Source organism: Ranitomeya imitator, chromosome 3 (assembly GCF_032444005.1).
Source record: "Ranitomeya imitator isolate aRanImi1 chromosome 3, aRanImi1.pri, whole genome shotgun sequence".
Classification (NCBI taxonomy): Eukaryota; Metazoa; Chordata; class Amphibia; order Anura; family Dendrobatidae; genus Ranitomeya; species Ranitomeya imitator.
This window is the reverse complement of record NC_091284.1, coordinates 828,371,125-828,443,213: the sequence shown is the minus strand read 5'-3', so window position 1 is coordinate 828,443,213 and position 72,089 is coordinate 828,371,125. Positions and strand designations below refer to the sequence as shown.

Below are 72,089 nucleotides of genomic sequence, written 5' to 3'. Positions count from 1 at the left end.
ACAGATGTAATCCCTTGTGTATGAGGAGCAGGAGGAGGTAACAGTCCTGGAATGAGGGGCTCTATTTGGGCAGCTCCAGTATCATGGTGTGGGGTCCAGGTGACGCAAGCATTCTTAAAAGCTTTAACAGTCCTGTCCTCATTACTAATTAACCTAATTTCAGAGAGTCAGCAAATGCTTGGGGGCCACACTTGTTCATTATAATTCCAACAATTTCCCTTGTACATGCATGAACAGGGAAACCGAAAATGCCAACACCAATGGCGGGAACTGTCAAGGTCTCAAGTTGCTCACTAATATCCGCATACTCTAAAATGCGAGTTATTGCTGCACGAAGTTGTTGAGCACTAACGTCTGGATGAATAGGGTTAAAAGTAGGGCTCACAGCGTGTATGATCATTCTACACGGAAGATTGCCAGCTTTAGTCACCGCTATGTCCCCAACAGCTATCTGACCACCTGACTCAACAATGATTTGACTGTCAGCTTGAATAGTCGCCCCTCCTGCTTACACTATAGCTCTAGCTACACCTCCATTATGCTCTAACCGAGAATTGGCAGCATTAACAATAGCGTCTGTCTCCATTGTTGTTATGTCACCCTTTCCCACCACTAACAAGGGTCCCTCAGGAAGTTCTTGTTCAAAAATAGGTTGCCAACATTCCCTCCCCTTTGTGCTTCCTGTGCTATTGGTACCCCCCTCCCAGATTGAGCACCCCCTGGATACAGTTGCCACTGTCCCATACAGGTGTGCACTTGGCTGCGATAGAGCCTGTGAGGTACCGGGTATAGGGTTAGGTAGACTGTGTGAGAGTGCTATTGTAGTGGAAGCATTGGGAGGAGAGGCCGTTGCTTGGAGCATCTCATGTGGGTGTGCGGCTAAATTGGCAGTGGAAGTGACAGTAGAAAGGGTCGGTGCCGGGGACGATCCAGGTAGGAGGATTGCTGGATTCATGACAGGAGTGATAGGGGAAAGGGTCGGTGCCCCATTGGAAACCACTGAGACAGGAAACATGGGTAAAGCCTGTTCACTTCCCGAAGGAATATAGTATTGGCCGTTAGTGGTCATTACTGGGTAACAAGGATTTAGTGATGTGGTATGTAGCCTTAGTCTGAGATGTTCACCACCTGGAGCAGCACATTTCTCATCCACAAAATGGCCGCAATCAGAATTACATTTGCCATCCACAAAATGGCCACCATTAGAATTAACACTTTTGGCATCCACAAAATGGCTGCTGCCAGAATTAGCACATTTGACATCCACTAAGTGGCTGCTGCCAGCATTAACACATTTGCCATCCACAAAATGGCTACCGCCAGAATTAGCACATTTGACATCCACTAAGTGGCTGCTGCCAGCATTAACACATTTGCCATCCACAAAAATGGCTGCTGCCAGCATTAGCACTTTTGCCATCCAAAAAATGGCTACCGCCAGAATTACATTTGCCATCCACAAAATGGCCGCCGTTAGAACTAACACTTTTGCCATCCACAAAATGGCCGCCGTTAGAACTAACACATTTGCCATCCACAAAATGGCCGCCATCAGAATTACATTTGCCATCCACAAAATGGCCACCATTAGAATTAACACTTTTGCCATCCACAAAATGGCTGCTGCCAGCATTAACACATTTGCCATCCACAAAATGGCTACCGCCAGAATTAGCACATTTGCCATCCACTAAGTGGCTGCTGCCAGCATTAACACATTTGCCATCCACAAAAATGGCTGCTGCCAGCATTAGCACTTTTGCCATCCAAAAAATGGCTACCGCCAGAATTACATTTGCCATCCACAAAATGGCCGCCGTTAGAACTAACACATTTGCCATCCACAAAATGGCCGCCATCAGAATTACATTTGCCATCCACAAAATGGCCGCCGTTAGAACTAACACATTTGCCATCCACAAAATGGCTACCGCCAGAATTACATTTGCCATCCACAAAATGGCCACTATTAGAATTAACACATTTGCCATCCACAAAATGGCTGCCACCAGGATTAACACATTTGCCATCCACAAAATGGCTGCCACCAGCATTAACACATTTGCCATCCACAAAATGGCTGCCGCAAGCATTAACACATTTGCGATCCACAAAATGGCTGCCACCAGCATTAACCCCTTTACACCTAAGGGTGGTTTGCACGTTAATGACCAGGCCAATTTATACAATTCTGACCACTGTCCCTTTATGAGGTTATAACTCTGGAACGCTTCAACGGATCCTGGTGATTCTGACACTGTTTTCTCGTGACATATTGTACTTCATGATAGTGGTAAAATTTCTTTAATATTACCTGCGTTTATTTGTGAAAAAAACGGAAATTTGGCAAAAATTTTGAAAATTTTGCAATTTTCCAACTTTGAATTTTTATGCAATTAAATCACAGAGATATGTCACACAAAATACTTAATAAGTAACATTTCACACATGTCTACTTTACATCAGCACAATTTTGGAACAATTTTTTTTGTTTGTTAGGGAGTTATAAGGGTTAAAAGTTGACCAGCAATTTCTCATTTTTAAAACACCATTTTTTTTAGGGACCACATCTCATTTGAAGTCATTTTGAGGGGTCTATATGATAGAAAATATCCAAGTGTGACACCATTCTAAAAACTGCACCCCTCAAGGTGCTCAAAACCATTTTCAAGAAGTTTATTAACCCTTTTGGTGCTTCATAGGAATTTTTGGAATGTTTAAATAAAAATGAACATTTAACATTTTTTCACAAAAAATTTACTTCAGCTCCAATTTGTTTTATTTTACCAAGGGTAACAGGACAAATTGTACAACAACTTTTGGGGTCCATTTTCTCCTGAGTACACCAATACCCCATATGTGGGGGTAAACCACTGTTTGGGCGCATGACAGAGCTCGGAAGCGAAGGAGCGCCATTTGACTTTTCAATGCAAAATTGACTGGAATCGAGTTGGGACACCATGTTGCGTTTGGAGAGCCCCTGATGTGCCTAAACATTGAAACCCCCCTCAAGTGACACCATTTTGGAAAGTAGACCCCCTAAGGAACTTTACCGTACCCGCCCCCGGAAGAAGCATTTGCGAAACGGCGCTCGTCGGGCGCTGAGGGAAGCTCTGCCAGCTGATTCCTCACAAGTACATGATTCTTTGGCACTAGCCCTCATTCCCATTGCGGCACATAGCAGGTAACTTTACCAATATTGTTTCTTCTTGATTCACATGCACCTTGTACTCTCCACAGTTATTTATGCCATGGTAAAAAAGGGATTCCCCTATCAGTTCTGAGTAGCTTTTAATTAAGCACCTGCTGTCTATTTACCTGTTATATTACTCTGCATTACACTGGCATTATTTTAGGTTTATTCCTATTTAGGCTAAGAAAGCGCATCATCATTTTTTTGAATTATAGTCTAACATCTAAAAGTTTAGCAAAGACGTCCTTTCACTTTGCACTTTAACCCTTTATATATCTGGGGGTTTTTTTTTCTGTGGCCTGTGAATCTAAGGTTTTTTATTGCTTACCGCTTTTTGAGGGGAATCAACTTATACACTTTCTATGTATTGATTGGCAATCTGATTATTTTGTTGCTGGCTTCCTTCCCTCTATCATTTGGAGGTCCTTTTTGTCTTTTTAAAGCATAATTTTTTATATTTGTATTAACAAACATTAATTTTTTAAAATTATTTATTGTTTGTTCACTTTTTATCCTCTTTGTGGTATATTCCTCAGAGGATTATGGGTATCACCCCTAAGGAACTTATCTAGATGTGTGGTGAGCACTTTGACCCACCAAGGGCTTCACAGAAGTTTATAATGCAGAGCTGTAAAAATAAAAAATCATATTTTTTCACAGAAATTATCTTTTCGCCCCAATTTTTTATTTTCCCAAGAGTAAGAGAAGAAATTGGACCCCAAAAGTTGTTGTACAATTTGTCCTGAGTATGCTGATACCCCATATGTGGGGGTAAACCACTGTTTGGGCGTATGGGAGAGCTCGGAAGGGAAGGAGCGCCATTTGACTTTTCAATGCAAAATTGACAGGAATTGAGATGGGACGCCATGTTGCGTTTGGAGAGCCACTGATGTGCCTAAACATTGAAACCCCCCACAAGTGACACCATTTTGGAAAGTAGACCCCCTAAGGAACATATCTAGAGGTGTGGTGAGCACTTTGACCCACCAAGGGTTCCACAGAAGTTTATAATGCAGAGCCGTAAAAATAAAACTAAAATTTTTTCCCACAAAAATTATTTTTTAGCCCCCAGTTTTGTATTTTCCCAAGGGTAACAGGAGAAATTGGACCCCAAAATTTGTTGTCCTACTTGTCCTGAGTACGCTGATACCCCATATGTTGGGGTAAACTCCTGTTTGTTGAGCACACGGGAGAGCTCGGAAGGGAAGGCGCACTGTTTTACTTTTTCAACGCAGAATTGGCTGGAATTGAGATCAGACGCCATGTCGCGTTTGGAGAGCCCCTGATGTGCCTAAACAGTGGAAACCCCCCAATTATAACTGAAACCCTAATCCAAACACACCCCTAACCCTAATTCCAACGGTAACCCTAACCAAACTTCTAACCCTGACACACCCCTAACCCTATTCCCAACCGTAAATGTAATCTAAACCCTAACCCTAACTTTAGCCCCAACCCTAACTGTAGCCTTAACTCTAGCCCTAACCCTAGCCCTAATGGGAAAATGGAAATAAATACATTTTTTTAAATTTTTCCCTAACTAAGGGGGTGATGAAGGGGGGTTTGATTTACTTTTATAGCGTTTTTTTTAGCAGATTTTTATGATTGGCAGCCGTCACACACTGAAAGACGCTTTTTATTGCAAAAAATATTTTTTGCTTTACCACATTTTGAGAGCTATAATTTTTCCATATTTTGGTCCACAGAGTCAAGTGAGGTCTTGTTTTTTGCGGGACGAGTTGACGTTTTTATTGGTAACATTTTCGGGCACGTGACATTTTTTGATCGCTTTTTATTCCGATTTTTGTGAGGCAGAATGACGAAAAACCAGCTATTCATTTCTTTTGGGGGAGGCGTTTATACCGTTCCGCGTATGGTAAAATTGATAAAGCAGTTTTATTCTTCAGGTCAGTACGATTACAGCGATACCTCATTTATATCATTTTTTTATGTTTTGGCGCTTTTATACGATAAAAACTTTTATAGAAAAAATTATTTTTGCATCGCTTTATTCTTAGGACTATAACCTTTTTTATTTTTTTGCTGATGATGCTGTATGGTGGCTCGTTTTTTGCGGGACAAGATGACGTTTTCAGCGGTACCATGGTTATTTATATCTGTCTTTTTGATCGCGTGTTATTCCACTTTTTGTTCGGCGGTATGATAATAAAGCGTTGTTTTTTGCCTCGTTTTTTTTTTTTTCTTACGGTGTTTACTGAAGGGATTAACTACCGGGCCAGTTTTATAGGTCGGGTCGTTACGGACGCAGCGATACTAAATATGTGTACTTTTATTGGTTTTTTTTTATATTATTTAGATAAAGAAATGTATTTATGGGAATAATATTTTCTTTTTTCATTATTTAGGAATTTTCTTTTTATTTTTTATTTTTTTTTTTTTTTTTTTACACATTTGGAAAAATTTTGTTTTACTTTGTCCCGGGGGGGACATCACAGATCATTGATCTGACAGACTGCACAGCACTCTGTCAGATCAGCGATCTGAGTTAGAGCACTGCAGGCTTACCAAGCGCCTGCTCTGAGCAGGCACTTGGTAAGCCACCTCCCTCCCTGCAGGACCCGGATGCCGCGGCCATTTTGGATTCAGGCCTGCTGCAGGGAGGGAGGTACGGAGACCCTCGCAGCAACGCGATCACATCGCGTTCCTCGGGGGGTCTCAGGGAAGCCCGCAGGGAGCCCCCTCCCTGCGCGATGCTTCCCTGTACCGCCGGCACACCGCGATCATGTTTGATCGCGGTGTGCCGGGGGTTAATGTGCCGGGGGCGGTCCGTGACCTCTCCTGGCACATAGTGCCGGATGTCAGCTGTGATAGGCAGCTGACACCCGGCCTCGATTGGCCGCGCTCCCCCCGTGAGCGCAGCCGATCGCGTATGACGTACTATTCCATCTGTGGGCATACGGGCCCACTCCACCTCGACGGGATAGTACGTCAGATGTCAGAAAGGGGTTAACACATTTGCCATCCACAAAATGGCTGCCACCAGCATTAACACATTTGCCATCCACTAAATGGCTGCTGTCAGCTTTAATACATTTGCCATCCACAAAATAACTGCCACCAGCATTAACACATTTGCCATCCACAAAATGGCTGCCACCAGCATTAACACATTTGCCATCCACTAAATGGCTGCTGTCAGCTTTAATACATTTGCCATCCACAAAATGGCTGCTGTCAGTATTAACACATTTGCCATCCACAAAATGGCTGCCATCTGAATTAACTGATTCGCCATCCACAAAATGTCTGCTGCCATCAGAATAAGCACATTTGCCATCCACAAAATGGCTGCTGCCAGCATTAACACATTTGTCATCCACAAAATGGCTGCTGTATCAGAATAAGCACATGGCCCATCAACAAAATGGCTGCTATTAGAATTAGCACATGGCTCTGGGCCACCATTATACGGTGGTGGCCGCTCACAGGATATATTTTTGTAATACACATAACTCAAAACTCTTTTCTTTTTATTCCTTTCCTCTTCTACCCAATTTTCTCTATACAAACTTTCAGAGACTCTTTCCCCTGCCCTAGCAATAGACAACAATCCATTATCTTCTAGGATACCTTTTTTTTTTTTTTTTTCCAAGACAATCTTCCACTCCAGGGGCTGTAACCTCCCCCTTCTGGCATTCTACACAACTTCATAAGCTTTTCACATTGTTTAACATGACTCTTCCCTTCACGAGTCGCCACTAATGTACACGGGTCTAACTTGCCATCTGAATTTGGCTTATTGCCAATACGGCAGAACTGCATTAATTTCTCCATCTTTCTATAGATATCTATATCTCTATCAAGATAACAAACACCAAACAAACAATAAGACGGGGAGATTACTCAAACCTGAGATTCTAAAGAGAACTGAGTCTGCAGCACTCAGTTCCTATTCCTTCTTGTCACGTGGTCCCTGTCTGACTTCCGTGTTCTGTACTTTACAAACCAATTATTCCCTACTTAATCAAATTATTCCTAAATTACCAGTCCCCGTGCAGAGTCAATTCACTCGATGTCACAGGGCAAAACTAAATTTATTTATTTGGCTCGAACTGAGTCATCTCACTCCAAGTTTAACGAGCCACTACACAATTTATTAGGCGGCAAACTGAGTCATCTCACTCCAAGTTAACGGGTCCCTCCTAGGCCGAGTCAATTCACTCAAGGTCCTAGTCTCCCCTATACAGAACTGAAAATCGTATCACAGGCGACAACCATGGACTGCACCACAGACAAAATGGTTTTTTTTGTTTTGTTTTTCAACACTGAAAAATTTGCTTTTTTTTTTTTTCTTTTTAAAACTCTGAAAAATCCGCTTGCTCTCTTAACTACCAGTCATATCCCCTCTTCACAACACGTAACAGGCAGTAGGCAAGTAAAACATGTGACGGTTCTTGCAATTAATTGACCAGCAGCGGAGAGACCCTTCTGCCGTCTTACAGATACCGCGAAAACCGGACACGGTCAGGCAATCTGCACAGGATACCCCGAAGGACACAGGTAAAGACTACAGATTATAAAAATCAGCAGACTTACCGTGTTCTGACAAGGAGGTGATAAGTCTCCAGGTTCGGGGTAGTCAGCGCATCCTGCTGTTCCACTCGCCGGTCCTCCGGGTTCAGGGCTCTTCCTCTGCTGGCCCTAGGTTGGGCGGCCAAATATGTTGGGTTGAACAATTAATAAAATGTTCACTTCAGTTGCCTACTCCTGGCCTAATGGATATTGATCAGGTGTACACTAAAGAAATAACATATGACACACAGTCAGATGTAAATTTTCCTAGATCAATCTATGGCTCAGCTCCAAGGGGCTTTATTCAGTCAGGACACAAGGTTATATATCCTGTTATGACCTGGTGGTTAGGACAATAATGGACCTGGTGGTTAAGAGCACACGGAAAGACCTGATAGTTATTAATAATACAGGACAAGCTCTGGGACGTGGGAACTCTGCTGACCGCAATCCCTAATCCTATCACACACACTAGAAATAGCCGTGGATTGCTCCTAACGCTCCCTATGCAACTCGTCACAGCCTAAGGAACTAGCTAGCCCTAAAGATAGAAAAATAAAGCCTACCTTGCCTCAGAGAAATTCCCCAAAGGAAAAGGCAGCCCCCCACATATAATGACTGTGAGTTAAGATGAAAATCACAAACACAGAGATGAAATAGATTTTAGCAAAGAGAGGCCCGACTTACTGAACAGACAGAGGATAGGAAAGGTAACTTTGCGGTCAGCACAAAAACTACAAAAAACCACGCAGAGGGCGCAAAAAGACCCTCCGCACCGACCCACGGTGCGGAGGCGCCCCTCTGCATCCCAGAGCTTCCAGCAAGCAAGATAAAAATCAAAATAGCAAGCTGGACAGAAAAATAGCAAACAAGAGAAAAACAAGCAGGAACTTAGCTTCTGCTGGGGCAGACAGGTCACCAAAACGATCCAGGAGTGAACTAGACCAATACTGGAACATTGACAGGTGGCATGGAGCAATGATCTAAGTGGAGTTAAATAGAGCAGCCAGCTAACGAATTAACCTCGTCACCTGTGGAAGGAAACTCAGAAGCCGCAGCCCCACTCACAGCCACCAGAGGAAGCCCATGGACAGAACCAGCCGAAGTACCATTCATGACCACAGGAGGGAGCTTGACAACAGAATTCACAACAATATCCCCTGTAAGGGGGGCTCGGTTAGCTTTAAAATGGGAGTGATCGGATGCATTCCATTGGTTAGTGGGTTGGGCAATGAGCAAGTCCATGGGAGGATCCATGAGGTCATCGGGGTGGGTTGGTCCATGAGATCATCAAGGTGGGCGTCACTGTGGGTTGGTCCATGAGGTCATCAGGGTGGGCGTTATCTTGGATATCAGCACATGGTCTGCTGATACAGGAAATACAGGAAATGGCAGCTATCTTCAGTGTCTTACTTTCATCTGAAAAAGCTTATGTAAGGTTAAACAATACATGTTATGGGTTGCTTCTCTCAACCTCTTATGTCTTGAGGTTAATTAAGTATTTGATCTTATGGCTCTCCTCAACATTAACAGAACACCCACAGTGCTACACATCGGACACACCAAATGCCTGAAGTGGATATCGAGGTGCTCAACTCAATTGTAGATGATTATAATAAATGCTTTAAACAATGGAAAATGTGGCACTCACCATCCATAAAAAAATTACTTTCTTGTGACATCAATAAACCATGCCGGTGGAGAAATCAGGATACTTTGTGGATGACTGTCGATTTGCGTGTGACAACGCTTCTACAGAGCCCAATCAATTTAATGATTTCACAAAATAGTCATTTTTTATGGATGGTGAGTGCCACTTTTTGATTTTTTAAACCCCCAGCCAACAACATTGTCGCCTTCACTGGAACAAGCCGGGATCGTACAGGCTGAATTTTGAAAGCAGCTTTGGATGTGAATGGAGTATAAGGCAAGACGTCATTAAAGAACAGCACCAGTATATTCAGATGTCTCTCAACCAGGGATGGAGATATCATTAGTGCAACTTGTTCAGCTACACAATGGCCCATTTCTACCTCCAAAGAAGGTGGAATTGTGCATTATGATGAACTATTGGGCTGGAAAGGGGCCGTACACTGTGTTCTTTCAGAGGGGCCCTTTTCTGCCTGTGTCTGCCCCAGCTCTTAACATCACCTGGTTGTACATACCAATACGAGATACCCAAATAAAGAGACATGGAAAATAACAACCCTTAATCCACCAAAAAGTGTCTTCCTAGCAAAGCATTCACCTTCCTAACAGATCCCTGTCTTCTTGCTGATTTTTTTCTGTATCCTAAAATCCATGTGTCTCCCAGATACAAATTGTTGACATAAATAGTCTTTTATAGTGCCCAGATAAATCCACAAAGAGGAGCAAATGGTCTAGACTACTTACTATGGTCTGGTGGACCTTCATACCTTGGCAGTGGTCAGTGCTGAAAGAATAACTCCATAGTAAGCCACGTGTGGAGATAAAGTCACGGCACTCACCTTATATTAAAATCCATTTTCATTATTGCATAGACCGTGTGATACAGGCATAAAATGGAGAGGACAAGTAGCACCTTCCTCTGACGCTTTCTCAAGGCACGAGACGAAATGGCCATAGTCGGGGTGCTGCTATTTTAATTGCACTGTCCTTCCAACAGAGAAAAATGATTGCAATCGATGGTGAGTGCCGTGGCTTGATCTCTACACTCAGCAGCCAGATAAATCATGTCTGGGTCCCCCAACAAAACAAGCACTTGTGCTACTTAGTGGCCTTTTATTTAGTTTCTATTACCCTTTTTTCTCGCATTTGGTTATTTGCATTATTGCCAGTGCTCTCAGTGTTGGTAGTTTTTTTTTTTACTGCAGGTTTGTGCCTGGTTTTTAATTTCTTGATATTAAAAAAAATACGGATGTGATAATTATGTTTTGCCCTTTGGCCCTGTGCCTTTTTGCTGAGATACGCTATAAAATTTTAAAAATTATAAGTTACACATTGTTATAATATGTGTTTCCTTTTTCATTTCCATTATATTTTTGTGTGCTTTTATGTAACTTTGTATTTCTCTAATTGTAAACCTGTTCTCTAATTAAACCTGTTCATAGACCTTTCCCTAGCTCTAACAGTAAAATTTAGCCTCGCGCCTAGCCCTAAAACTATTCCTAACCCTAGCAATTATCCTAATCCTAGCTATGACTAACCATCTAGCCCTAACAATAGTCGTAGTGCTAACACTAGATTTATCCTTAGTCCTATTCCAAACCCTAGCTCTAACCGTGACCCTACCAAAAGTCTTAACCCTAGCTCTAGCCCTAGCGCTAACACTAGTCCTAAACCTAGCCATAGTCTTACCTGTAGCCCTAGCCCTTAAATTGGTACTTACCATTGCTTTTACCCTAGCCCTAACACTAGCCCTAGTCCTAACCCTAGCTATAATCCTAATCCTAATTTTAATCCTAGCCTTAACACTGATCCTTAGCATAGTTCTAACCCTAGCCCTAACAATAGCTCTAGTCCTAACCCTAGCTCTAACCCTAGCCCTTACAATAGCTCTAGTCCTAACCCTAGCTCTAACCCTAGCCCTAACAATAGCTCTAGTCCTAACCCTAGCTCTAACCCTAGCCCTAACAATAGCTCTAGTCCTAACCCTAGCTCTAACCCTAGCCCTAACAATAGCTCTAGTCCTAACCCTAGCTCTAACCCTAGCCCTAACAATAGCTCTAGTCCTAACCCTAGCTCTAACCCTAGCCCTAATAATAGCTCTAGTCCTAACCTTAGCTCTAACCCTAGCCCTAACCCTAGCCCTAACAATAGCTCTAGTCCTAACCCTAACCCTAACAATAGCTCTAGTCCTAACCTTAGCTCTAACAATAGCTCTAGTCCTGACCCTAGCTCTAACCCTAGCCCTAACAATAGCTCTAGTCCTAACCTTAGCTCTAACCCTAGCCCTAACAATAGCTCTAGTCCTGACCCTATCTCTAACCCTAGCCCTAACAATAGCTCTAGTCCTAACCTTAGCTCTAACCCTAGCCCTAACAATAGCTCTAGTCCTAACCCTAGCCCTAACAATAGCTCTAGTCCTAACCCTATCCCTAACAATAGCTCTAGTCCTAATCCTAGCCCTAACAATAGCTCTAGTCCTGACCCTAGCTCTAACCCTAGCCCTAACAATAGCTCTAGTCCTAACCCTAGCTCTAACCCTAGCCCTAACAATAGCTCTAGTCCTAACTAGCTCTAACCCTAGCCCTAACAATAGCTCTAGTCCTAACCCTAACAATAGCTCTAGTCCTAACCCTAGCCCTAACAATAGCTCTAGTCCTAACCTTAGCTCTAACCCTAGCCCTAACAATAGCTCTAGTCCTGACCCTAGCTCTAACCCTAGCCCTAACAATAGCTCTAGTCCTAACCCTAGCCCTTACAATAGCTCTAGTCCTAATCCTAGCTCTAACCCTAGCCAGGGGCGTAATTACCACGGTCGCAGAGGTCGCCATTGCGACCGGGCCCATCTGGTCAGGGGCCCGGAAGAGGTCCGAAGCACCCGACATCATGTTGCAGTGCAGGAGATTTCTCCCTCACAGCAACAGTCCGAGGCGTATCTAGGGGGAGCGGTCAGCCAGGGCATGTGAGAGAAAGGATTCGGAAGCAGCTCCGGTCAGCACGGTGAGACAGAGCTTCTCCTGACCTCTGCAGCCGGGGACAGAAGGCAGGGGGGAAGTGCGTGACAGGCAGAGCTTCTGTGAGCAGGAGATGCTGAGGAGCTGCACATTTATATCAGCCTCCCCTTTGTGTGTGTGATCTGTAGTGTGTACGTGTGTGTGATCTGTAGTGTGTGCATGTGTGTGATCTGTAGTGTGTGCATGTGTGTGATCTGTAGTGTGTGCATGTGTGTGATCTGTAGTGTGTACGTGTGTGTGATCTGTAGTGTGTGTGTGTGATCTGTAGTATGTGTGTGTGATCTGTAGTGTGTGCGTGTGAGTGTGTGTGTGATCTGTAGTGTGTGTGATCTGTAGTGTGTACGTGTGTGTGTGATCTGTAGTGTGTGCGTGTGTGTGTGATCTGTAGTGTGCGCATGTGTGTGTGATCTGTAGTATGTGTGTGTGTGATCTGTAGTGTGCGTGATCTGTAGTGTGTGTGTGTGATCTGTAGTGTGTGCATGTGTGTGTGATCTGTAGTGTGTGTGTGTGTGATTTGTAGTGTGTACGTGCATGTGTGTGATCTGTAGTGTGTGTGATCTGAAGTGTGTATGTGGGCGTGTGTGATCTGTAGTGTGTGCGTGTGTGTGATCTGTAGTATGTGTGTGTGTGATCTGTAGTGTGTGCGTGTGTGTGTGATCTGTAGTGTGTGCGTGTGTGTGATCTGTAGTGTGTGTGTGTGATCTGTAGTATGTGTGTGTGATCTGTAGTGTGCGCGTGTGTGTGTGATCTGTAGTATGTGTGTGTGTGATCTGTAGTGTGCGTGTGTGTGATCTGTAGTGTGTGTGTGTGTGTGTGTGTGAGATCTGTAGTGTGTGCATGTGTGTGTGATCTGTAGTGTGTGTGATTTGTAGTGTGTACGTGCATGTGTGTGATCTGTAGTGTGTGTGATCTGTAGTGTGTGTGTGTGATCTGTAGTATGTGTGTGCGTGTGTGTGTGATCTGTAGTGTGTGCGTGTGTGTGATCTGTAGTATGTGTGTGTGATCTGTAGTGTGTGCGTGTGTGTGTGATCTGTAGTGTGTGCGTTTGTGTGATCTGTAGTATGTGTGTGATCTGTAGTGTGTGCGTGTGTGTGTGATCTGTAGTGTGCGCGTGTGTGTGTGATCTGTAGTATGTGTGTGTGATCTGTAGTGTGTGTGTGTGATCTGTAGTGTGTGTGTGTGTGTGTGATCTGTAGTGTGTGCATGTGTGTGTGATCTGTAGTGTGTGTGATCTGTAGTGTACGTGCGTGTGTGTGATCTGTAGTGTGTGATCTGTAGTGTGTGCGTGTGTGTGATCTGTAGTGTGTGCGTGTGTGTGATCTGTAGTATGTGTGTGATCTGTAGTGTGTGTGTGTGTGATCTGTAGTATGTGTGTGTGTGATCTGTAGTATGTGTGTGTGATCTGTAGTGTGTGTGTGTGTGATCTGTAGTGTGTGTGTGTGTGATCTGTAGTGTGTGTGTGTGTGATCTGTAGACGCCAATACAGTTCAAAGCATTCCCCTCTGACACTGCGGGTGCGTGATGACATCACTTCATCGCGCACCCGCTCTCTGCAGGACCCAGGCAGTGCAGCATCTGCACAGGTGATGGCGGCCACCATATTGGCAGAGCCTGTGGTGGCTGCTGGGTCCGAGGAACATTCGGCTCCAGATCTGGCGGGGGGCACGTGGACCGATCCACCTAGGAGGGGCATGCGGCAGCCACTCAGCCATGTGGAGGATCCAGGGATGAATATGGAGGTGTACAGAACCAGCGGCAGTGAGGTGTGTCTGCTGCCCGGGTGTCGCCGTCTTCGGCCCCAGCATCTCCGGCCTCCTGTGACACCAGCCCCGTTTCCTCCCTGCTCTCCCGTGCCCCATGTCCTCGTAGCTCCCCAGGTTCAGGTCATTGTGCTCCTCCAGGCCCCGTATGCTCCTTGTCACTCCTCCCCTGGTCCCCCAATGCTCCCCATCTCCCATGCCCTGAGTTCTCCTGCTCCCTCCATGCATTCCCAGCCCCTTGTCCCCATGTGACCCGTCTGCCCTTCTCTCAAGTCTCCCCTGTCCCCTTTCTCACCGTGTGTTCCCCATCTACCCTGTCCTCGTAATCCCTGTGCCCCCTTCTTCCCTGGTCCCAAGTCTCCCCCTGTCCCTTTGCAACTCCGTCTACTTGCGTCCCTATCTACTCTGCCCTAAGAGTCCCCTTGTGTCCTCTTGTGCCTGTCTCCCTTGCCCCCTAGTCCCCGTGTGTCCCCTTGTGTCCTTCTCTTCTTCCTGGTCCCCATAAGTCCCCTTGTTCTTGTGTCCCTTGTTCCCGTGTGTAGCCTTGTGTCAGTCTCCCTTGCCCACTAGTCCCTGTTTGTCCCCTTGTGCCTGTCTCCTTTGTCCCCTTGCACATGAGTCCCTTGTCCCTGTGTGTCCCCTTTTGTCAGTCTCCCTTGCCCACTAGTCCCCTTGTGCCCTTCTCCCCTGCCTCCTAGCCCGCATGTGTCCCCTTGTGCCTGTCTTCCTTGCTCCCTAGCCCCCGTGTCACCATTGTGCCCATCTCCCTTAGCCCCCTTGTGTCCTTCTCCCCTGCCCCATAGTCACCATTTGCCCGTGTCTTTCTCACTGCACCTGTATGGAGTGGCTGCATTATACTATGAGGGGGGCTGCATTATATTCTATGGGGTTACATTATATTGTATGGTGGGGCTGCATTATACTTTTGTGGGGTGGTTGCATTAAACTCTGTGGGGCGGCTGCATTATACTATATATGGGCTGCGTTATACTGTATCGAGGACTACGGGGAATACATTATACTATGTTAAATACTATGGGGTGCATTATACTATGAGAAATGAATTGTACGACTTGGATGACGATGGCGGTGCATTATACTATATGGAGCACTATGAGGAGCGTATTATACTATATGGAGGACTGAGCAGTGTATTTTAATATATGGAGGACTATGAGGAGTGTATAATACTATATGGAGGACTGAGGAGTGTATTATACTATATGGAGGACTATGAGGGGTGCATTATACCATATGGGGCACTATGAGCAGTGTAGTATACTATATGGAGGACTGAGGAGTGTAGTTTACTATATGGAGGACTGAGCAGTGTATTACACTATATGGAGCACTATGAGGAGTGTATTTTAATATATGGAGGACTACGAGGAGTGTATAATACTATATGGAGGACTATAGGGAGTGTATTATACTATTGTATTATACGGAGGACTATGGAGAGTGTATTATACTATACGAATGACAATGGAGAGTGTATTATACTATATGGATGACTATGAACTTTGCAGTATATTATATAGAGGACTAGGGGGGTGCATTATATTATAAGGAGTACTATGGGGGTGCATTATACTTCATATATGGATCCCCATGACTTCTATGTAAGCCCCTGATGAGTATAATGGTTTATTTTCTTTTATAAATTACATAACAATGGCAGTATGGGGGACAGATATATACCAGGATGGGGCACCGGATAGTTACGCCACTGAGGTCACTATACAACTTTGCAGAAAAGCTATAGTGTGCGAAATGAATAGGGAAAATCTGAATTTGGGTGGAAAATATTTTTGCATGGTTGGGGGGGCCCCATTTGAAAGTTTGCATCGGGGCCCATAACTTTCTAGTTACGCCACTGACCCTAGCCCTAACAATAGCTCTAGTCCTAACCCTAGCTCTAACCCTAGCCCTAACAATAGCTCTAGTCCTAACCCTAGCTCTAACCCTAGCCCTAACAATAGCTCTAGTCCTAACCCTAGCTCTAACCCTAGCCCTAACAATAGCTCTAGTCCTAACCCTAGCTCTAACCCTAGCCCTAACAATAGCTCTAGTCCTAACCCTAGCCCTAACAATAGCTCTAGTCCTAACCCTAGCCCTAATAATAGCTCTAGTCCTAACCTTAGCTCTAACCCTAACCCTAACAATAGCTCTAGTCCTAACCTTAGCTCTAACCCTAGCCCTAACAATAGCTCTAGTCCTGACCCTAGCTCTAACCCTTGCCCTAACAATAGCTCTAGTCCTAACCTTAGCTCTAACCCTAGCCATAACAATAGCTCTAGTCCTAACCCTAGCCCTAACAATAGCTCTAGTCCTAACCCTAGCCCTAACAATAGCTCTAGTCCTAACCCTAGCCCTAACAATAGCTCTACATTTCAAAAACCTGACCGGCACATCCAAACATAGACTAAGTGTGAACAGGTGCTGAACCTAGAGTCGCCAACTCGTATATAGTTAAGTAAATAAGGCAGCACACTGCAGCGCTAGAACATGCAAACTTGAAATATGAAATTTGAACTGCATTACTGCACTAGAAATATGAAAAATGAGAGCGTTTAGCGCATAAAAATGGCCAATTTTATGTGTACCTGCTGTCCAATACCCCTCCACAGAGAGAGAGAATTTTAGTCTAGGAAGAGGTTTCACATGTACCCATTCAGATGGAGACGTTTATTCTCAGCGAGGTAAGGCAAGTGTAGGACCTGGTATAAGAGAGATGCCGTAAAGGGGCTACCAGGTACACATAAAATTGGCCATTTTTATGCGCTAAACGCTCTAATTTTTCATATTTCTAGTGCAGTAATGCGGTTCAAATTTCATATTTCAAGTTTGCATGTTCTAGCGCTGCAGTGTGCTGCCTTATTTACCTAACAATAGCTCTAGTCCTAATCCTAGGTCTAACCCTAGCCCTAACAATAGCTCTAGTCCTAACCCTAGCTCTAACCCTAGCCCTAACAATAGCTCTAGTCCTAATTCTAGCTCTAACCCTCGCCCTAACAATAGCTCTAGTCCTAACCCTAGCTCTAACTCTAGCCCTAACAATAGCTCTAGTCCTAACCCTAGCCCTAACAATAGCTCTAGTCGTAACCCTAGCCCTAACAATAGCTCTAGTCGTAACCCTAGCTCTAACCCTAGCCCTAACAATAGCTCTAGTGCTAATCCTAGCTCTAACCCTATCCCTAATTTGGTCTTAATTCTAGCTCTAACCGTCATTCTAACCATAGAAAGGGTTGGAAAAAATGTAATAAAATGAAAAATGTATCATTGGGGACACCATTTTAAATTTGGGCGGTCTCACCCAACAGACTTCTGTCTATCCTTTCTCAAAATTACAAGTGAGAGAAGAAACAGAAAAGTGGAAGAGCTCAATGCAGCACAGCAGTGTACGTGATTCAATACTGACTTGCCCAGCCTCTGCTATTTAGATTTTTGTCTATGCAGAGCGCAGCAGCCGACGACAGTCTCTTCTTAAGAGCTGCGCTCTGCATAGGAACTGGTGGCTGCGAACAAGATGACAAAGTAGCTGCATTACTCATTTAGCGCATTGGCCACCCGTTGGCCATACAATGTGCCCATGTGCTGCTCCAAGAGGAGGTAATCCTGCTTGCTGCTGGTTCATTTGACTTTAACGTTTTTAGCGGCATAGTCACAGATTTGTTGATTCATGCTGTAAGGAGATGGACATACTGCCATGTTCCCCCTTGAGTAACAAGTGTGATGTTGTGCTGTGTAATGTGATGTAATACATTATGATGTTTGTAGGTTTAATGATCTGCATCCTTAGTAATAGAATCTTGCTCTGTCCAGCAACAGGTAGAGACAGAGTTAATGGTTGTAACTAGCCCAGGATGGAGGGGCTATGTGGGAAGGCAGTGGGGAACTTCTTGATAGAATCTCAGACAGGGCCCAGCTTGGAGATGTAGCAGACCTCAGGCCTGATGGTTGGCAGATCCGCATGTAATGGGTGATCGTGTGGCAAGAGGGAGACCTGAGTGACAGTAAGATTCCAAGGAGAATAAAGACACAGTGAGAACCCCGATTACAGGCAGGAGATTCAATAACAATGGAAAGAAAGGACACGGACAAAGGCCTAGAGCGGGACAGTGTGGAGTCTTAGAGCAGAGAGGTAATGAGAGACCAGTGAAGGAGGCCAAAAGGAAGATAATTTACATGGGATTGAAGCAATAAACTGTCTATACCAAGTGGCCGCCATGTTGGGACACAAACACTCCTAAGGAGAAGAGAGACGCATTGCAACGAGATGGAGTTTGACTCTTGCTGACTGGCCTGAAGAATTGACTGGCTGACTGGACTGAGGGATCGTACCTTCGCATCCCACCCTGTGGGGTCCCCATTAGTCAGCCGGGAACTGAGAGCAGCTGTGTGGGGGGCCACAGGGTTACAGAGGAAGATGGAAGCTCCTGAGATAGTTTGTAGGTCAATAGTGAGAACTGGAAGAAGGCTGGAGAGAGGCAGCGTAACATCATATGTGAAGTAAAAGTGTTCATTTCTGCATAATGCTAAAGAAACAACCATGAAGCTTATATCCTACTATTTGTTGTACATAATACGCACTAAGTAATTGTTCAGTAAAAGACTTTGTGTAAAGTGGTCGTCTCCATCATTGAACCTTACAACACCTGGTCCTGGCCAGCCGTAGTCACCGGCATCATGCGGCCTGCACAGGCATAATGGCTTCACAGCACAAGTTCACACACCCAGCCAGGACCCTCATCTTCATGTAAAGGCCTGAAAGATGAGTACCTCACTCACGGCTACGTCACAGCACCATATGCCTTCTGAAAATGTGCTACAGATGAAGCCCCTTGGTTCAGTATCGGGACAAAGACTCATCTATTGTAGATGCGGGAAAGATGTGGACACCGACTCACCAGTAGGCACAAACCATAATTAACCCCACGGTTCGTGACTCTTCTGTACCCATTTTTTTCATCTTTGCCCCATTTATCAAGTATTTTTCTGTTTATCATTTGGATATTAGAACATTCATTTACGAACTGGTCATAAAGGAACGCTGCAATGGGAACATTGGTGCTGGGTGTGCGCTGATGCGGCTATCATGGTGTGAAATGAAATGGTGTAGTGTCCAAAGTGATGAGATTGGCTTGTAAATTGGGCACTCCGAAGATTCTTGATCTTCACTTGGGCAAGTTTCTCAGAAGGAAGAAGTGAGATAGCTATGAGGCGAGATTTGGCACATCATGGGTTTTATCTGACAGTCCACTAGGCATGGTGGTAGGCAAGGACCTTATGGCAGAGACCGATTCCTTAGCTTTGGCCTCTTGAGGATGTAGCAGTTTTGCACTGGACAATAGTGGGTCATGCCTTTGGATTATTTTGGGAACATTGGATGGAGCTGACCAAAATAGGTTTGGACATTTTCATTGTTGACTTACAGGAGAACCTGGAGATAAAAGTCTTCATGATGTGCGGGGAAAGACACCTGGTGAGATGTGTCATTATGGCTGGGGAAACCTGTTTGCGATCTTTAAAGTGGGCAAAGTCGGGGATTATTTAAGTAAAGTTACTAATGTTGAAAAGTTGTTGAGTCCTGTTGTATTTAGCCACTTTTTTTTCAAAGCTCAATTTCAGGAAAATCTCTGTGCTCCAAGAAATGAAGACCAGATACTTCATTTCACATAAGAACAGATCTGTAATGTTAGGAAAAAAGGGTGTTTATTTCTATTTGGGGGGTTCCCACTATTATGAAATGGCATAAGTTATTGAATAGTTATTGAATAGGAGCCATCGCCTAATCAATTCAGTCTCCTGCCTACTTTCACGAGAAATCAGTGCTGTACCGCCAATGGGGGCAGACCGTGAAAGCTGACGGGCCGTCAGTTTGGGAGTCACTTTTAACTCCAACTTTTCCTGATATCTGCCGTATATGTCCTGCAGAAGGTGGGAGGATCTGTATGGAGAAGCCTCAGCTCAGCCTGGTAAATGCAGTGGTTGGAGCAGGTTTTAACCCCTTAGATGTGGAGGCACTTGAGTGGTTAGATTGGGTGAGAGACCTCGGAGAACACATTCAGCCCCTGTGATCCTGGAAATCCAATGAGTTGTTTAAAGGCAGCCAAGAGCCCATAGCATAGTTCCCATTTCAGGCCTATCCTTTGGGACCCTTGGATTTCATTCTATATTCCTTGGTTGGGGGTAATTGGGCGATGGAGACTGCCAAATTCTAAAGCCCATGTGATGGGCTTTCATTATTCTATGGGTAATATGACATTGTGACACAAAGTATAATGTGCCAACATAAAAAAGTATAATAACACTAGTAATGGTAGAAATAATAATAATAATAAAATAACAATAATAATAAAAAATGCATTAAGAATAAAAACGTATCACTTAAAGGGGATATGGGAAAAGAATTATAAAAAAAAAAACCTCAAAAACTAAAATAAATGAGTGAAAAACAATAAACAAAATCCTTAAAAAAGAATACTATAAATGTGAGTATAAAAAGTTTGCTATGCTTAGATTTTGTAAAAACAAAAATAGCGACACATATAAGATATTCCTTCAGTTGCAAAAGCGCAAACAATAGAATTATTGGACTGCCTAGCATGAAATGCGAAAACTATAAAAAAAAACCTAGAAACTAAACATTATTGTATTTGTCATCCAGAAATGGTGATTATAAAACAATTCTTCTTACATTAAACAAAACTTCATAGAGCTATGATGGAAAAGTAGCCCGAATATGTAAAGGAAGCACAACGTCCCTGTTTCTAAATGTACTTGGAGCGTCACTCATTTCATTGTCATTTATTTTATTATTTTTTTTATTACTTTTTGTTGATTTTGATCGTTCATCTTCTACTAATCACCATCATTACTTGGCTCCTGTAATTGTGCGCTTCTTGTAGAAGCCTTTGTGCTAATTAATAGGATCTCTCCGGGGTCAGGAGTCGTCACCATAAGCAGATGAGCTTCTTTCCTGAGGCCGTTATTCTCCCTCTTGGCCCCGGGCCGCTCGCACCTCTTACATCTTGATGAAACGTGTTGTTTACTGCTCAGCGACTGGAGATAATTCGAGTCTCATCAGTGCGAGACTAATGGAGAAAATATTGTCATTAGCGGCTGTTATCCTAATGAATACCGGAGGGGAGACGTGGAGCGCGCAGCGTCCCTCGGGTAACGGCTCACTTAGTTTCCTTCCCTCGTGTTCCTGATCATAAATTTGTAAAGTACGATGTGAAATGTTAGATGAGACCCTTCCATGGCAGTGACTGTCCTACCGGGGGCCGGAACTGGACCATGACTTGCAATGAGCTTGGGGCCAAGACTAGGGTTAGGACTAGGGTTGGGGAAAGGGCTAGGGTTAGACTTGGTGCTAGCATTAGTTATTGTCCTGTACCCAGAGACGTAGGGAGGGATTCTCATACAGGATGAAAGACTTATAATGACGAAGATAGAGCCTAGTGCTAATGGAGGACAATGCTGTTACTACATAACAATCACTAAGACCGATATTACCGCCAAACAGTGACCATAGGAAGGTACCAGCTCTGCAAACGGTACAAGATATTACTGTACAGTTATAGATAACTAGCTGTTCCCAGCAGCTAACGCTCGGCATGCTCATTGCTATCTAATTAACACTGCTGGTGATTAAACTAAAGTAAATAATGACAACATTCAATAAAGCCTCGTGTGGTAATGTGGGCGGACGGAGCCTCGTGTGGTAATGTGTGGGGCGGAGCCTCGTGTGGTAATGTGTGGGGACGGAGCCTCGTGTGGTAATGTGCGGGGGCGGAGCATCATGTGGTAATGTGCGGGGGCGGAGCCTCGTGTGGTAATGTGCGGGGACGGAGCCTCGTGTGGTAATGTATGGGGACGGAGCCTCGTGTGGTAATGTGTGGGGACGGAGCCTCGTGTGGTAATGTGTGGGGACGGAGCCTCGTGTGGTAAAGTGTGGGGACGGAGCCTCGTGTGGTAATGTGTGGGGACGGAGCCTCGTGTGGTAATGTGTGGGGACAGAGCATCGTGTGGTAATGTGTGTGGACAGAGCCTCGTGTGGTAATGTGGGGGAACTGAGCCTTGTGTGATTATGTGTGGGGACGGAGCCTCGTGTGGTAATGTGTGGGGGCTATGTGTGGTTATGTGGTGGGGGGCAGGATTATGTGTGGTGATGTGTTATGAATAGGTAATTCAGAACCACAATGGACCTTGAAGTTCAGAGCACACAAAGTGACCTGACAATAACCAAAAAACATAAAACGAGCTCTGAGACGTGGGAACTCTGCTGACCGCAATCCCTAATCCTATCACACCACACTAGAGGTAGCCGTGGATTGCGCCTAACGCTCCCTATGCAACTTGGCACAGCCTGAGAAACTAGCTAGACCTGAAGATAGAAAAATAAGCCTACCTTGCCTCAGAGAAATTCCCCAAAGGAAAAGGCAGCCCCCCACATATAATGACTGTGAGTTAAGATGAAAATACAAACACAGGGATGAAATAGATTTTAGCAAAGTGAGGCCCGACTTACTGAATAGACCGAGGATAGGAAAGATTGCTTTGCGGTCAACACAAAAACCTACAAACAACCACGCAGAGGGGCAAAAAGACCCTCCGCACCGACTAACGGTACGGAGGTGCTCCCTCTGCGTCTCAGAGCTTCCAGCAAGCAAGAAAAACAAATATAGCAAGCTGGACAGAAAATATAGCAAACAAAAGTAGCACAAGCAGAACTTAGCTTATGCTGGGAGACAGGCCACAGGAACGATCCAGGAGGAAGAAAGACCAATACTAGAACATTGACTGGAGGCCAGGATCAAAGCACTAGGTGGAGTTAAATAGAGCAGCACCTAACGACTTAACCTCATCACCTGAGGAAGGAAACTCAGAAGCCGCAGTACCACTCACATCCACCAACGGAAGCCCATAGATAGAATCAGCCGAAGTACCACTTGTGACCACAGGAGGGAGCTCGACCACAGAATTCACAACAGTGATGTGGTTGGGGGGGCAGGATTATATGTGGTGATATAGTGGGGGGCGGGATTATGTGCGGTGATGTGGTGGGGGGGCTGGATTATGTGTGGTGGTGGGCGGGCAGGATTATGTGTGGTAATGTGGTGGGGGCGGGATTGTGTGTGGTGATGTGGTGGGGGGCGGGATTGTGTGGTGATGTGGTGCAGATTGTGTGGTAATTTTGTGTGTGGTGGGGGGCGGGATTGTGTGTGGTGATGTGGTGCGGATTGTGTGTGGTGATGTGGTGTGGTGTGGATTGTGTGTAGTAATGGAGTGGGGGGCGGGATTATGTGTGGTGATGTGTGGGGGGCGGAGCTACTGTGCAGGTGGCGGGATTAGCGAGTAATCACGATGCCTCTTATATATATAGATGACTCACAGGTGACTTTCCTTCTTTCACTTTTCAATTATTTTCCATCTGCCCAGACCACCACGAAGACTTCTTCTTCCAGCCATGGTTTGTATCCACAGAGATTGCAACACAGAGACATTTGACTTCACATTTCCAGCACCGTCCTCATCTATTTCTACACAAACTCCCCATCCTGACGATACTTCCGATTTTGTGACTATTGCCACCCCTTGTTGTTAAATACCCTAAATTCTGTATTCAAAAAGCATTTGTGTCATCAATAAGCTGTGAGTCGCCGTGGTGCACTACACGTATCTGTGTGACTGGTGCCTTATACAAGTCTTATCCATGTGCATCTATAATACTAACCCTTCCCCTCAGGATGGTCGGTGTGGGACTAGATGCTCATCAGCACGTTGCACCTTTGTTACCGTTATCTGTTTTCATGGGGAATTGTTGCGTCCTGCAGTTTACTGGTGTTGTGACCAGGTATTGGTAACTATGGGCATTTTTTGTGCCTCACAAAATATCATAAGGGTCCCCGAGTGTCCTCCCATTAAACGAACCTGATCGACAATATTGAAGTCGTCCGTTCTTGTTTCCCGGCCTCTTTACACCAGCTGAGGAACAATGATGGACACAGAATGATCAATCTGTCCCCATACAGTATCATCTTATCAACAGCACGTCTACAGTTTGCACCGGGCGATGTGCTGCTGAGAACAAGGATTTCTGCTCCGGCATAAATAGTCCAATCACTCGATCAATGAGCTCCTGGGATTTATAAATGTGCACGCTACATACATATAACATGTGTGACACACAGTGTATGCTACACACACATAGCACGCATGCATGTATACATTTAGCACATACACACATGTATACAGAGCACGTACGTACACATATATGTATACAGAGCACATACGTACACATATATGTATACAGAGCACGTACGTACACATATATGTATACAGAGCACATACATACATACACATTGTAAGATTGCTCTTACTAACGGGTAGGGGATTACTCGCTTGGCACGGGATTGACGTACTCGGGCACGATTTTTTCAAACAAAACAGTCCATACGGTTTATTTTGTACAGCATAAACCGCATCGTAAGCCAAGTTGCATATCACTGTCTTACATGTAGTCCATTCGTTAACACATTACCTTCACATTAAGTCTCAGAACCTTAGTCTGTGGCAACTAAACACGCTGGTCCTCCTGACCAGTTGCCGTGGGTTACCACACAGTTCATAGAACACAATAAGGACCAACAGTCTATGAAGGTACCTTACGGGAGCTCCTGCTCCACCAGCTGACTCCTTGTCAGTCCTCTCTTCTGGAGAAGCTGCCAAACGGGGATCACCAACTTGCCTTTGCGGCATATCTCAGTCAGTCCAGACCCACCGAGGACTGTAGCTTCCCCAAGTTCCACTGCTCTGCTCAGGGATCCAGTCCTACTCCCAGGACCTCCCACGCTAGCATGTGCTTTCCAGGAAGCAACACAGGCTTCCACAGGTCACTCATACACAGGGGCCCTCTGCAGTGTCCAGCCAGGACACATGGAAGTCTGCCCAGACTTGCAGACTCCCAAACACTCACTACCATGTGCTAACACACCTCCTTTAGGTAGCCTGTAACCACACCCACAGGTGAGGTAACATCACATGCACTGGTCACATGATCATGACATCACTGCAGGTCCTCAAACACCTGCAGGGAAAAAGATACAGTGAGCACCCCCACTCAGAGTGAGGTATGTGGGTAGCCAGACCCTCCCATCTCTCATAGCTACCCGCAACCCGGACCCAGGTGCACTAAATGACATCTTCAGTGCTCACGCGCTCTAAAGACAAGATACTCCGGGTTGCATCGCAGGGAGCATCCATCCCTGTGACACATACCTCCCATTAACCACAATTCCAGACACTGTCTCACCATCACATCCATGCACACAATTGCCACGCACGGCCTCAATACGCCTCCGTGCGCATACTGGGGAGACCATGCAGCGCCCCCTACCTGTTACAGGGGTCACTGCATCACAACATATATGTATACAGAGTACGTACGTACACATATATGTATCCAGAGCACGTACATACACATATATGTATACAGAGCATATACATACACATATATGTATACAGAGTACGTACGTACACATATATGTATCCAGAGCACGTACATACACATATATGTATACAGAGCATATACATACACATATATGTATACAGAGCACGTACGTATACATGTATGTATACAGAGTACGTACGTACACATATATGTATCCAGAGCACATACATACACATATATGTATACACAGCATATACATACACATATATGTATACAGAGCACGTACGTACACATATATGTATACAGAGCACGTACGTACACATATGTATACAGAGTACGTACGTACACATATATGTATACAGAGCACGTACGTACACATATATGTATACAGAGCACGTACGTACACATATATGTATACAGAGTACGTACGTACACATATGTATCCAGAGCACATACATACACATATATGTATACAGAGCATATACATACACATATATGTATACAGAGCACGTACGTACACATATATGTATACAGAGCACGTACGTACACATATGTATACAGAGTACGTACGTACACATATATGTATACAGAGCACGTACGTACACATATATGTATACAGAGCACGTACGTACACATATATGTATACAGAGTACGTACGTACACATATGTATCCAGAGCACATACATACACATATATGTATACAGAGCATATACGTACACATATATGTATACAGAGCACGTACGTACACATATATGTATACAGAGCACGTACGTACACATATATGTATACAGAGCACGTACGTACACATATATGTATACAGAGCACGTACGTACACATATATGTATATAGAGCACGTACGTACACATATATGTATACAGAGCACGTACGTACACATATATGTATACAGAGTACGTACGTACACATATATGTATACAGAGTACGTACGTACACATATATGTATACAGAGCATATACATACACATATATGTATACAGAGCACGTACGTACACATATATGTATACAGAGCACGTACGTACACATATGTATACAGAGTACGTACGTACACATATATGTATACAGAGCACGTACGTACACATATATGTATACAGAGCACGTACGTACACATATATGTATACAGAGCATATACATACACATATATGTATACAGAGTACGTACGTACACATATATGTATACAGAGCACGTACGTACACATATATGTATACAGAGTACGTACGTACACATATATGTATACAGAGTACGTACGTACACATATATGTATACAGAGTACGTACGTACACATATATGTATACAGAGCACGTACGTACACATATATGTATACAGAGCACGTACGTACACATATATGTATACAGAGCACGTACGTACACATATATGTATACAGAGCACGTACGTACACATATATGTATACAGAGCACGTACGTACACATATATGTATACAGAGCACGTACGTACACATATATGTATACAGAGCACGTACGTACACATATATGTATACAGAGCACGTACGTACACATATGTATCCAGAGCACATACATACACATATATGTATACAGAGCATATACGTACACATATATGTATACAGAGCACGTACGTACACATATATGTATACAGAGCACGTATGTACACATATATGTATACAGAGCACGTACGTACACATATAAGTATCCAGAGCACATACATACACATATATGTATACAGAGCATATACGTACACATATATGTATACAGAGCACGTACGTACACATATATGTATACAGAGCACGTACGTACACATATATGTATACAGAGCACGTACGTACACATATATGTATACAGAGCACATACATACACATATAAGTATACAGAGCACATACATACACATATATGTATACAGAGCATATACATACACATATATGTATACAGAGCACGTACGTACACATATATGTATACAGAGCACGTACATACACATATATGTATACAGAGCACGTACGTACACATATATGTATACAGAGCACATACATACACATATATGTATACAGAGGACATACATACATACACATATATGTATACAGAGCACATACATACACATATGTATACAGAGCACATACATACATACATACACATATATGTATACAGAGCACATACATACATACACATATATGTATACAGAGCACATACATACACATATGTATACAGAGCACATACATACATACATACACATATATGTATACAGAGCACATACATACATACACATATATGTATACAGAGCACATACATACATACACATATATGTATACAGAGCACATACATACACATATATGTATACAGAGCACATACATACACATATGTATACAGAGCACATACATACATACACATATATGTATACAGAGCACATACATACACATATATGTATACAGAGCACATACATACACATATATGTATACAGAGCACATACATACTCATACATGTATACAGATCACAAAGCAAACATATTTGTATAGACAGAGCACATACACATAGTGTATATCTTCACCTATATATACCACCAAGAGTCTACATTCGAGGTTAAACCACATATACAGAGAGACACACACATCCATTCATATCACTGGGCTGTCTGTCTTATACTACTTTCACACTAGCGTCGTTCGATGCACGTCACAATGCGTTGTTTTGAAGAAAAAACGCATCCTGCAAAGTTGCCTGCAGGATGCGTTTTTTCTCCATAGACTTTCATTAGCGACACATTGCGACGGATGCAACGTGTTTTTGCAGTCCGTCGGGACAAAAAAACGTTGCTTGCAACATTTTTTTGTCCGTCGGGTCTGCTTTTTCCGATCGCGCATGCGCGGCCGGACCTCCGCCCCCTCCTCCCCGGACCTTACAATTGGGCAGCAGATGCGTTGTAAAACTGCATCCGCTGCCCCGTTGTGATTTTACTTCACAGCATGCGTCGGTACATCGGCCCGACGCACTGCGACGGGCCTGTACCGACGCTAGTGTGAATGTAGCCTTATAGAAGATAGAGACGCTCTTTCTAACTACTAATACTCTGACCAAGAGATGAGGATTCTGACGCAGTGACACGACTCCTATATTAATTATGAATCACCTAAAAGTGTTTAATAAAATATGTTGTATAAACTGGAGAGTTAGAAATATGAATGCTTTCATAGGTTTTTTTTTACTGAAATTTACAAATCTGAAATTCGTAAAAGAAAAAAATGTGCTTTTCTCTCTATTTTCCGAGTCTCGTAATCCATTCTTCACAATCTGGACCTGTGTGAGGACTTATTTTTTTCTCCCTTAGCTGACATTTTTACTGATACAATTTTGGGGCAGATATGATGTTTTAATCTCCTCTTCTCCTCTTATCACACTTTATTGCAATGTGGCAGCTGCCAAAAAAACCTAATTCTGGAGTTCTTTCCTTGTTATACCATTTACTGATCAGATTAATTTGCTCATATTTTGATAGAACTGACTTTTATGAATGCAGTGATACCAAATATGTGTAGTTTTTTATTTTTTTTAATTGTTCTAATGCTATTATCAGTGTGGCTCCTGCTAAGGGCCAAAGTCTCCGTCCCCTAACACCAGCCCTGTCCCTCAGTACCACCCAAATTGTAATACTGCCCTCTGAGTGCCACCCAAAATGTGATAATGTCCCCCTGGATGGCCCCAAATTGTAATACTGCCCTCTGAGTGTCTCCTAAAATGTAATGATGCCCTCTGAGTGTCCCCCAAATGTAATAATGGCCACTGAGTGCCTCCAAAATGTAATAATGGCCACTGCGTGCCTCCAAAAATGTAATAATATCCCAATGGATGGCCCTAAATTGTAATACTGCCCTCTGAGTGCCTCCTAAAATGTAATGATGCCCCTGAGTGCCTCCTAAAATGTAATAATGGCCACTGAGTGCCTCCTAAAATGTAATAATATCCCCCTGGATGGCCCTAAATTGTAATACTGCCCTCTGAGTGCCTCCTAAAATGTAATACTGCCCTCTGAGTGCCTCCTAAAATGTAATAATGCCCTCTGAGTGTCCGCCAAAATGTAATAATGCCCTCTGAGTGCCTCCTAAAATGTAATAATGGCCACTGAGTGCCCCCAAAATGTAATAATGCCCTCTGAGTGCCTCCTAAAATGTAATACTGCCCTCTGAGTGCCCCCAAAATGTAATAATGCCCTCTGAGTGCCTCCGAAAATGTAATAATGCCCCCTGAGTGCCTACTAAAATGTAATAATGCCCTCTGAGTGCCTCCTAAAATGTAATAATGGCCACTGAGTGCCCCCAAAATGTAATAATGCCCTCTGAGTGCCTCCTAAAATGTAATAATGCCCCCTGAGTGCCTACTAAAATGTAATAATGCCCCCTGAGTGCCTACTAAAATGTAATAATGCCCCCTGAGTGTCCCTCTAAATGTAATAATGCCACTTCAGTACCTAATCTAAAATGTGGTAATGCTGCCTTAGTGCCTCCCAAAATGTAATAATGCTCCCTTGAATGCCTCCAAAATGTAATAATTTCCCTTGAGTATCCTCTAAAATGTAATAATGCCACCAAAATGTAATAATGGCCACTGAGTGCCCCCAAAATGAAATAATGTCCCTAAAGTACCCACCCTAAAATGTGACAATTCTCCCTTGGTGCCCCCAAATGTAATAATGACCCTTGAGTGCTCCATAAAATGTAATAATACCCTCTAAGTGACCATCCTAAACTGTGGTACTTCTCCATTAGTGCCTTTTTTAAAAGAGATAATGCCAGAGAAAAAAAATATTCACCTTAAATTATGACATCATCTCGCTGCCTGCGCTGGGATGCTAAGGTCCTGTGTGTACCCCTGCTGTCCTGTAAAAGCCATATTACTTACATATATAAGTATAAGTCCCGCTCCTGGATACCCCTCAGCCACCCCGACAGCGCCGTTTCGCCATATTGGCTTCCTCAGTAGGGGCCCCTATTATGATAATGATTTATAGGATTAGCACTGGGCACATTTACTCAACATTATCTGGGAAACAATATATGGTATTGATATGCATTATTATTTTTATAAGAACAGTGTTTGTGGGTTACACCGCTGCCTTGTTTCTATGGTCTCTGGCCCTTGTTTTACCCCCAGCTTTATGCGTTTTGTGAAATTCCTTTGCTTAATTTTATTTCTTATGTATGTTTAATAAATTAATTATTTTAACATTACATAATTTTTCCTCTGTTCTATTTACAGAGGATATGGTAAATTATGATTATTTGGAGGTGGTGATTCTACTATAGTTGGACGTTTGATGTATATAGATGTTTGGAAGGGGTCAAATAGATTGTTCAGAGATTTCCATGGTTGCTCAATCCTGATGATCATATCATTAACAACCAAACCTACTGGTTCAGTTGCTACTGGGCAGTGACAGAGGGAGCAGTGGACATGAGCTGGCAGAGGAGGGTGAGAATTGGGGTGACACAATGGGGAGGTAGGAGGTGCAGGCATGGAGACATTATTACTTTACACACCCAATAACCTTTTGGTGAGTCACAAGTCACAGGAGGCACCGCTGGAGGGACCTGTGGAGAGCACTGGAGCTAGGAGACAAGGGGAGGCAACTGCTCTACAGTGTTAAATCACATAATCGATGATAAGGCTGATCGTCATTGTTGGGCACCAATGGGCACAGAAGAAAGGGATGTCACCTTCTGACAACACCACAATCCCCTGGAGTATTTTATGGATCTGACCAGTCTCACAAAGCCCTCACAGAGTGATAGGTCCATGACAGTTGAGGCACAAGCAGAAGCTACCAGCTGGGCAGAGTGGTCAGCTGCTCTACGTCTATTCCCAGAGTAAATGCATGTAGAAAAGCCATGGAGACACCATCACGTGTTTCTCAACGCAAGCAATAAATAGCCAGGTCTTTCACCGGGAAGGGACAACCACGGGACGGGCAGTATCCAAAAGAGGAAAACCACTCATGCCAAAACATGGTATCCATCCACAGACGGCTGTTTCGGGGTATTTGCCCCTCATCAGTGTGGAGTAGGAAACTGGCTATTAGGAGCAGTGCCTAGTAAAAAGGACTATAAATATAAGGATGAATGACCTCGGGGAGATCAAAACATCCAACACCGCGGAGACACCATCACGTGTTTCTCAACGCAAGCAATGAATAGCCAGGCCTTTCACCGGGAAGGAACAACCACAGCTATTAACAGAATAAAGACTGGAGCAAAACCCTGAGCCTTGGCAACTACTGGTTAAGGAGATTGGAATGAAGTGAAAAGTAGATCCAAAAGGATGTAGAAATAGTTTATTGTGAAAAAGTTACTGAAAGGCACGAAAAGGGTAATGGCTGGGCCAGCATCTCCATCAGGTCTGGCCCTGACTGTATATTTACGGCTGTCATGCAGATATCAGGTGTTGTAAAAAATATTGTTATTGTGGGAATAACTTATAAATTATATTTTATTATTTTTAATTAATTTTTCCTAATATATATTTCTTCAATTTAAGTTACAATAAAGCAGACATTGAACCATGTATTGTCCTTATTCTTTATTTCTTCTTATTCATTATGCTTCGCGACCCCTGGGGAAATAGATGTTAAATGCAAAGTTAATGTCACTTGTGGCCATTTGTAAATCCTACAGCAGAATGTCATCATCTCCTGATTGCCTTGTGGTCGGTCCTACAGGGAGCAGACAGGTATAAATAGTGGTATGTGTGACACACAGGAGAGAATCCGGGGTACACAGAGCTGTCACCTGCACAGGTGAGACCTCAGGACCAGGGGTACACACTGACTATACAGTGATTATGAATGACTGATGTGATACAATGTATTTGCGGTGCAATCATCCATACACATGGCTTCAGGATCTATTCAGAATGTATCTTCCATCTCCTCCCTTCTGGTTTATGCCAACAAAAAACTAAAAATTATAGCAAACTTACAAGTAAAAATTCCTCAAGATTCATCCATAGGGAAAATTACATGATGGTATCCACCCTCGATTGCTGCTCGATTGAAATGATGGAATGGGTGGACCTTCCGTTAGAACCTGCCCTTTATTATTTAAAGGGAATCTGTTGTGTTATTTCAAGCATCTAAACTGTACCCAGTACGTTGTTAGTGATACAATTTTTTTAAATTAAAAACGGTGCTGCAATGTTGTCCAAAAAGCACTTTACATAGTTATATGCTTGTTTAATTACAGGGGAGTACTTCATTTTTTGTTCAATCACGGGTGTCGCCGTCCATTCAATTTGATTGATTTCCCTGGTTGTGCCAACGTCATTGGAATCCTGCGCTTGCGTAACATGGCACTTGGAGTCGCACTTGCGCAGTGTTGAGTGGGCAGCCACACTTGCACAGTGTGTAGCGTGGAGCCTGTCATGTTTGTGCAGTGTGTAGCAGGGAGCTGCGCGTCACGGTGCATTTACGGCTCCCTAATTGCCACTATGCACACACGGCTCCCCGCTCGACACTGCACAAGCACGGCCAGCTCCACGCTGCACACTGCGCAAGCATGGCTGCCCACTCGACACTGCACAAGAACTGCTCCAAGCACCACACAAGCGCGGGATTCCAGTGACGGCGGCGGAACCAGGGAAATCAATCAAATTGAGTGGGCGACGCCGCCAGTGACAGAATAGGAAATGAAGCACACCCCTATGACTAAATGAGCAGGTACCATATAACTATACAAAGTGCTTTTTGAACATCATGACAGCACCGTTTTAAATTAAAACAAGCGTTAGTGATGCAAATTACATCACTAACAACCATCAGGGTCCATAAAGAAAAAAAGGACCAGCGCTCCATCCGGGTGTAGTATTCCAAATAACGATCTTTATTGAGCCATGTAACAGCAACGTTTCAACCTGAAGGTCTTTTTCAAGCATGTCTGATCATGCAAGGGAGCAGCCTTAAATCGCGTGGATGCCACACACTGCACCAATCGCCATCAGGTCAGCCCCCTGCCTCATAATATCACATAAAACAAATAACAAAACACACATCAGATACATATATCATAAAAATCCACCACCGCAGATACAAACACCATAGGGGAGACATGGAAAAGATCTACATTATATAAAATCCACAAGTTGTTTACCTTTATATCAGCCAATTAGACAGATGCATCAATTGTTACCATAGAGATGTAGACCAATCGTATGTGAGTCAGACTCCACCAATACCTAACTACTACAAACGGCGCCTAAATACACTGGTGGCCTATCAGATGTCACAGGCTTCCTGAGCGTACATCAATCCACCAACCAGCCCCCCTGTTACATGCCACACCACTCACGTCATATCCCGCTCTAATCCCCACAGCTTCCTGAACTGATCACCGTCTCCGGCGATATCAGCGTCATCACAGAAGCGCGCATGCGCACATCGAGCCGCGAGAACACATCGCGGATATCAGGGAAAACCAATCGGCAGAGGTGCCCGCCCATACACCCAGCAGTGACGTCAAAAAACTAAGGTAGGACATGTAACCTAGGTGATATCAACAAAAGCAATCATCCTTAGCTGCCTTCTCCAAAACAGCACAACACGTGTCCTAAAAGAAACCTCTGCATGAGTGAGTGCACCCGCAACTAGCACAGCCAGTGCCCCGTCAAAAGACAGCGCAACTCGCCGGTCAGTGCGCACACATCCACAAAAACAGAAGCGCAGCAAGGACACGGCAAGAAGGAACAAAAGCAAGTCACCTTAGTATTATCAATGAACAAAACAAACGTGACATCCTGAAGAGCGCTATAAAGAACAGGTAAACCGCCCAGTCATAAATAATATGAAATCCCTCTCATGTCACTATAGGGTATGATGGAATCAAATAATTGAAATAAGAACTTCAGTCCCGACATCCATCGTCCATGGTGAATCCAGTCCCCAATGTCCATACATATATAACCACCTAAAAAAATAAAAATAAAACAAGCCACGGAGTGGATCATATTAAAAACTACACCGATGTGAGCTGCACACACCAGTGTGATAAAACTATACTACACAGGTCTGTAAATTAAAATCTAAGTTAAAACCACCCGGTTTTTAATATGATCCACTCCGTGGTTTATTTGTTTTATTTTTGTTTTTTTCTAAATTGTACAGGGCCATCAAAAGTTTAAAAAAAAAAATCCTTAAACTCACTTAATCACTCACTTCTCCGGGCCCTCCGCTCCTTACTGTCACCTGTTCGGTCAAAGTTGCATATTGTAATCCCTGCCGCTCACAGTATTTACATAAGAGTGGTGGGAAATCAGAAGATATGACGATGACCAGACGAGTGGGGGTAACAAGTGGAGGGACAGGAGAGATGAGCAGCGAGGTGAGCAGAAGGATTTTTTTTTTCCATATTTCAGACCCCAGAGCATAATAACGGACACTAACCCCTTCACCACAAAGCCTGTCTTCACCTTCTTGACCAGGCAAAATTTTACAGTTCTGACCACTGTCACTTTATCAGGTAATAACTCTGGAATGCTGCAACGAATCAGTGATTCTGAGAATGCATTTCATGACACATTGTAATTTATGTTAGTAGTAAATTTAGGTAAAAAATTTTAGCGTTTATTTCTGGATACATCAGAATTTTGGTGAAAATTTAATTTTGCAATTTAAATTTTTATATCCTTAAACTAGTTAGTCATGCTGTACAAAATAATTTATAAATAACTTTTCCTGTATGTCTACTTTACATCAGCACAATTTTTGAAACATCATTTTTGTTGTTAGGAAGTTAGAAGGGTTAAAAGTTAATCAACAATTTCATACTTTTCCAACAAAATTTACAAAATTATTTTTTATACGGACCACATCACATTTGAAGTGACTTTGAGGGGCTTATCAGCCAGAAAAAAATAAAAGTGACACCATTCTAAAAACTGAACCCATCCAGAGCTTCACAGGAATTAAGGCAATATGGAAGGAAAAATTTACATTTTATTTTTTTCCTACAGAAATGTTAATTTGTCCTCAATTTTTCATTTTTACATGGATAACAGAAGAAAATGAACCATACAATTTGTTGTGAAATTTCTCCTGAGTATGTCGATACCCCATATGTGGTGGACAACTACTGCGCGGCAGGACTCATAAGGGAAGAAGCGCTATTTGACTTTTGGAGGGAAACATTTTCTGGAATAGATAGTGCCATGTCAAGTATTCAGAGCCCCTGATGTGGGTAAGCAGTGGAAACCCCCCACACATGACCCCATTTTGGAAACTACACCCCTCAAGGAACTTATCTAGCGGTGTGATGACCACCTTGATCCCACAGATGCCACACAGTATTTTATAATGTTGAGCTTCGAAAATGAAAAAATGCAATTTTTTGGACAATACAATTTATTGTGCAATTTCTCCTGAGTACGCCAATACCCCATATGTGGTTGAAAAGGACTTTTGAAGCAGAATACAAAGCTCAGAAGTGAAACAGCGCCATATTGTAGTACAGATTTTGCTGCACTGGTTTGAGGCTGCCATATCACATTGACAGATCCCCCCCTCGTCCTCGCCCCCGGAAGTAGCTTATGGGCGAAACGCGCGTCAGGGCGCACCTGGAGGGTTCGGTGGGCTCCAACTTCGGTTTACAGTCTCTTGGGAATATCCGTGCCTGTAAGTACCATGCAGTATATAGCTACATTATAGCGGTGTGTAACTATTAGTGGGTGACACCTTTATCATATAGGCTATTCACGCTTGCTTAGGCTCTGGGATAGGTGGAGTGTAGTGCACCATTAACCTAGATAGGTGATTTTCCACCATTAGGACTTAGAATAGGTGTTTCGTGCATTGCATTTCATCCCTTATTAGACTGTTGCTGAGACATACGTTGATAAATGACAATGGGTATACAATATATATTGATTTGAGCTCCATTCTGTTCCATTCCAGTAGTGTATAATAGCCATGATCCGTCAAACTCAATCTGACAGGTGCCCCGCCCCTATCAAAGTGTATCAAAGTGTGTAACCCCTCCCCTCCTCCTGTCAGCCAGCTGACCCTGAGGCTGGCTGATTTCCCCTTTTGATATCGTTTGATATACTTTAATTTGTTGCAGTTTGATATTATTCACGTATTTGTTTTATATTTTTATACGTAGCTCGAGTTTGATTCTGTAAGCTGTATTTTATTCACAGTGTACAGATATAGTGGAGAACTTATATAACACATGTTTATAATTATAGCCTAGTCGTGTATTTATTTTACACGTGGTTTATAACACCTTTCTCATTTGTTTTATATTAGATTTTATACGTAGCCCGAGTTTGATTCTGCAAGCTGTGTTTTATTCAGTGTATTCATATAGTGCAGAACTTATAACACACCAAGCTGTTTATTTGTGGTCCTACTGAACATTAACTAAATGGTAGGGTTATTTGCGGGTCAGAGGTTTATAAAGCCTAGGTCAATTGCTGTTGTAATAGCTTTACCAATAAATGTTTATTTTCACAAACAGAAAAGTTATTGTGTCCTTTAGCTGTCATCTGAGGGTTATTTGTTTTTTGTATTCGCTTTCTTAGAAAACTTATTTGTGTTTCTACTGATCATTAACAGTAAATTGTAAGCTGTGTTTATTCACAGTGTAGCAGATTTTCTCCTTGTGGCTGCCTTATATACACAAACAGAAAAGTTACTGGACAACTTATTTCTGTATATATATATATATATATATATATATATATATATATATATATATATATAATATGCACCAATGTTACAACACAAGCAAGTAAGAAGCGGCGTGTTTTATACGAATATAAACCAAAGACACGATATTGTAAAAATGTAAAAAATTTATTTCTCACAATAAAACAACATCTCAAAGACATTTCAATACTATAAAATTCCAGGAAGCACATTTTAAGTTAGCTAACAGCATGATGCTGACAAATGCATCTTTGCGGTATCTGATAACGACACGTGAATTACTAACTTTTTTAACATTTTTCTATTTTAGCGCTGCAACATCCACATATATTATTCCAGCTTTCTTTAATTCTGCATTATTTTATCACATGATGAAAATAGCCATTTTATATTGAATTACTAACATTTTTCTATTTAGCGATGTCACACCCACATATATTATTACAGCTTTCTTTAATTCTGCATTATTTTATCACATGATGAAAATAGCCATTTTATATTGAATTACTAACATTTTTCTATTTAGCGATGCCACATCCACATATATTATTACAGCTTTCTTTAATTCTGCGTTATTTTATCACATGATGAAAATAGCCATTTTATATTGAATTACTAACATTTTTCTATTTAGCGATGTCACATCCACATATATTATTACAGCTTTCTTTAATTCTGCATTATTTTATCACATGATGAAAATAGCCATTTTATATTGAATTACTAACATTTTTCTATTTAGCGATGCCACATCCACATATATTATTACAGCTTTCTTTAATTCTGCATTATTTTATCACATGATGAAAATAGCCATTTTATATTGAATTACTAACATTTTACTATTTAGCGATGCCACATCCACATATATTATTACAGCTTTCTTTAATTCTGCGTTATTTTATCATATGATGAAAATAGCCATTTTATATTGAATTACTAACATTTTTCTATTTAGCGATGTCACATCCACATATATTATTCCAGCTTTCTTTAATTCTGCGTTATTTTATCACATGATGAAAATAGCCATTTTATATTGAATTACTAACATTTTTCTATTTAGCGATGCCACATCTACATATATTATTACAGCTTTCTTTAATTCTGCATTATTTTATCACATGATGAAAATAGCCATTTTATATTGAATTACTAACATTTTTCTATTTAGCGATGCCACATCCACATATATTATTACAGCTTTCTTTAATTCTGCATTATTTTATCATATGATGAAAATAGCCATTTTATATTGAATTACTAACATTTTTCTATTTAGCGATGCCACATCCACATATATTATTACATCTTTCTTTAATTCTGCATTATTTTATCATATGCCATTATAAAATATATGCCAATATAAAATAGCCATTTTATATTGAATTACTGCAGATCGCTGAGCGGTACCACCGGCCTCGTTTCTCAATTAATTTCTCAGCTGACTGCGCTATCTATAATTTAATAATAATCTTTATTTTATAATAATCTTTATTTTTATATAGCGCTAACATATTCCGCAGCGCTTTACAGTTTTGCACACATTATCATCGCTATCCCTGATGGGGCTTACAATCTAAATTCCCTATCAGTATGTCTTTGGAATGTGGGAGGAAACCGGAGTACCCGGAGGAAACCCACGCAAACACGGAGAGAACATACAAACTCTTTGCAGATGTTGTCCTTGGTGGGGTTAGAACCCAGGACTCCAGCGCTGCAAGGCTGTAGTGCTAACCACTGAGCCACCGTGCTGCCCCCATTATGCTTATACCTTAGGCGTGTATTTACATGGCACTGTAATTCGCACTTTTACAGACTATATGTGGATTACAGCCGGTATACAGTAACAGGCGGCATGACTGAGTGTAATATTGCACTCAATACTGTGCAAAGGGTCTGAATACTTATGTCCGTGTGATATTTCAGTTTTCTTTTTAATAAATTCGCAAAAAATCTACATTTCTGTTTTGTTCAGGCATGATGGAGTGCAGAGTGTACATTAATATATATATCTCAGAATGCAGCTGAATAGTATTGCTAATTAGGACATATAAATAGAAAATTATGTAGAAACCCAAAGTTTTGATAAGTGTATGAAAATACACCAATATTAACTATTTGTGCTATTTTAGGCGTAAAATTGGCCTATATGTATAGCAGTCAGGAGTTGGGGCGATGAAATATGTGTTACAAGCGTAATGAATTGCAGATATATTCTACAGTGTATGTCATTTTGAGAAATGTGTGGCATAACCAATTACCTATTACGGCCACATTTCTATGCAGTGTATTTTAGATCCAGTGTTTCTGGCTGCAGACTGTAATGTGTAAGGTATTCTCATTATTATATATTGTATTTTATAACACACCATGCCGTTTATATAATAATCACAGTTGTGTCTCTACAGGACAACGTGGCTTACAAAGACATTTCATTAATATAAGTGTGAAACTGACAGACAAGCACAGCTGTGTCTCTACAGGACATGCCGGTCACTAGACAGCCAGAGTTTCTGTGGGGGAGATATACTAGTAACAGAGGTTCTGGTGACCCAAAAAACCGGTGTAGAACGTACACAGAGAGCAACTTACAATATTTACTAAGGTAGCGGAAATGAGTTTACTGCAGTTATCAGAGCATTGTATTTTATTTGACAGCCACAAGTCACACAGGTCATGATGATAGTGTATCTGCAGCATGTTATTTGGAAATAAAGAATCCTTTTTTTGTATTCGCCCGCATTTTATATAAAATCTGCATAAAAAAATCTTCTTGGCTGCACCAAAACACGTAAGAAACAAATGTATAACTTTTAGCGCTGCCGCATCCGCAGATATTATTCCAACGTTCTTTAATTCTACATTATTTTATCACATATTAATTTCACAACTTTTATATGATATTTATAACACATTCTCATTTATAAGGGATTTATAACACAATATTGTAAAATCATTTATTGGTTCGCGGCCTTACTAATATCCTTTGAAAATAAATCCAGCATTATTATTCCATGCTGTAACATTTCTATTCTGCAGCCGCCTGTTTAGTAAAAATTCAGCATTCTTTTTATATCTTTGGTTTATATTATATTAGCTTTTTGATAATCCCGGGAGTGCCATCTATCTAGCCCTAGTATTTTTGTTATCTCAAAAGGGTGTGACACAGTCACATATATTATTCCAGCATTCTTTAATTCTACATTATTTTAGCACATATTAATTTCACAACTTTTATATGATATTTATAACACTCATTTTATATGAGTTTTCTAACACATTCTCACGGGGATATTATATATATATATATATTTTGTGTTATGCACCATTATTTGACACTGTAATTCGCATTTTATATGCCGCTGCTTTTTCTTGTTTTTTGTGTAAAAATCTCTGGCAGACAGGCACAGCTGTATCTCTACAAGACATGCGGGACACACCAGAGACATTGGAAATTGGGATTTATAATGTCGAATTCAGAAAATAACCATTTTATATTGAATGACTAATGATTTCTATAGGCCTACTTTACTATGAAATTATGCATAAAAAATCTTCTTGGTTAACCCAAAACCGTAAGAAACAAACCCATAACTTTTAGCTCGAACACATCAGCATATATTATTACAGTTTTTGGCTGAATTAAAAATTATACAGTTATTTCATATTTTTGGGGCTTACTGACAGGAGAAATTATTGATAGAAACCCAGAGTTTTGAAACCTGTATGAAAATACACCAATATTAACTATTTGTGCTATTTTAGGCACAAATTTGGTCTATATGCATAACAGGCAGGAGTTGGGGCGAAGAAATATGTGTTACATGCGTAGTGAATTGCAAATATATTCTGAAGTGTATGGCATTTTGAGAAATGTGTAGCATAACCAATTACCTATCACGGTCACTAGATGGCAGAATATCATATTAATTATACATTGGGGTTTACTTTTGGAAGCTTATAAAGGCGGTGTGTATGTGCACAGGATGACTTATTTTGTTTTTTTATAGTCACTAATATCCATATTAAATGACTCTTTAGCTTTATGAGTAAGAGACATCCTACAAATAGAATCCTTTTCCCTAGTAGTTTTATATTCTATGTCTGATATATTTCTACACAAAGCTACAAAACTATTTTGTAGTTTATAATGTATCACAGTAGTTTCATGTGAAGTTACATCTTAGGTTCTGTTCAGACTATTGTAATATCTGTAGCTTAAAATAGAGCCAAATAGCTACTTTCAAACACGGACATACACCATTGATTTTCGTCACAAATGGATCCAATATACACTATATCTCGTGTCACGGTTTATTTTTCCGCGTTACGGTTTAAAGTTATAATCATTTAAATAATAATTTTCTCATTAGATATGTGACTCGTGATATTTATTTGCTTAGGCTAGATCATTTTCAGTTTAACAATACATTTTATCACAAAAATGACCTTATCTGAGGCCCTAGAAACAACATAGCAGCATTAGTAAGCCCCTTTCTTTTTACATTATCAAGAATCCTTGGGTTAAGATAACGTAAGTTTATATGCATAAATCATTTAATATAGTGCACCAAACATGATATGGTTTTTGATTTCTATGAACTGTCGCAAACAAATCATATAAGGTTAAAAATATGAATATTATTGAATATAATGTTTTACTATTGTTTACAGTATTTTATTTTCCGGGTGTTACTTTTGTTCATGTACTACTGGTTTCTTCCTCAGTTGTGATTTTTACCTTTTCTATATAAATATGGGTAAATGAATTGGCCATTATAGATTTATGGCTCTGTAAAGAGAGAGGAGAATTACAGAAAGGAGATGGCTGCAGGCAAACACACTTCTCCGGCACCTTTGTTTCCTGAACGCATCATTCACTGTGAAATAATGCAAAAATTCATCTTTGTATTGACGGTGGCAGCAACATTTTGCCATTATATGTTTATCGTGTCAATGCTGTCGAGGTCTAAAATGTAATCGCACTATACACTATGTGTGTTGTGTGTGCTGCATGTGTTGTATGTGTTCTGTGTGTTGTGTGTGTGTGTGTGTATGTTTGTCGTGTGTGTTGTATGTGTTGTGTGTGTTTTGCATGTTGTGTGTTTGTTGTGTGTGTGTGTGTGTTCTGTATGTTGTGTATGTATGTTTGTTGTATGTGTTGTGTGTGTGTGTTTTGTATGTTATGTGTGTTTGTTGTGTGTGGGTTCTGTGTTGTGTGTGTGTGTGTGTGTTCTGTATGTTGTGCATGTATGTTTGTTGTATGTGTTGTGTGTTTTCTGTATGTTATGTGTGTTTGTTGTGTGTGTGTGTTTGCCTGCAGCCATCTCCTTTCTGTAATTCTCCTCTCTCTTTACAGAGCCATAAATCTATAATGGACAATTCATTTACCCATATTTATATAGAAAAGGTAAAAATCACAACTGAGGAAGAAACCAGTAGTACATGAACAAAAGTAACACCCGGAAAATAAAATACTGTAAACAATAGTAAAACATTATATTCAATAATATTCATATTTTTAACCTTATATGATTTGTTTGCGACAGTTCATAGAAATCAAAAACCATATCATGTTTGGTGCACTATATTAAATGATTTATGCATATAAACTTATGTTATCTTAACCCAAGGATTCTTGATAATGTAAAAAGAAAGGGGCTTACTAATGCTGCTAGGTTGTTTCTAGGGCCCCAGATAAGGTCATTTTTGTGATAAAATGTATTGTTAAACTGAAAATGATCTAGCCTAAGCAAATAAATATCACGAGTCACATATCTAATGAGAAAATTATTATTTAAATGATTATAACTTTAAACCGTAACGCGGAAAAATAAACCGTGACACGAGATATAGTGTATATTGGATCCATTTGTGACGAAAATCAATGGTGTATGTCCGTGTTTGAAAGTAGCTATTTGGCTCTATTTTAAGCTACAGATATTACAATAGTCTGAACAGAACCTAAGATGTAACTTCACATGAAACTACTGTGATACATTATAAACTACAAAATAGTTTTGTAGCTTTGTGTTGAAATATATCAGACATAGAATATAAAACTACTAGGGAAAAGGATTCTATTTGTAGGATGTCTCTTACTCATAAAGCTAAAGAGTCATTTAATATGGATATTAGTGACTATAAAAAACAAAATAAGTCATCCTGTGCACATACACACCGCCTTTATAAGCTTCCAAAAGTAAACCCCAATGTATAATTAATATGATATTCTGCCATCTAGTGACCGTGATAGGTAATTGGTTATGCTACACATTTCTCAAAATGCCATACACTTCAGAATATATCTGCAATTCACTACGCATGTAACACATATTTCTTCGCCCCAACTCCTGCCTGTTATGCATATAGACCAAATTTGTGCCTAAAATAGCACAAATAGTTAATATTGGTGTATTTTCATACAGGTTTCAAAACTCTGGGTTTCTATCAATAATTTCTCCTGTCAGTAAGCCCCAAAAATATGAAATAACTGTATAATTTTTAATTCAGCCAAAAACTGTAATAATATATGCTGATGTGTTCAAGCTAAAAGTTATACGTTTGTTTCTTACGGTTTTGGGTTAACCAAGAAGATTTTTTATGCATAATTTCATAGTAAAGTAGGCCTATAGAAATCATTAGTCATTCAATATAAAATGGTTATTTTCTGAATTCGACATTATAAATCCCAATTTCCAATGTCTCTGGTGTGTCCCGCATGTCTTGTAGAGATACAGCTGTGCCTGTCTGCCAGAGATTTTTACACAAAAAACAAGAAAAAGCAGCGGCATATAAAATGCGAATTACAGTGTCAAATAATGGTGCATAACACAAAATATATATATATATATAATATCCCCGTGAGAATGTGTTAGAAAACTCATATAAAATGAGTGTTATAAATATCATATAAAAGTTGTGAAATTAATATGTGCTAAAATAATGTAGAATTAAAGAATGCTGGAATAATATATGTGACTGTGTCACACCCTTTTGAGATAACAAAAATACTAGGGCTAGATAGATGGCACTCCCAGGATTATCAAAAAGCTAATATAATATAAACCAAAGATATAAAAAGAATGCTGAATTTTTACTAAACAGGCGGCTGCAGAATAGAAATGTTACAGCATGGAATAATAATGCTGAATTTATTTTCAAAGGATATTAGTAAGGCCGCGAACCAATAAATGATTTTACATTATTGTGTTATAAATCCCTTATAAATGAGAATGTGTTATAAATATCATATAAAAGTTGTGAAATTAATATGTGATAAAATAATGTAGAATTAAAGAACGCTGGAATAATATCTGCGGATGCGACAGCGCTAAAAGTTATACATTTGTTTCTTACGTGTTTTGGTGCAGCCAAGAAGATTTTTTATGCAGATTTTATATAAAATGCGGGCGAATACAAAAGAGGATTCTTTATTTCCAAATAACATGCTGCAGATACACTATCATCATGACCTGTGTGACTTGTGGCTGTCAAATAAAATACAATGCTCTGATAACTGCAGTAAACTCATTTCCGCTACCTTAGTAAATATTGTAAGTTGCTCTCTGTGTACGTTCTACACCGGTTTTTTGGGTCAACAGAACCTCTGTTAGTATATCTCCCCCACAGAAACTCTGGCTGTCTAGTGACCAGCATGTCCTGTAGAGACACAGCTGTGCTTGTCTGTCAGTTTCACACTTATATTAATGAAATGTCTTTGTAAGCCACGTTGTCCTGTAGAGACACAACTGTGATTATTATATAAACGGCATGGTGTGTTATAAAATACAATATATAAAAATGAGAATACCTTACACATTACAGTCTGCAGCCAGAAACACTGGTTCTAAAATACACTGCATAGAAATGTGGCCGTAATAGGTAATTGTTATGCCACACATTTCTCAAAATGACATACACTGTAGAATATATCTGCAATTCACTACGCTTGTAACACATATTTCATCGCCCCAACTCCTGACTGCTATACATATAGGCCAATTTTACGCCTAAAATAGCACAAATAGTTAATATTGGTGTATTTTCATACACTTATCAAAACTTTGGGTTTCTACATAATTTTCTATTTATATGGCCTAATTAGCAATACTATTCAGCTGCATTCTGAGATATATATATTAATGTACACTCTGCACGCCATCATGCCTGAACAAAACAGAAATGTAGATTTTTTGCGAATTTATTAAAAAGAAAAACTGAAATATCACACGGACATAAGTATTGAGACCCTTTGCACAGTATTGAGTACAATATTACACTCAGTCATGCCGCCTGTTACTGTATACCGGCTGTAATCCACATATAGTCTGTAAAAGTGCGAATTACAGTGCCATGTAAATACACGCCTAAGGTATAAGCATAATGGGGGCAGCACGGTGGCTCAGTGGTTAGCACTACAGCCTTGCAGCTCTGGAGTCCTGGGTTCTAACCCCACCAAGGACAACATCTGCAAAGAGTTTGTATGTTCTCTCCGTGTTTGCGTGGTTTTCCTCCGGGTACTCCGGTTTCCTCCCACATTCCAAAGACATACTGATAGGGAATTTAGATTGTGAGCCCCATCAGGGATAGCGATGATAATGTGTGCAAAACTGTAAAGCGCTGCGGAATATGTTAGCGCTATATAAAAATAAAGATTATTATAAAATAAAGATTATTATTAAATTATAGATAGCGCAGTCAGCTGAGAAATTAATTGAGAAACGAGGCCGGTGGTACCGCTCAGCGATCTGCAGTAATTCAATATAAAATGGCTATTTTCATCATATGATAAAATAATGCAGAATTAAAGAAAGCTGTAATAATATATGTGGATGTGGCATCGCTAAATAGAAAAATGTTAGTAATTCAATATAAAATGGCTATTTTCATCATGTGATAAAATAATGCAGAATTAAAGAAAGCTGTAATAATATATGTAGATGTGGCATCGCTAAATAGAAAAATGTTAGTAATTCAATATAAAATGGCTATTTTCATCATGTGATAAAATAACGCAGAATTAAAGAAAGCTGGAATAATATATGTGGATGTGACATCGCTAAATAGAAAAATGGGCTAGCTATGGGGACATTAGAAGATGGGCTAGCTATGGGGACATTAGAAGGGGGCTTTTGGGGCATAATGAGAGGCTGACCATACTGTATTGGATGCTGTTGGGGACCTTATATTGGGGGTTGTGTTACCATACTGTATAGGGGGCTGTGATGGATATACAGTGTGGGGTGCTGTTGGGGACATTATACTGTATATAAGGGTCTGTGAGGCCATATTACTGTATGGGCTGCTGCGAGGATCATAATACTATATAATGGAAAACTATGATGGGCATCATAGTGTATATTGGGGCTGTAGGGATGAGGACTGCCTTACCCTGTTCTTACCCATGAAGACAACAGACGTGCTATGTGAATATCGTTGTGCGGTTTTATTTGTAATAGCAACGTGTGTATCATGGTGATGTACAGTATATATGGTACAGTATAAGCTAAGGATAGGACAGCATAGGATATAGAATAAGGATAATACTTTAGCATAGAAAATAAGAAATGGTTAAGGATAGCATTAGCCCAGTGGGTGGGCACTAGTGCTGATAAAAGGGAGGCACTTCCTGGTTAGAGGAAGTTCTGTGTCAGCTAGAGAAGTGTATAATGGAGTTCAAGATCAGATGGAAGGGCAGCATGGCTGCTAGGGGTAGCATGGGCCAAACGTTCAAGGAAGTGGGAGGCTAAATGGAGATCCCAGATGGACATTCCAACAGCGTCTGGAGCCTAGGGCTTGGGCAAGTAGTATGTAGGTCTGGTCTGGTCTTCCGACGTCACGAAGTCGGTAGACATGGAGTTACATGGGGTACAGGTGGCTGGTCCCAGGTTCACTGATAGAGTGGACAACAAATCCCTGAGGCTGATGGAGTCAGTGGGCTTCAGGGTATCCCATAATGAACAAGAAGAAGAGTTATACTAAGGAGAAAAGAAGTCTATCCCACCTGCATCCACCTGTTGAACTTGGACTGTTTAGTAAAAGTTTGACAGTTGCAGAACCTGGTGGCCCTTGCATTGTGTGTGGCGGCTCCTATAGACTGAAGCCTGGAAGCAGTATTGACCTGCGGCCTACAAGTGAGTTTGATGTACCCCACACCCTACAGCAGGCATGTCACACACGCATCCCGCGGGCCGCATGCGGCCCTTTACAGGCATATCGGCGGCCCGCACAAAAGTCTCAAACTTTGTCTCTAAACACAAAGTTTGAGACTTTTGTGCGGGCCACAAATGCTCAAAACTTCACGATCAGCACTTCCGGCTCTTCATTCATTGGCCGATATCCCTGCATATGACCTGCTTACGTGATCAGCAACCGACCAACTAGCTCCGTGTCAATCCATGATGTGTGTACTTTGGTCGGCTGCTGATCACGTAAGCAGGTCATATGCAGGGATATCGGCCAATGAATGACGACCCGGAAGTGCTGATCGTGAGTTTTGTACATCTGCGGCTCGCGTGGCTGCTGATCACCGTCCTAAGTCAGGAAGGCTGAGAGTGACTGGGATACTGTGACCGTGCTGAAGAAGAAGGGACCCACTGCCACACAGGCAAAGTCCAAGTAAGTGAGTGGCCCTCCTGTATGTAACAGTACCATTAAAAACTAAAGAGAGGGGTGGGCACTCAGATTATAAATAATTGTGATGCAAATGGAGAGCTGTTACTCTATGAACTGTTGGAACACCATCTGTATGTAACCTGCCATTGGTGCTGTTACTATAGATTACAGCACCATCTGTACATAACCTTTTGGGGGAATCATTACTATATTGGCCAGTGGAACAGCTCCATCTTTATAAAACCTGCTGGGGGAGTCGTTACTATATGTACCGGCAGAACTGCTTCATTTGGATTTAACGACAGCATCTAGGGACTCCATTTTGGCAAGCTGTGTGCTTAAGGCTAGAGAAATCCAGTGTTTGCAAAGTTTGTAAACAGATAATTTTCTTCACAGAAAACTCTGATTATAAAATGGCCAATGCACCCCCAACAATGAGAAAAAGAAAATTGATCGAGGAAAGACGAGTATTTCAAGAGAAATGGGAGTCGCAATATTTTTGCATAACAGTAGGAGGAAAGATAAAGGAAAAATAGTAAAAAACCAGCTCACCTATTAGGCATTTGTTGTGGGGAAGCCCGGATACCGTGCAGTCATCACGTGGAACGATAAGGCAAACCGGAAAAAAAAATCCAGCTTCCAAAAATATCAAGATTTATTGAGGATAAAATCCAAAGTCCAATGACATGGTTCACAGGAGAATGAGTAGCAGCAGGCTACGCGTTTCGAACAATGAGTTCTTTTACAAAGCACAAAAAAAACTCATTGTTCGAAACGCGTAGCCTGCTGCTGATTTTTTTTCCTGTTTGCCTTAGGAGGAAAGATACACTGTCTAATTTGCAACAACTGCATCGCCACACCAAAAGAGTACAACTTGAAAAGACATTAAGAAACGAACCACAGAGTTTATGACAAATTTGAAGGCCCAATGCGTGTTTCAAAATTAAAGGAGTTGAAGGCTAATTTGACGCAACAACAGACCTGTTTTACGAAAATTCAGAAAGGGACTGTCGCTGCCGTTACTGCAAGCTATGAACTCAGCAAAATGATCGCCGTGAAGGGGATTTTATAAAGCAATGCCTTGTAAAAACAGCTGAAATTGTATGTCCAGAGAAAGCACAGTTATTCAAAGGCATTTCATTAACCAGGAACACTGTTGCTGAACGTATTGATGAAATGTCAGTTGATGTGAAACAACAGTTGAAGGCTGCATCATCAAGATTTGAACATTTTTCTATTGCTATTGATGAGTCCGTTGACGTCAGTGGAATAGCACAACCTGCAATCTTCATCAGGGCCTGTGATAGCGAATTTAAAATTTATGAAGCACTGCTTGAATTGGTACCCATGCATGACACTACGACAAGCGAGAACATTTTTGAGAAAGTCGATCAGGTTCTGTTTGAATATGGCTTTGATTTGTGTAAGCTTGTATGTCTATCTACTGACGGTGCTGCGAATATGGTTGCCAGACATAACGGCGTTGCTGCCAAGTTACGAAAAAAAATTGAAAACTTACATACACATTAATCATTTGTACATTTTCACTGTATAATTCATCAGCAGAACTTGTGTTCAAAAATTTTAAAATTGGATCATGTGCTTAGCTTGGTGACAAAGACAATAAACTTTATCAGAGGTCGTGCTCTCAACCACCGTCAGTTCAGTCAGCTGTTGGAAGATATGGATAATCAGTTCACAGACCTTCCATTCTACACACAAATTCGCTGGTTGTCATGTCACAAAGTGCTGAAAAGATTCTATTTGTTGCGACAAGAAATAGTTATGTTTCTGGAGATGAAATAACAGATAAAGGCTGGCTACAAGACCTGGCTTTTGCTGTGGATATAACTGCACATTTAACTGATCTTAATCTGAAATTACAAGGTAAAAACAAACTCATCACTAATCTGTATGATGATATCAAGTGCTTCCTTGCAAAACTAAGCTTATGGAAGTCGCAGTTGTCAAATGAAAATTTTGTTCATTTTCCTACGTGCAAAGAGTTAAAAAACACAACTAAGGCCGGCGTCACACTAGCGAGTTTTACGGACGTATGAGCGCAGAAAATACGTCCGTAAAACTCGCAAAACAAATGTCCCAATTATTCTCTATGCCCCTGCTCCTATCTGCCGTATTTTACTGATCAGTATTATACGGCTTTAGAAAATCGCAGCATGCTGCGTTGGTCACCGTATTTCGCAAATAAAACGCCAATGAAAGTCTATGGAAGCCCCAAAAATACGGATTACACACGGACCAGCAGTGTGACTTGCGAGGAATACGCAGCGCTGTTAGAGAGAAAAGCCGGCAATTCAGTGCGGTGTACAGTAAAATCACACTGACAGCTTACAGTAGAATAGGTAGAATAAATGTGTACACATAGAATAGGTATATATATATATATCTCAGTGAGACACATACATATATATATATTATTATTTCATCCAGCGCGATATAGCAGAAGGCCGGTAATTCAATTACCGGCTTTTTCTTTCTCCTTCCTAAACCCGACATGATATGAGACCTGGTTTACATACAGTAAACCATCTCATATCACCATTTTTTTGCATATTCCACACTACTAATGTCAGTAGTGTGTATGTGCAAAATTTGGCCGTTCTAGCTATTAAATTAAAGGGTTAAATGGCGGAAAAAATTGGCGTGGGCTCCCACGCAATTTTCTCCGCCAGAGTAGTAAAGCCAGTGACTGAGGGCAGATATTAATAGCCTGGAGAGGGTCCACGGTTATTGGCCCCCCCCTGGCTAAAAATATCTGCCCCCAGCCACCCCAGAACAGGCACATCTGGAAGATGCGCCTATTCTGGCACTTGGCCACTCTCTTCCCATTCCCGTGTAGCGGTGGGATATGGGGTAATGAAGGGTTAATGCCACCTTGCTATTGTAAGGTGACATTAAGCCAAATTAATAATGGAGAGGCGTCAATTATGACACCTATCCATTATTAATCCAATACTAGTAAAGGGTTAAAAACACACACACACATTATTAAAAATGATTTTAATGAAAAAATCACAAAGGTTGTAATAATTTATTCTACGCTCAATCCATATTTGATTTGACTATAAACACAATAAACATGGGCTACTGTTGTGTTCTTGCCCCCGGTCCAAAATTTTATAGCAAAACCCTCAATCATCTAGGTATTGCATTATTAGAAAAAAAGAATGAGAATTTCCCGCTGTGGTTTTAGACTTCATGTTGATTAGTCGAGTATTTTTTTTTTATTGTGTTGGCATTTTCCGAGCCCAGGAAAATTTTAAATTTTAGGTCAATGGAGTTGTATGAGAGCGAGATGATACTTTTAGTGATACCATTTGCAGATAGATATGGTGTTTTGATTGCTTCTTACGGCAGTTTTTGTGGTTTTGTGGTGACCAGGAGAAATGCAATTTTTATGTTTCTATTTTTTTTTTCTATTTAAGGTGTTTACCTATCTGGTTAATTAATTGTATATTTTAATATATTTGGACTTTTTGGGGCATGATGACACCACTTATGTGTATTTTTTTTATATCTTTCTTTTTAATGGGGAAAAGGTGCAGTAATTTGATTTTTTTAGTTATTTTTTTACTTTTAAGCTTTTTTTACTTTTCAATGTATTTGTTTGTTCTCTTAGATGACTTGAACCTGCGATCGTCTGATTGATTGAATTATATACAACAATACTTCAGTATTGCTGCATATAGCAAAAACTATGCTCTCCTTTGAATCCAGGCCACTGGCTGGGTTACAACAGAGCTCCATGATTGCAGGCACAGAGGTCTTCATCAGACTCCTGGCTGCCATAGCAATCCAATGATGCCTAATGATCACGTCTTGGGGTGCTGATGGGCACATAGAATGACGCACCCCCAGGCTGACGCACTGTAAATGCCGCTGTCAGAGATTTACAGTGACATCTAACAGGTTATGAGTCCACCCGTGGCTGTTAGACGCAGATCCTGGCTGCAATATAAGTCCATTATCCACTGGGAATGGTGCAGGTTCAGCCTGAGTCATCGCTACATAGACCAGCTCACGACTTGTACCGTTGTCAATAGTCAGGGTTTTTTGTTTGCTTTTTTCTTAAATCAACAGTACATGTGAAAATAATAAACTGTGAAACATATCTTATCAGAAAAACCTGCTTCTTTTGTCTCCTGAACTGACCATACATTCTCAAAATTCTTAATTCTAGGGTAAAATGTGTCTTCAGTGAATACAGATTTTCCAAGTACTGAGATAAGAGATGACAATTGGTGCTCATAAAGTTCTATCGAGAAGTGTTTGTATCGGTTGTTTCAGGAAAACTCGCGGCAGAATGTTTCCGTGTTCCACTTGCTCCTCCCACTTCCAAAACAATTTTAAAAGCACCAACTGTCATCTTCTATCTCAATTGGAAAGTTTGTCTTCACTGAATCCATAAATGACAGTAGTAGAAGAAATAAGCAGAATTTTCTGGTATAATAGATTACAACATTGCTTATTTTCATGTGTACTATCTACTATATAAAGCTGAATGTGTGTATGTGTGTGTATGTGTGTGTGTGTGTATGTCCGGGATTGGCATCTGCACCGTCGCAGCTACAGCCACAAAATTTTGCACAGTCACACGTCTGGACCCCGAGAGCGTCATAAGCTATGTTGTGAGGTGAAATTTTAACCCCGCGCGTTCCAATTCACCAAACAATTTTGCCCCTATCTACATAATGGGGAAAAAAGTGAAAGGAAAAGTGTTGGAGGCGTCGCAGCTCCAGCAACAAAATTTTGCACAGTCACACGTCTGGACCCTGAGAGCGTCATAGGCTATGTTGTGAGGTGAAATTTTAACTCCGCGCTTTCCAATTCACCAAACAATTTTGCCCCTATCTACATAATGGGGAAAAGTGAAAGGAAAAGTGTTGGAGGCAAATTGACAGCTGCCAGATGTGAACAAGGGGGACTTAAAGAATGAAAGCGATGGCGCAAAAGAGTATATACCGTACAGTTGCTAAGGTGGGGCCCCGACATGGGATACTCACCACACATGGGGATATGAACACACACAAAATGCGCTACACACTACCACGTGCTTGAACACATATACCACCCTCAGCACACATTTCACCACACATACACCAACCTCGCCACATAAAAGTCAAAACACAAAAGTCGCCGCTCAAAACTCACCACGCGCAAAACTCGCCACATGCAAAAACTAGGCCCACGCAAAACGCGCCACAAGTGCAAAACTCACCTCATGGAAAACTCGCCACACGCAAAACTTGCACACGCGGAAAAATTGCCACATTCACAAAATTTGCAACACATGCAAAAGTTGCCTCACACAAAACTTGCACATACTCAAAAGGCACCAGACATAAAACTCACCACGCGCAAAACTCGCCATGCGCAAAACTTGCTGCACACAACTTGCTACCCTAACCTGTCACATGCAACTCGACACACAAAAAGTTGCTACACGCATGTTGCCACACAAAACTCATCTCACAAAAGTCGCTACATGCATGTCGCCACACACAACTCAACACACACAACTTGACAAACTAAACTCGCCCTAAAACACACACAAGTCTGGTATTAGCCTTCAAAAATAAAAATCTGATTAATAAGCAGACAAACTACAAGAGCAACAAATGTACCATATAGGAAATATGGCAGCTGTCAGTCACATGACCTGTCTATTATGTGTATGTGTGAGCTAATATATACTGCCAGGGGGAGGGCTTCCTGTTGGCTGGGGATCAGGCTGCCAATTAATCTTACAAATACTGAGGTAAAAATACTGAGCAAATAACGTGTGAACGAGGTCTAACGCAGGAGATCACACAGGTATATACTATAGACAGGGGAGATGACACACAGATATATACTATATACAGGAGAGATGACACACAGGTATATACTTTATAGAGGAGGAGATGACATACAGGCACATACTATATACAGGAGGAGATGACATACAGGTATATACTATAATATACTATATACAGGAGGAGATGACACACAGGTATATACTATATACAGGAGCAGATTACCTACAGGTATATACTATATACAGGAGGAGATGACATACAGGTATATGCTATATATAGAAGATGACATACAGGTATATACTATATACAGGAGGAGATGACACACAGATATATACTATATACAGGGGAGATGACACACAGGTATATACTATATACAGGAGGAGATGACATACAGGTATATACTATATATAGAAGGAGATGACATACAGGTATATACTATATATAGGAGGAGATGACATACAGGTATATACTATATATAGGAGGAGATGACATACAGGTATATACTATATATAGGAGGAGATGACATACAGGTATATACTATATACAGGGGAGATGACACACAGCAGGTATATACTATATACAGGGGAGATGACATACAGGTATATACTATATACAGGAGATGACATACAGGTGTATACTATATATAAGGGAGATGACAAACATGTATATACTGAGGTGAAAATGAGAGGTGTGAGGTGAAAATGAAAAGGTGTGAGTGCAAAATGAGAGGAGTGAGGGAAAATAGTGTAGTGATCGGAAAATGACAGATGTGAGGTTGAAATGACAAGTGTTAGGGGGGAATGAGAGGAGTGAGGGAGAAAATGAGAGATGTGAGGGGGAAAATTAAAGATGTGATTGGGAAAATGAGAGGCGTAATGGGAAAATAAGAGAAGTGACGTGCTATAACTAACCACAGATATTTACTATGCCCAGGCAACGCCGGGCTCTTCAGCTAGTTGATTTATATAATATAAAGATTAAAATAACTCTTTAAGTTTCACTTAATTTGATGTTCTACTAGGTTATAATAAAGAACCATTGGAGTTCAAAAGCATTAATGCTTTTCCCTGGGACCTATGGTTCTGTTGGATGGGAATGCTTATGAAACCAAAAGTTTTATAACATGTTATCAATAGATTTTTAATATGAATATTTTTCTTATGTGCTGGATCTTGCTTTTTGGATCCTGTGTTGTGGATGCCCTAGAGCAGTGTTCCCCAAGTCCGGTCCTCAAGAGCCACCAACAGGTCTTGTTTTCAGGATTTCCTTACTATTGCATAGGTGATAATTGCATCACCTGAACAGGCAAGCATTCAATCACCTGTGCAATACTAAGGAAATCCTGAAAACATGACCTGTTGGTGGCTCTTGAGGACCAGACTTGGGGAACACTGCCCTAGAGGCACAGGTGACCGGATTACACAACTATAATTTTAAGAAAAGCAATACAGGAGAAAGTGGGTTAATTGCTGATAACTACCAACTGAAGATTCCAGATGACCAATCAATGCGTTTTGAACTCGTCCGACTTTTTTATCAGTACAAACCACAAATACCTGACGAAGTCGAATGACTTGGAAACGTGTTGTTGATCGGTCGCATGAAATCTTCAATTGATATTCATCAGCATTGCAGTTAACCCACTTACTGCTGTATTACTTTATCTAGGATTCCACTAGTGGGCTTGCAGCAGATGATATTGTGAGCCATTGTTGTCATTGTGCTTCACCATGTGAGCATCTCCTTGCACCCTGATATCCTCCATAACTGGATAAAATCTTATTTTGCTTCATTGTTCTTCCAGCTTCCTTCATTAATACACAGGTTTTACTTTTCCAATAAATTCAACATTTTATTAAATTAATTTTCTTTATATATTTACGAAAAACCTCATCTCTTAGACCATAGATGACCGGACTGAGGAGTCTCGGCAAACATGTGAGTATAATATAGTTTGTGATGAGTAGGTAGGAGACGTAATTTATTAAGAGGACCTCGGTTGAGGTGGAGATGAAGGAGACCATACATAATATGAGCTGGAAGGCGTGGAGCATCACCGTTTTACCAGCTTTATGGGCGGATGACCCACCAGAACCGATCTTCCTGGCAACCAGCATAACTTCAATGTAAGTAAATGCAATGATCAAAGCGACTGTGGCGAACTTGGAAATTATAGGCCAGTAAGCTTAACCTCTACTGTGGGTAAAATCCTGGAGGGCATTCTAAGGGATGCTATACTGGAGTATCTGAAGAGGAATAACCTCATGACCCAGTATCAGCACGGGTTTACTAGGGACCGTTCATGTCAGACTATTTTGATCAGTTTCTATGAAGAGGTAAGTTCCGGATTGGACCAAGGGAACCCAGTGGATGTAGTGTATATGGACTTTTCAAAAGCTTTTGATACGGTGCCACACAAAAGGTTGATACATAAAATGAGAATAATGGGGATAGGGGAAAATATGTGCAAGTGGGTTGAGAGCTGGCTCAGGGATAGGAAACAAAGGGTGTTTATTAATGGAGCACACTCGGACTGGGTAGCGGTTAGCAGTGGGGTACCACAGTGGTCAGTATTGGGCCGTCTTCTTTTTAACATATTAATGACCTTGTAGGGGGCATTCAGAGTAGAATTTCAATATTTGCAGATGACACTAAACTCTGCATGGTAATCAATACAGAGGAGGACAATTTTATATTACAGGATGATTTATGTAAACTAGAAGCTTGGGCTGATAAATGGCAAATGAGCTTTAATGGGGATAAATGTAAGGTCATGCACTTGGGTAGAAGTAATAAGATGTATAATTATGTGCTTAATTCTAAAACTCTGGGCAAAACCGTCAATGAAAAAGACCTGGGTGTATGGGTGGATGACAAACTCATATTCAGTGGCCAGTGTCAGGCAGCTGCTACAAAGGCAAATAGAATAATGGGATGCATTAAAAGAGGCATAGATGCTCATGAGGAGAACATAATTTTACCTCTATACAAGTCACTAGTTCGACCACACTTAGAATACTGTGCACAGTTCTGGTCTCCGGTGTATAAGAAAGACATAGCTGAACTGGAGCGGGTGCAGAGAAGAGCGACCAAGGTTATTAGAGGACTGGGGGGTCTGCAATACCAAGATAGGTTATTACACTTGGGGCTATTTAGTTTGGAAAAACGAAGACTAAGGGGTGATCTTATGTTAATGTATAAATATATGAGGGGACAGTACAAAGACCTTTCTGATGATCTTTTTAATCATAAACCTGAAACAGGGACAAGGGGGCATCCTCTACGTCTGGAGAAAAAAAGGTTTAAGCATAATAACAGACGTGGATTCTTTACTGTAAGAGCAGTGAGACTATGGAACTCTCTGCCGTATGATGTTGTAATGAGTGATTCATTACTTAAATTTAAGAGGGGACTGGATACCTTTCTGGAAAAGTATAATGTTACAGGGTATATACACTAGATTCCTTGATAGGGCGTTGATCCAGGGAACTAGTCTGATTGCCGTATGTGGAGTCGAGAAGGAATTTTTTTCCCCAATGTGGAGCTCTTTGCCACATGGGTTTTTTTTGCCTTCCTCTGGATTAACATGTTAGGGCATGTTAGGTTAGGCTATGGGTTGAACTAGATGGACTTAAAGGCTTCCTTCAACCTTAATAACTATGTAACTATGTAACTATGAAGCTGAGGATATTGATGAAGGACATGATCACATTCTGAATGGGACTTACAAACAGCATTGATCAACCACAAAACCTGTGTAAGGAAAAAAAACTTCCTTTAATTGTGTAGATTATGACAGTGCAGTCGGCAATACTCGGACAGACTCCTATGAGCCAAATCACCAGAATCGCATATCGAGTTCTTTTTGCCGTGCAAAACTTTAGGTGTCTAATGGGAAACAAATGGCTACGTAACGTTCTAGAGACATGACGGCCAGGTTGTATGGGGTCACTCGAAAGCAGCAAGTGGCCAAGGTGTGAAGCATGAAACAAACCGACACGGGGAAGTGTACAGAATACATGGCAGTCACTAAAATGAAATTTCCCAAGGCGAGATACAGTGTATCATTGATGAGCATGTGGACAAAGAGGATGTAACGAGACTTCTCCCAGATGTGAGGATTGGAGAAGAAGACCTTCAGAAGAACGGAGATGATGTACAGGAAGAAGGTGAAGATTAGGAGAGTGAAAACAGCGAGAGCAGATCGAGTGACCGCATCAACCCATTCGATATAAGTGGACATCAACGTACAATTCTCAGAGATAGATGTGAAATTCACCATCGAAAACTGCATGACAACAATTCTTTTCTGGGATCTCACACTTAAAGGAAACAAGAAGATGACAGTGTTGAGCTCTCCGATGTGTAGAATACATAGGTGTCTGTAAATCACAGACTTCTCATTCAATGGAGCAAGTTCATATGAAATCCAATGGTAAAACCATCCATATAATTTAGTATGGTTGCCAAATTACAGCTTCATATAGCTCAGACGTTCTACGGAGCCATGATATGAAATGACATGTTAATGGGTGGTTTGCTGTGAGCTCCTCTCTCAGCACCACAAACAGCTCATTTTGCCTGGAGAAGCTGCAGACAGTCCTCTCTTAGGGCAGATGACTCAAGTTTGCCATGGCAGCTGTTCTTTCTGACATGTAATGGGTGTCACTGAATAAGGAACCTCTCTATCTGAGAGACCTGTATGACCTAATGTAAGCACATCATAGACCTTGGAAGGATTTTTATATGAACTCCTGACCTATGCTGGGACTAAGTGGCTCCAGAAGATTATTTCACCACTGTGCCTTCTGACTTTGCTTTAGGAGATGGTCATAGACATAATGGAGATGGTCCATTCTAGTCAATCCTTATGGTGGCCATATATTTACAATACTGATGTCCAAATCGTGGACTATAACTAACAAAGCAAGTAATGAGAACCACACACTGATAGTTGCACCTACACCAAAACTGGAAGGCCGCAGTTTGGAGACCATTACTCTAAGAAATTGCTAAAGAAATACAAAGCCAGAAAGGAGGAGGTAGAGTCACTAACTTTTACCATCTTTTACCTATCTACATACAAAGCGGTAGATACTCACCGCTGCGTATTCAGCATGGCTGAATAGACGCCGGATGTATTCGACATGTCTTCTTTGAAGTTTCTGCCAGGTGCACATATGCTCCCAATAGAGTTTATCATCTTTTTAATATTTTCATATTGAGGCAATCAATGAGTCTCCAGAGATAGCAGCACAGAAATGGCAGATTGCATTAATTTAGCAGAAAGCAAAGCACAAGCAGATGTTACCTAGTATTGCTGGGAATACACCGGTCTATGGGGCTATGACAATGCAGAATGCCAAAACTGCAGTCACAATTAACCATTGGGACAAAGTCGATTTTGCAACATCAGGATTATAAACTTTATACAATAGGAAAAGGGCCAAATCCAGAATTGATGGCAGGAATGCAGACCAACTTAATGGAGGATTCTAGCAAGGGAAGCGTTTTATGACCAGTATGAAGACCAGGAGAAGGGATAGAGCTAGTTGTGTTTTTTGGTGCAGGCAGCACAAAAGTAGCAAAAAGTGGCAGCATGAAGTATATGCACACTTTCCAATTCACTCACAATGCTTAGGAGCCTTCCGGGAAATGGGAGAGGATTTGGCAATTCTACAAGACACCGCACCAACGTCCTACAAGGAAGCTCTCCCCCAGGCTCTTCATTGCCTTGAGGCTGAGCAAAGGCATCCAGATTCTAGATGGGATGGGGGTCAGAAATTAAAAACAGAATCTTCTGTGAAAAGAAATATGTAGGCAAACAAATAGTTTTTTTGCAAACTCTGTTCTCCTGGAAAGCAGTTTAAAAAGATGGCAAAGTGGAGCATGTGGCCCCTTGGAAGTGGCAATTACAGATTCCATTGGATTAAGGTCCATGTTCTTGGCACCAGATTTGTCTAGTTTGGGATCAGGAGCACTACAATAAATGTTGGGTGAAGGTTTGTTACAATACTGATGGAACGAGGCTTGGAATCCACTGGTCGGAGGAGCACGTTCAGGGAACAGCAAGTGGTGATAGAAGTCATTGGACGTAGGAATGGGAGTTGTAGAAACATTCCAGAGATTAGTGGGACCAGTCTGGGTGAGACAGTTCTCAGGAGCTGGAGACTGAATGTGAATGTTCCATGTGGCTTTAAGTAGGCCCAAACAGGAAACATGATGGTATCCATAGGTTTAGCATCTGGCACCTTACTAAAAAGGATTGAAAAAACAATAACAGCCTTCAATGGTAAGGAGTGAACTTGCAGCACAATTTTACAAAGTTAATACCAGCAGCCACTAGCTGTCAATCCGCAGAAGAACAACAGAATTCTCACCTTACTCCCCCCTGATGTTGGACCTCTATATGATGCTTGACTTATATCAGTTTATCTAGATATCTCTGGTGAAACTCTCTGAGCAATAGGGGAGCATTGATGTTTTCTACAGGTTTCCAGTAATTATCCTCAGGGCTGTACCCTTGCTATGTTATCAATTTCTGCTCCTGGCTTCTGAATACCGTATTTTGCAGATTATAAGATACATGGGATTATAAGAAACACCCCAAAGTTTGAGGAGAAAAAGAGGAAAACATTTTTTTTGTAATAAAATGGTGGTGCTTCTTATAATCCATGTGTTTTATTGCTTACCGGGGGTGGTGGCTGCGGTGAAGCGGGGTCCCAGGGTCGCTGCTGGAGGAGGCAAGAGTGGAGCACCGAACACATCCGGACACCCCCTCATCCCAGCCTGTGGCCTGCAGCAATGCTTCACTCTTGCCTCCTCCAGCAGCGACAATGGGACCCTGCTCCATCACGGCTGGTAAGGTATATCCGCATTATAAGACACACACCCATTTTCCCCCCTTGTTTATCAGCTCCTGCACAGTATTATCTGCTATCTTTGCAAGACAGGGACGCAAGATAATGGAACGATCGACGTCTGATTACATGTTGATTGACCATTTTGTGGAACCCTGGGGCTTGTTGACCTGCAGAGCAGAGGACAAACTATGCATATTGATTAAATAATCAAACAATGAGAGATGATTCCTTGACATTTCTCCCCTGACCTCTGGAGGATGACCTAAAACACAAATGTGGGTATAAAATGATTTTTCTCTCTTTATGAGACGAGAGACAAATAAGACATATCCTGTGTTGGATGATCAGTAATGATGAGCGAATACATTCGGCACTATTCGTTACTCGCACGAATAGTACGATATTCGGGCAATTCATTACTCAGCGGGTAATTAGGTATTCGCCTCAGTATATTTAGGTGACCCGCCCAGCATATTTGGCGCTTTAATTGCAGGCTATGAATATGCTGGGATGACTTGCCAATGCTGGTGCAATCTTTGGTTTGGCATTAGTTTGAGTGGCTGGCCTTCCAGCATCATAGAGACTATTTGAAGGCTGCCAGCTCCATCTTGCGCACATTGCAGCCAAAAACAGCATAGGGAGAGAGTAGTTTCAGCATAGCGAGAGTGAAAGTAGTGTAGGGAGAGTGATAGGAGGTTATAGTGAGCATTATTTATTCCAAAAAGCTGAAGATTGTGAATAATAATAATCTTTATTATATTGCGCCAACATATTCCGCAGCGCTTTACAGTTTAACAGTTTCAAACACAACAGTCATAAGTAGCAACGTTAACAATACAATAATTAAAGCAAAATAAGCCGCCCCTGCTCGTGAGAGCTTACAATCTACAATGAGATGGGGGGGATACAAAGTACAGGTGTGTATTTACAATGATGTATTTACAATGATGGTCCAGCCATCTTCAGGGGAAAACTTACAGAAAGTAGCTAACTTTGTAGTCTGCTTTCTGTTCCCTGAGGGGGGGGGGTTAATGGACTGGATCACATCAACTAGGCTGCCCTCAATCTGTGAACAACTTTGTACGCGTACAAGCCTAATTTATAGAGTTACTCTGGATGTCAAATATCTAGACCAGCCTCTTAGGTTAATATCATAATTGCTTGTTGTTTATTGGACCACGGCTGCTCCCCCAATGAATATATTAATTACTTCTAAACACCCTTTGCCTAAAGGTTCTCATGGATAGATAGTATCAGGCTGTAATTGACATCTCTCTTCAAAAGAGCTAGGTGGTGTGAAATGTTTCCCTTTCTCTCCTGGTTCCCAGCAGAACCCCTGGTGAGATTTGGAGACAGTAGACTGCCTTCTCAGATACATATGTTGTGACCTTTGAGAGACGTGCAATCTCAGGACAGATGTTAAACTACTGCTGGTTTAATGGGCACTACTGCTCTTGTGAAGAGATTGTGTTTGTTAGGTGGGGATTTAAGTGGGGAGAGATTTAATAGGAGGGAGGGTGAAAGGCAGGCACCTGGCTGTTCTCATCACTGCAAGTACATGCTGCAGATCTCTTCTATTTTCCACTTAAAATGACTAATATTTGTCTAGCAGTTGTGGAATTGGCGCAATTTGAGTAGAGATAATCGTAAATGACAATTTAGCAGGGGCAATAATCTTCATTGTTCTGCATTTGTAGTGTGTCAGCAAGATGATTGAGAAAAATCGTACTTTCCATTGGTTTAAAAAATAGCGTTTCTTTATCTAGCAGTTGTGCAACTGGTACAATCCGGGTACTAATAATCGTACATGACAATTTAGCAGGGGCAATAATGTTCATTACTCCGCATTTGGAGTGGGTCAGCAAGACGAATGAAAAAAATCATACTTTTCTATTGGTTTAAAAAATAGCGTTTCTTTATCTAGCAGTTGTGTGACTGGCGCAAAGCCTGCAGAGATATGGAAACGTGGCTATTTACCTGTAATTCAAGTCAGTCTGCTGATGCCGTGTAAAATCAAGCTGCGAATTCCAAAAAAATAGCCACACTTTCTAGACACAGTGAATTTGTACATAACAGCTTTGTAATGGTACTTGTGAAAAATAAAGCCAGTATCTTTTTGGTTTCAGAAGCATAACGCATTTAAGAAAAGAAAGGGTGATGTTAAGAGATGTGGATGTGGTGGCGCCCACCAATGCTGTGTGACAGATCCGAACGTGACTGTATCTCATTATAGGTTCCTGTCAAAATTTGGTCAGTGCGCTTCACAACTAACGAACCCAAACAAGTGTGAGAATGCTGTGGGTTGGATGGCAGACAATGTGTTGACAAGCAGCACCACAAAGTCTTCCACATGGCCCAGTCTCAGTAGCTAAGATGCTGGGCCTCTGAATCCTCAACCTGGTCCGTTTTCCTCCAACCATCAAGAGTTCCAGTAGACATATGACACCAATGCTGACCACTCTGAGTGACTGTTTACGTTCCCTTGTAATTTCTCAGACCTCTCAAAGTGCACCATTAAAGAGGGTCATGAAGAGGTGGAGTGCAGTGATGCCCAAAAATTTGAGCACTCACGGCCAGGAGAAAGGCTCTTTGGGGAAGTTCAATTGATATGTGAAGAGGTGGAGGATAATCATGAGGCACAGCTGCCATCAGGTCAGCCTCAAATCGCAGCTCAGAAGGAGGATCAGATTGAGGAATTAGAAGATGACGTGGTCGATGATGAGGCCACTGATCCAACCTGGCACGGTGTCATGCCTAGGGAACACTTCAGTGCAGAGAGGGATGGATCCGTAGCAAGAAAACAGGTAAGAAGAGGTAGAGGTTTGCCCAGAGGTAAAACTCAATCAACTGTTCCACAGAGCACCCCGACTCGGCAAGATAACAGGCCAAGGGTGCATTGTTCACCTATATGGCACTTTTTTCTGAAAGTCCTTCAGATAAAAGAAATGAAATTTCCAGCATCTGCCAAACCAATCTAAGAAGAGGCAAGAACACTGACAGCCTGAGCACCACCAACATGAGAAAGCACATGGCAGCCAAGCATCGCAGTAGGTGGGTGGAACACCTGGGTACAAAATCTGTGTCTGAGGGTGAAACCACTGCCCATTTCCATGTGTTATGGCCGTCCCAATCTGTTGCACACACACAACAATCAGCAACCACATCCACTTTGTTGTCCCAGCACAGCGTTCAGTTGTCCCTGCCCCAGACATTTACTGGAAAGCAGAAATATACACCCACCCACCGGCCAAAACACTAAACACAATATCATCTGTGCTCTGGCCAACGCAGTCACAGGGAAGGTCCACCTAACCACAGACACATGGACAAGTTACTGTGGACAGGGAGGATACATTTCCCTGATGGCACACGGGGTTAACTTGGTAGAGTCTGGGACAGAGTCAGAGTTTGGGACATCACATATCTTACCCACACCAAGAATAGTCGGCTCAACTTCCATCAAGGTTTCAGTCTCCTCGTATTCCACTTCCTGTCTCTCCTCCTCCTCATCCTCAGGAGGAACAAGTCTCCCCATCACTCCCCAGCTGGGAGCAAGCTCTGCTGAAGCTCATCTGTTTAGGTGATAAAGCTCACAATGCAGCCAAGTTGTTGAAAGGGATAAAAGAGCAGACTGATCTGTGGCTCTCCCAGCTAAACCTCCAACCAGGTCTGGTTGTGTGTGATCATTGGTGGAACTTGGTGGCTTCTTTAAAGCTCAGCAAGCTGGTACACATTCCTTGCATGGCCCACATGCTGAACTTGGTTGTACAGCAGTTTTTAAAAACATACCCTGACTTGCCTGACCTACTTGCCAAGGTTCGCCGTGTCAGCACACATTTCTGAAAGTCATCTCAGGTTTTTGCCAGTCTAGCTTCTCTGCAGCAGCGCTTTAATTTATCTCGTTACCGACTGATTTGTGATCACACGCTGTAATTCGACCTTCTATATGTTGGCAAAGCTTAGTGAGCAGCAGAGGGCAGTCTCTGAATTCCAGCTTCTCAATGACTGTCAAAGTAATACTCAGCCCACACATATAACAACTGCTTCGCTGACCTATGTGAGGTTTTTCAAAACTTTGAGTACAGCACCAAGATGGTGAGCGCTGATGATGCTATTATGAGTGTAACCATCCCACTGCTCTGTCTATTAAAATGTTTGCTGTATAATCTGAAAGAGGAAACTTTGAAAGCTGAGCAGGTGGCTATGGAGCAAGGTTGTACACTGGCTGATACCACACAGCCCAGACTCACACAGTATTCTCAGGCCACATTGAGTGATCACGAGGAACAGGAGAAGGAGGAGGAGGAAAAAGATTTTTTGCTCTGTGCTACAGAGGGCTCTCCCAATCCCAGCTTCATGCCTGTCCAGCATGGTTGACCTGAACAGGAGGAGGAGGTGGATATGCGTCATGAGGAGGAGAAGATTGCTACTGTTCTTCCTGGAAAGGATACTGAATGTCTGACTCTTTGTTTTCTGCCACACATGGCAAAGTTCATATCCAGATGTCTTTGCAAAGACCCTTGCATGAAAGAAATTTTGGCCACCATGAAATACAGGCTGTGCACCTTTCTTGACCCACGGCACAAATAGAAATTTGCTTCTCTCATATCAGAGGCAAACGTGCTATTTTAAGTGCATGCATGCCAGATTGCTGTAGTGGAAGACTTGTTAAAAAGATTACGCTCAGACAACGCTGCTGACAGAAGTACTGGTTCTTTTTGCTCACATGGATTACAAGAGAGGGCCACAAACACCAGGTGCACTTCAGGCAGGTTAAATGACCACAAACGGGGCCATTTTCAAGAGACCTTCCCATCAGCAAGCCCTGTGGGTGTAACTATGACGAGGAGGGAGAAGTTGACCAAGATGGTGAAGGACTATTTAGGTGACTATATCAGCGTCCTTCCTGATTCTTCTGTGCCCTTTATCTATTGGCTGTCCAAGCTGCACACTTGGCCCGATCTCTCCTTGTACACCTTGGAGGTGCTGCCATGCCCTGCCACGAGTTCGGCAGGTACAATCATAACGGATAGGCGCACATGGCTGTCAATGGAAAATGCAGACAGGCTGACTCTTCTAAAGATGAACAAGGGCTGGATTTCATCCACCTTTGTAAACACTACGGATGACAGCAACATTATTTAAATGCAGCCCAAATGTTCTTTTTTGGAAGTTGTCTCAACATCCATCCCTTACCATCCAAAACCATTTTGTTCAGGAAATCAACTCCTTTTCTTCCTCCTCCTCCTGATTCTGCAACAAGTACTTAGTGCTCATCTATGTATACCCCACATGGGTAATGTTTTGTACTTTTTGAAACCTTTGCACAGTGTGCAGTAGGGAAACTTGTACTCTCTATCTCTACTTCTTTTAATAACTGCAAAGTGTATTGTGATGTCCCAATCACGGTCTCTTTCAGCATGTATGATACAGACCCGTTGGGGTAATTTTTGGAAATCTTTGTACATTATGCAATGGTCAAATTTGTTCCCTCAATCTCTATATATTCTATTATTATTCCAATTTTGTTATTGTGTTGCCCTTCTCACGGTCTCTTGAAATGTGTGTCTGATAGCCTGATGGTTTTTTTTGGGTTGCGGACTTAGATATTTTTGAGCATAAAATCATTAATTTGCTCCACACAATTCTTCAGGTTTCAGCCTTACACTGAATAATAATATGATTAATAAAACATGCTCTATATATGCTCTATATATGCTGCTAGTTCAAAAATATTACCCACACATCCCTTTATAAAAGGAAATTTGACATAATACCTCTGTTAGCATACACCATATACTGCTCATATACGCAGCACCCAGTAGGTGGTCGGAACACCTGGGTACAAAATCTGTATCTGACGGTGAAACCACTGGCTCTTCCCTTGTGTTAAATCCTTGACCGCGTATGGCCAATAAAGGATCCATTCCGTAAAGCATCCCCCACCCCCAACTACCTTGCCCCTCTTAACCCCTCCATCTATTACCCAGGAAAACACACCACCACGTTAATTTCTTTTTGGATAATTTGGCCACAGCGGCCATTTTATTAACAAACAAATACATAAATAACAACATGTAAACAGTAAATATATAAAACCTCGAGGGGGGGGCTCTTGGAGCTAAAAAATCTGGCTCATAATACGCAGAGAGCCTACCCAAAATTTTTACAAAAAACACGTATTTACCCTCAGCCGTAACCACCAGCTCGAGGGCACCATGTAACCCATTTCGGGCAAACCAACCACAAAGCTCCCGAGGTAAACACCCCGTCCAGAGCCCGTACCAAAAGCCAGATCAACCCTATCAGCATCATCACCAACTCCAAGAACCCCACCCCCCGCCAACGCCACTGTGACAATAATACAGAATGCTTGCCTTCAATAAATCAACAGAAAAGAAATATAATTCAAAAGACCCCTTTTTTTTTTTTTTTTTTTTTACCTTAAGAATTGACGAACTCGCCGATCTTGCCTAAAGCTACGTTGCCTCATAGAACCGCTAAAACAGGGAGGGTGGGAGGGACTCACTTCGCCCGTCTAAGGTAACTGATCTCCCCTTTTCCCGCACTTTCCCAAGCCCCCACCTCCCTTTTTGCATAAATCCCCACCCCAAATCCTACTCTTCCAATCCCCGGGCCCCTTTACTCAATAACACCTTTATTTTTTAAAAGAAAACCTACTGCACTGCTCCCATGGCAACGCAGTCATGTGGGGGCCTCCTTTTAGCTGCGCCCCATACAGCCCCCCCTCTTGACCGCGTATGGCCAATAAAGGATCCATTCCGTAAAGCATCCCCCACCCCCAACTACCTTGCCCCTCTTAACCCCTCCATCTATTACCCAGGAAAACACACCACCACGTTAATTTCTTTTTGGATAATTTGGCCACAGCGGCCATTTTATTAACAAACAAATACATAAATAACAACATGTAAACAGTAAATATATAAAACCTCGAGGGGGGGGCTCTTGGAGCTAAAAAATCTGGCTCATAATAGGCAGAGAGCCTACCCAAAATTTTTACAAAAAACACGTATTTACCCTCAGCCGTAACCACCAGCTCGAGGGCACCATGTAACCCATTTCGGGCAAACCAACCACAAAGCTCCCGAGGTAAACACCCCGTCCAGAGCCCGTACCAAAAGCCAGATCAACCCTATCAGCATCATCACCAACTCCAAGAACCCCACCCCCCGCCACACACGAACAGCCCTGACCACCTCAGGCTCGTGAGTGCCCCACCACCGCCAAAGCTCTTTCAACTCCTTCCTGTAGACCGAGCGCCCATAAATCCATCCCGATCTCGTTAAGATGCACTCCATCATCCCTCCAAAAATTACCGACCCCGGCCTCCAGCTCGAAATGCCTCACGGCAATACCCCCATTCCGGGACACAAAACTCGCCACCATCCTGTTCAATTTTACCCTGGCTCTGTTAATCCCTTTATGGGAACGGGCCTCCCGCCACGTCTTCCGCGGCACAATGTCTGACCACACAGTCAGCATACCGGGAAAAGATACCCACAGCCTCAACAAGTCATAACGGATATCCCGAATGAGTTCCCTCACGGGTTTTGCCCCCAAATCATTACCCCCCAAGTGAACCACTAAAATATCCGGAGGGCGATCCAGACGGGCGGCGCGGGAGAATTCCGGCAAAAAACTACGCCACGACATACCACGAGTCCCCATCCAACGGATGATCACTGCCTCTCGGCCGAAACCCAGTTGCCTACCATTCACGCGCGCATCGGCCCGGAGGGCGCCCCAATAAACGAAAGAGTGTCCGACAATCCACGCCAAAAGAGGGGTACGACCTGAAAAACACAACCATAATTAACAATCCGCAAAAACGTCCCTCTTCACCCCGCATTGTTGATTTAATGCCGCACATAAGACAGGTAACGATTAGAACTCCATCTGCCTATTTTCTTGATCACCTCCGGCCCAAGGCCCAAACCATCGGCCTCAGATGCGGCCCCAATCCTAAAAGAATGCGAGCCGAAATTTTCCGGGTTAACACCCAGCAAACCCAAGCCCTTCTTCAAAATGGCTACAAACTGGAAACGTGACAAGAAATCCCCCTCTTGGTGTTGCAACAGAGGGCCTGACCTGACTGATGACAAATTCCAATATGCCTCTAAGCAGCGTTGCGGACACATCCCGCTACCCGCCACCCTTCCTAGCACTACTTTCTTTCCCCTACCTAGCTGATCCGTCTTTGAACGCCTTATCCAAAAGGCAACTCCCCCTTCCCAAAAAACCACATCTTCCGCCAAAAGACCACCTGACCTGTCCTTGCTCGGGGAAACCAATTCACCCAGACGCAAAGCACCAAAAAACGCTAGAGAAAAGGCCAATTGAAACAGTACCACCTCAAACTGAGATGAACAAATTACGCCCAAGGCCTCCCCTAACCGCTGCAACAACCCAAAAGAAATGGGCCTGCGCTTATCAAAAGTCGAATTACCCTTACGAAAACCTTTCAACGCCTGCCGTATAACAAAGTCCTTTGTGACGTCCCTCAATCCTTGCAACTGAAAACCAAAAGCCAAACCTGCTATAAACTTGTTTAACCTAGACACGGACCAACCCCACTCCACGACCTTACCTACCAGTGCCAATAACGCCATTGCCCTGTCGCTATCTGACTCAGCCGAGCCGCATTGAAACAACCAACTTTCCCACATGGCCCATGACGCCGCATAATCTGACCATGTCCTGTTTGACACCGAGGCTTGGATCAATCGGCCTCCCCTTCCGTAACCACCTGCCACAGATGCAAAGGACATGCTGCTCCTGCCGCCTCCGAATCTGGAGCCAAATCCCGGAATCGGTCCCACTGCAAACGAGACAAAGCATCAGCTATATTGTTCTGAACTCCTGGCACGTGCACCGCCGTAATCCATGCATTCAACTCCAAGCATCTCAGTACCAACTCCCTGACCAACCTAATTACTGGAGGGGAAGAAGAAGATAAGCTGTTAATCACGGCCACCACGCTCGAGTTATCGCAATGGAAACGTACTCGCCGATCACGAAAGCTGTCACCCCAAACAAACACTGACACCACAATCGGGAACAACTCCAACAATGCCAAATTCTTGGTGAGCCCCTTCTTTCGCCAATCCTCTGGCCACACCCTGACGCTCCATTTTCCTCCACAGTAGGCCCCATAACCAACTCCACCTGCTGCGTCTGTGTAGATCTCGCAATCAAAAGCATTCAGATCCTCCTGCTGAATAAGCGACCTGCCATTATAGCCTTCCAAAAAACGTTGCCAAACAAGAAGGTCCTCCTTATGCTCTCTACCCAAACAAATAAAATGATGAGCCGACCGAACTCCAGCCGTCGCCCTGGACAATCTGCGGCAAAATATCCTGCCCATTGGCATAATACGACAAGCAAAATTCAGGCGGCCCAGCAGCGACTGCAACTCCTTCAATGAAGTCTTCCGCAATTTTCCAATCCGACTCACCTCTCGCTTAAGCAACTCCAACTTATCATCAGGCAACCTACACTCCATTTTCTCAGAATCAATGAGAATCCCTAAGAAACTCAAGACCGTGCAGGGGCCCTCCGTTTTTCCCTGTGCCAAAGGAACACCAAACTGTCCGGCCACCCATTCCATGGTCCCAAGTAAATGACAGCACACTGCTGAATCCGGTGGACCAACAAACAAAAAATCATCCAAATAGTGAATGACAGAAGGAACGGCCGATACATCTCTCACTACCCACTCTAAAAAGGTACTGAAAGTCTCAAACAATGCACAGGAAATAGAACATCCCATAGGCAAACACCTATCCAAGTAAAAACCACCCTCCCACCAACAACCTAACAAAGGAATGCTCTGCGGGTGCACCGGCAAGAGCCTAAATGCCGACTCGATGTCCGTTTTTGCCAGCAATGCTCCAGGCCCGTACATTCGCACCCACCGAACAGCCGCATCAAACGATGTGTAAACAACGGAGCACAACTCCTCCACAATCCCGTCATTAACCGAGGATCCTTTGGGATATGAAAGATGCTGAATTAGCCGGAACTTGTTCGGCTCCTTCTTGGGCACCACCCCAAGCTGGGAAACAATTACACCCGCCATGGGCAACGAACTAAAAGGCCCCGCCATTCTTCCCAGCTCAACCTCTTTTGCCAATTTAGCCGAAACCACCTCCGCATGCAAGCCAGCTGATCTCAAATTTTTTTGTAGAAAAAGGAACAACATGCATCGGGTGAGGGATCTTAAACCCCTCAAGAAAACCGTCCCTAATAACCTCCGCCTTTTTAACATCCGGGTATCTACTTAGATAGGGGGCCATCTTTTGAACCCTCACCGGAGTCACCCCCTTGACCGCCACCCACTGATGGCTTACCACGTGATTTCTTGAAACACTTAGCGGCTCCGTGAGAGGCCCCGTTGCAATGGGAGCACACGTGTTTAAATTTACAAGTGGTGCCATACTTGCACTGGCCCTCATTAAACTGCCAGCATGTCCCAGATTTTTCCTTTGAACCCTGAGACCCGTGTCCTCCACTTTGTCCTGACTGCTGACTGCTACCCCCCCCTCCCCCCTGAAAGGACTGCCCATAATGCACCGGAGCCATCACCTTCAGCCACAACCCGATGTCTTTTTGGTCCCACCTTATCTCCGGCCTCACTGCTTTTCGCTGCCTGAACTATTCATCGTATCTCAGCCAAGCCTGGCCCCCGTAGGTACGATGCGCTTCACCAATAGCATCCAAATAACAAAACAGGCCCGAGCAATTCTCGGGGAATTTATCCCCTATAACACTCGCTAGAATGGCAAAGGCCTGCTGCCAGTTCACGAACGTCTGAGGAATAAGGCGCCAACGCCTCTTTTCTTCCTCTTCCTTTTTGCTGTCGTCTTTCTTTCCTTTATCCAAGTTAAATTTTTCTAAAGGAAGGAGAGAGAAAATCTCTACGTATTCATCTTTCCAAATCTTTTCCTTGACTTCTTTCTTCAAATGGGCCCCCAGCGGACCCTCAAAACACACATATACCTCGCCTTTTGCCCTGTCGTCTAACTTAACGGTATCACCTTTTCCCGTTTCCGTTTGTACCGACACCGACACCCCCGCCACAGAAACAGGTGTCCCGCTACCCGAGCTCGCAATCTCGTTCAAACCCCCTGCTACGCCCCCGGCAACTGACACCCAGGCACCAGCGGGCGACAATCCCACACTGTTAGCAACTGAGCTACCCCCGCCCCCATCCAATCTACGCAAAATCTGCGACATACCCGCTAGAAGTTCTCTGACCCCCGGGACCTCATTACAGCCCCCACCCCGCTCCACCACACCCGAAACACCCGGCACTGGGGAAAGACTGGACATGTACTCACGTGGCTGCGCAGGTGCTGTGTCCCCACCAGCCGTGCTTCCTGAATCCTGCTGGTCCATTTCGTCGCGATGTTCGTTCCCGGAATCATCGCTGCCGCTCATCTGCCCCAGGCCCGCGCCCCTGGCCTCCACGTCACCAGGGGGGACCGAGACTGGCG

The 72,089-nt window shown here is 42.3% G+C and overlaps 1 protein-coding gene and 1 pseudogene across 1 annotated transcript in view; both read right to left on the bottom strand.

Moving 5' to 3' along the window:
- LOC138671348 (piwi-like protein 1) overlaps window positions 1-24,841 on the bottom strand; it is a 136,449-nt gene extending 111,608 nt beyond the window's left edge. The window contains exon 1 of the mRNA XM_069759451.1: window positions 24,820-24,841. The gene's annotated coding sequence lies outside the window, so the exon portion shown is untranslated. The remainder of the gene's footprint in view (window positions 1-24,819) is intronic.
- Window positions 24,842-55,551: 30,710 nt separating this feature from the next.
- On the bottom strand, window positions 55,552-64,105 carry LOC138671813 (odorant receptor 131-2-like; annotated as a pseudogene).
- Between the last annotated feature and the right edge of the window lie 7,984 nt (window positions 64,106-72,089).